Raw genomic sequence first — 63,855 nt, 5'->3', positions numbered from 1 at the left:
ATTTCCCTAAAGGTTGGGTTGGGAGAAGGATGAGGGGGTGTTTGGATTTTTATTTACACTAAAGCATTCCCCACTCAAAGCACCAGGCCACTGTATAATAATTTTCTAATAAATTATAGACAGTTAAAAAGCCCACGCTGCTTCTTAACTACAAGCAAACAAAAAGTAGACTCAAAGAGGACTGTGCACAGGAAAAAGGGAAGAGAGAAGGTTCTAAATATGGCAGTCAAATTAGTTATAATAAACAAATTTATGCCATTGACAGAGGATTTTAGCTACTTAAAAGTGGAGCTAGTGGTACTGTGATGGGTATCAAGGCAGAGAAGGAGAAAATGGGGTGAGATTATTGTAAAATCCCCTCTAGCTTTCATAAAATGAATTCATTTAAAGTTAGTTAAAACATTGCACCATGGCAATACAGCAAGAGCCGGATCCCTTGTCCACTGAACTCAATGCCAAAGCTCACATAGACTTCAGTGGTGCAAGATCAGGCCCCATGATAGGCAAATTCCAACCATTTCATTTAGAATCTACCTTGAACACAAGCTAAATGTAGTGTCAAATAGCTCTTGCAATGTGTGCAATGACTAAGGAATGATTAACAGCTATGTCTGTGAGGCAATTAAACTGAACATCTGCCTTCTGTCAATACTGAGATGTAACACTCACCTGTAACTTACATAAAATATATACTTTACAAGTATAAGTTTGTAGACGGTATTGCAACTTTGGACAAAATTAATTGAGATTTATTTTTGTTCTGAGACAAGATTCATCTGTCACTTCAGAAAAATGGGGGTGGGCAGGCAAAGTTGTCAGCATAAAGACCTTGCATGTGATTATGATATCCTGCAAAGTCAGGGGGCGGGACAGAAAGTGGAAGACATAATGGAGCATAAACACCTATGAAAAGGGGGGCACAAACTAAGGTCAGGGCGGGGGGAATGTAACTGCCTCTCTTTCCCTATAGCAAATGATACCTCTGACAAGCTGTGGGTAGACTATCCAGGACCTGTATATTTTTGCTGCTTAAATGCACTGAGTCATGGCAACACTGTGACAGGCTCCTGTTTCAAAGGGGTCAGAGCCATAGTCAAGAACAGGTACAAGAGTTGAAGCCAGCCATAGAGTCAGGACCGGGCTGAGGGCCACATTGAAACCAAGGTAGGGGACCAGCCATGGATCAGAGCCAAGGTCAGAGTCCACAGACAAGCCAAATCAGGATCATAGTTGGAGTGGCTCAGTAACAGGGCTGGAATATGGTCAGAGTAAGGCATGGGCAAGACTGAAGCTAGCTGCAACAAGGCTGGGGCAGGACCAGGAACTGGAACAAGGGCAGGCTGAAAGCCTAGGGAGTCTGTAACACTGTGAAGCAGCAGGAGGGTTCCTGGCCAAGTAGTGCTGTTGTACAGAGTAAGGACTTGTCTACGCTTAAAATGCTGCACTGAAGATGCTACCTGCACCAACGGGAGGGGTTCTCCTGTCGACATGGGTATTTACCTCCCCAAGAGGTGGTAGAGAATTCTCCCATCGACCTAGCTGTGTCTACACCAGGGGTTAGGTCAGTTTAACAACATCACTGGGGGGTGTGGATTTTCCCCGTACCTGAACAATATAGTTATAATAACCTAATTTCCTAGCATAGACCAGGTCTAATTTACAGGTCTGGCAGACTCAGTAAAATACCTGTGCCTAGGGGTCATCTGACCCAGGTTCTGTCCAGGGATAAGCTGCTGCAGCATATCTGAGTGCTGAGTCACTGCAGGCTTTGCTTATGGGATGAATTGGTGCAGCATGCCTTAGTGATTAATAGGGATCCAGAAATGCATTTGCATGGGTGTGTGTTTTTTAAATAGAGAATCTGGCAGGGCTTGGGTTCTGGGCTGTCACCCCTGGGTGGTGGGGCTCCAGGCTGTCAATTTCAATTTAATCACAGAAAAATGTGGATTTTTATGTTTGGGTTTTTTTTTTTTAATTGGAAAACTTGGGCGGGGGGCAGTTATCACAGAAAACTAGGATCCCTGGTGATAAGTCACTGCAGGCTCTGCTGAAGCGGTGAGTCATGGTAGCTGAATGGGCAGCCCTGGTCTGGCTTCAGGTTGTCTCACACATTGTGAAACTTCTGGCTGAAAAAGTAGGGGGGAGAGGGAAGGGAAACAGTTCCCTCCTACCTACTCTTTAATAAAAGGACAGACTCATTTATACTAGAGATGGGTAGGTGAGCTTGAACCTACACTGTCCTCTGTTTTCTGGAACATGTTGCTAAACTGAGCCAACTCCCAAACCCTTGAGGGCCCTAAGGCTGCTGTAGGAGAATAGCAAGCTTGCTAGTAAGACTCCTCCTCATAGGTTGCATTTTCTAAATAAAATTCAGAACATTTATTTTGATAATTACATTTGCCAGCGGGAAGTTAGCAATAACTTAGGGAAGGAATGTACAGTATGTTGGCTCTGGTATAGAGGATTAAAGGTGATTGCCTTAAAAAAACAAAGCAGACAAACTAGTCATAGAGTTTAAGGGCAGAAGGGAGCACCAGATCATCTACTTCCTCAAACTGTGGGGTGCCTGCTCGTAGGAGGCACGGAGGAATATTTAGGGGTGTATGCAGCAAGGGGTGGGGAAGGGAGCACCATGTTTCCAACCCAGCTCTGTCCCCAGTCTCAGTCCTCCCCCAGCCCTGTTCAGCCCCCAGTCCTGCTCTGCCTCTAGGCCCAGGCCAGCCTCCCAGCAGGGGCAGGAAGGGAGCACCATGCTCCCTATCCTCAGCTCTGCCAAGCTCCACTGCTGAGGAAGCCTTTGTTGTGCAGTAATGGAGGGGGGATATGGACAGATTCTTTTAACGGTGACTCAAAAAGTTTGCGCACCACTGATCTAGTCTGACCTGCTGTATATCACAGGCCATCAACACCATTCAGCACCTGCACACCAAACCAAACCCAGCAACCAAAATTAGACCAAAGTATTACAGCTCACCGTAGACTAAACTTTTACATGCCCCGGGCAGAGAATAGGAGGGACCAATGTATCCAACCCTGAGGGCCCTGCAAAGGCAGGGTAATAAGTGAGATATACCCAGATGATCCATGCAAATGAACCACACCCACATGCTGCCGAGGAAGGCAAAAACCCTTCAAGGTCACTGCCAATTTGACCTGAGGGAAAATTCCTTCCCAACCCCACATGAGATGAACAGTTAGACCCTGAGGATGTGAGCAAGAACCAGCCAGCTAAGTATCTCAGAAAGAGAAAGCTGGGTGCCATCCCAGAATATAAACCTTTCCTGTCCAAAGCCCATCTCCAGCTGTGGTCATATCTAATCCTTCAGAAGAAGGAGGAAAAAAAGAAACCCACTGTAACTCTGGCAGACCCAGTGCCAGCTCATGCCAAAGCCCTGGGCCTCACTGAACACTGACAGATGTATAGCTGGAAATCAGTCTGGCTTACCTGTTTGTTCATATCTATAGAGTTATAAGAATGTTTTTAGATTTTGAAGAATGCTTGTAGGATTCCGCATGTATTAATCCTACTTATAATATCTGTATCCCATGTTCTAAGGTAATGTTTGTTCTGTAACTATAAAAATGCCTTCTCAGGCCTTGTCTACATTATACAGTTTTGTCAATGAAAGTCAGGCTTTGTTGACAAAACTGTGGAGGTGTATACATAACAATGCTCCTCCCACTGATTTAACTCTCCTGCTATGCCAGCATAATACAATCACCTCAATGAGCAGCATAGAGCTTTTTACAACAAAGGCCTGGTCCACACTAACCCCCCACTTCGGACTAAGGTACGCAAATTCAGCTACGTTAATAACGTAGCTGAATTCGAAGTACCTTAGTCCGAACTTACCGCGGGTCCAGACGCAGCAGGCAGGCTCCCCCGTTGATGCCGTGTACTCCTCTCGCCGAGCTGGAGTACTAGCGTCGACGGCGAGCACTTCCGGGATCGATCCCAGAAGATCGATTGCCTGCCACCGAACCAGGAAGTAAGTGTAGACGTACCCGAAGTTTGAGCAATGCAGTGTCAGTGTAGATGGTGTGCTTGCTTATGTCACCCCAAGTGGCCGTCAGGAGGTGTCCCACAATGCCCATCATGATCACTCTGGTAAGCAGTTTCTACTCCGCTGCCCCACAGCTAGATATACGGGCATACGCCCCTCCACCCCTTTAAAGCCCCAGGAATTTTTTTGAAATTGCACTTCCTGTTTGCTTGGCCTGGACAGCTCACATCACATCTTCCCAGCTGACCATGCTGTCTTTCCGCAGCAAACTCCCACCTTGAGTATACCGGAGTTGCTGGATCTTTTGGGTCTGTGGGGAGAGGCAGCTGTGCAGTTGCCATAGGAACTTCGACACCTACGAGCAGATTACTTGTGGCATGGATGAGAAGGGGCACAAAAGGGACATGCAGCTGTGCCGTTCTAAGATCAAGGAGCTGAGGCATGTGTACCAGAAGGCAAGCAAGGCTAACCATCACTCTGGTGTGGCACCGAAAATATGCTGCTTCTACAAGGAGCTGAACGCCATTCTTTGCAGCAATCCCACCCCCACTGCTAAGAGCCCCGTGGATATTTGGGGGGGTATGAGGGTGGGACTGGAGGCAACGGCCAGGGGAGTCAACTCCGAGGATCAAGTAGTGGACAAGGAAATCAAGTTGGAGGAGGATGTGGGACAGGTGACAGGATTGTCTGGTTGCGTGGTGAGCCAGGGACTCTCTTTTGACTCCAGAGGGATCTAGCCAGTCCCAGCAGTCCAGCTCTGGTGAGGTAGAGGTGTCCTTCATTTTGTTGCATGGTGCATGTGGGAGAAGGAATCAAAATTAACAATACTAGGTACGGTTTGCATCTGCTTTTCATTCCTCTGTTTTGCTATGCAGTGGGGACCCTGTGGAAAAGTCTGTTAATGAACTCTTGGAAATCCTCCATAGAGATCTCTAGGAAACTTCCTGCAGATACTCTGCAATCCTCCATCAAAGGTTCCTGGTATTTATACCTCTTATGTATTTATAGAGAGCAATCATATCTCCCTTTATCTTTCATGTTGTTAGGATAAACAAGCCAAACTCCGTAAGTCTCTTCTTGTAAGGCAGGTTCTCCATTCCTCTGATCATCCTACTAGCCCTTCTCTGCACCTGTTCCAGTTTGAATTCATCTTTCTTAAACATGGGAAGACCAGAACTGCACACAGTATTCCAGATGAGGTCCCACTAGTTGCTTGTACAAAGGTAATAACACTTCCCTGTCTACTGGAAGTACCTCATCTAATGCATCCTAGGATTGCACTAGCCTTTTTCATGGCCATATCACATTGGTGGCTCGTAGTCATCCTGTTGACTAATACGCCTGGGTCTTTCTACTCCTTTATCAGTTCTAGCTGGTAAGTCCCCAAACTTGTAACACAATTTTTTGTTGTTAATCCCTAAGTACATGACTTTGCACTATTAAATTTAATCCAATTTTTATTATGCCAGTTGTCAACATTGTCAAAATCTGCTTGTGTGATACTCCAGTCCTCCTCTATATTGGCAGTACCTCCCAACTTTGTCTCATCTGCAAATTTTATTAGCGCACATCTGCTTTTTGTGCCTAGGTCATTAATGAAAATGTTTAATAAGATTGGTTCCAAGACTCGACTAGTAACCTCCCTTCAGCCTGACAGTTTACCTTTCAGAATGACCCCACTGTTGTCTCCCCTTTAACCAGTTTCCTATCCACCTTTACATTCTTAATCCCCATCTTCTCCAATTTAACTAATTGCCCTTGTGGAACTGTATCAGATGCTTTACTGAAATCTAGGTAGATAAGATCTACTGCATTTCCTTTGTCCAGAAAATTAGTTATCTTCTCAAAGAAAGAGATCAGTTTGGTCTGGCACAATCTATTGTTTTGTAAAACTGTTGTATTTTATCCCAATTTTCATACTTCTCTCTCTTTCAAAATTTGTTCTAAGATCTTGCATGCAATTGAGGTCAAACTAATGGATTTATAGTTTCACAAATCACTTATTTTCCTTTCTTAAATGTAGGTACTCCACACTTGCACTGTTATGTGGGAAGTTGGGAAAATCACACCTATTCTAGACCAATTCTCCAATCAAGATAATTTTGAATTCTAATCCTTTCTTCCAAAGTACTTGCAACCCCACCCAGCTTGGTGTCATCTGCAGATGTTGTAAGTGTATGTGCTTGAAGCACTAAAATGAAATAACTAAAAACATGTGTGATTTAAAAAGCAGAAATTACACTTCAAACTGCAATTTGATCAACTTTTGCTGTTAATAGTACTGTTAGTTGCTTCTGCCATTGCCTGCAAGGGGTATCAAATGCCAGTTGCCTGATACTGCTAGTATTTCTGAGATCCCTCATCAACCACAAGATAAGTCTTTCTTTCCCTGTATGAACTTTGGAAAAGTTCTGCTTATCCTGACTGGTGATTTTTTTCAATGGCTCGACTCTGAAGATAGTTAAAGCATACTTTGTATCTACTGTTGTACAGTGTTATATGTGGGGTTAAATTGTAAAGCCAACAAAACTTGGTTAGCAACAGCTGGAGCTGGCTGCAGTAGCTTATGCACTTTAAACAGATTAGTATGTGAAGGGTCATTTAGTTCTATGGGGAAAAATAAGATCCCACTAGGACAACCAGGAAAATCTAAATCTGGCTGACTATTGTTATCCCTTTGGAGTTTCTCTGAAGACAAATATCAATGGAACTAAAAATGAATGAGGAAGTAATGCAAGCTAGAGTGGATTTTGACTTCATCAGCTGAAATGAATACGTTGTTTTACAGTTCTGTTTCTCTCTCTCTCTCTCCTCCCCTTTTGCTGTTTGCATGTCCTATATGGTGTTATGTACGTCATAACTTGACTCTTCTAACTAGTTGAGGTAAAATAATCATTCCTAAAATAAACCAGCACCTGAATTGGCAAGCTTCCAGTCTGGGCCGGCTCTAGGCACCAGTGTCCCAAGCATGTGCTTGGGGCAGCACTTCTCAAGGGGAGGCATTCCAGCCCTTTGGGGCGGCACTCCAGCTTTTTTTTTTTTTTTTTTTTGCGCTTCAGTGGCAAAAAACCAAGAGCCGGCCCTGCTTCGAGTAAAGGTAGTGTTAATGTTGGAGTGGTTGTTACTTGAATTCTTATGCTTCCCTGTTTGGGAGGGCCTATTGAAAACCAACTTGGATTTCTTTTTTCTTTGAAGTTCCTTGGGAAAGTAGGTTACCAAACTTCACTTAATAGGCTCTTCAAAGATTGTTCTCAGTATTTACCTGAAATTACTTCAGAGCCATGAAAATGGGCATATGCCAGTGCACAGGAGCAAAATGCAGTGCTTCAAAATAATAAATCAAAGCCAGAATATAGAACACCCCTCACCCCGAAAAGGAAAAAATTCCAACCCCTTTCCCTCACACCCCACCAACGAGTAGGGCAGATTATTGAAAAGAAACTACCCCAAAGGAGGAGTTTACTACTGCCAGTGGGGGGAAGGAAGGATAAATTCTCTGGGACAAAAGATTTGAGCTGAATATTTATTAATTAAAATTAAACTTTGTAAATATTTCACAATCGGAGATTCAAACAGTCTCGGCAGCATTTTTTTACATGGATGTGATAAAACTGTGGTTTGGGAAGCGGCGCGGGCTGAGGGATGTGCTGGCCGCCCTTCCTGCAGCCCCCATTGGCCTGGAGCGTCGAACCGCGGCCAGTGGGAGCCGCGATCGGCCGAACCTGCGGACACGGCAGGTAAACAAACCAGCCCGGCCTGCCAGGGGCTTTCCCTGAACAAGCAGCGGACTGGCTTTGAGAACTACTGGTATAAACAACACAACACAGCACAGCATGATGATGTTACTTTCTTCAGTGAGTGAAAATGCTTGTTGTAGCATGTTATATGAAGTTGGTTCTACTGGTCAAATGTAGTAGGACATCACTATAGATGAAGTGTTTATTTCTTATTTTTAATCAGATAGAAGCAGTTGTTCTTAGTATAGAAAATCATAGTGAAAGAAACACCCTGCATACGTACAAATAATCAAGCTGCTTGTCAGCTTTCTGTCAAATGTTTGATATTATTGTCTGTTTTGATTTGAAAAAGGATCCCAGCCAGAATTTTTTCTCCGTGTGCTTGGATTCTTGTGTAGGTGAGTATGTAAACTCTACAGAAGGAATTAGAATTTAACATCATGAGTGTTCTGTTTGAAGTCATACTTAATAGTTAATAAGAATCCACAAGTGTAACTAGAATAGCATCAGTTGAGTTTATTGAGAATTAGATAATTTCCACTGAGTTTAGTTGAGACCATACATGCATGCTGGAGAGAACTCATTCAGGTTCTGTCCAGTGTCATACAAACTCCAACCCAAACTATGAAGCAAGAGATTAGATAATGCTTGTAACAATCAGAACAAACTCTTATTGGCTGGTCATGTCCTGAGAGCATTTCACTGTTGCTTGTAGTCTATAGAAGTAGTCACTTTATAGAAATGGTGATGTGACACTGATTTACAGCAGGTGAGGATTTGGCCCTATTTCTTTCATTTGTATCATGCCATTGAGTCATTGGTTTGAGATTATGCAAATGAAAACAGGGAACCTCAATTGGTTCTTCTGGGGTCTCTGCCCAAATCTAATCAGAATAATTTTCAGGATCAGGACAAAGAAAGTCTAGCGTCCCAGGAGATGGTGGAGGTGGCAGCCATGATAGTGATGCTCACTCCATCCCTTTCTTTCAGTCACCCAGCTTCATGCTTCCCTTTGCCTTCCCAACGCTTCTTGGGCCTAATTTCTGACATGACAAGTTTAGTCCATTAACTTCTGGTTCCATTCTTATTTACCAAGTATGGTCTCAACAAAGTCCTTGAGTTATATCAGTAAAGCCCCTTTGTTTAGACTCAATCTTTGTCTCCTTTCTACACATTTTCCCATCAATATTTGTTATTAAAGTTTATTGTGACATTTTGTGAACTTTCACTAACTCTTCACAGTTGAGTATCAGGGAGTAGCCGTGTTAGTCTGTATCTACAAAAACAACAAGGAGTCTGGTGGCACCTTAAAGACTAACAGCTTTATTTGGGCATAAGCTTTCGTGGGTAAAAACCTCACTTCTTCAGATGCATAGAGTGAAAGTTACAGATGCAGGCATTATATACTGACATATGGAGAGCAGGGAGTTACTTCGCAAGTGGAGAACATGTGTCAGTATATAATGCCTGCATCTGTAACTTTCACTCTATGCATCTGAAGAAGTGAGGTTTTTACCCACGAAAGCTTATGCCCAAATAAAGCTGTTAGTCTTTAAGGTGCCACCAGACTCCTTGTTGTCTTCACAGTTGAACTCACAATTAGAGTAAATTTATAGGCCTAATCGTTACAACAGTTTCTACCGGCAGCTTCATAAACAGTGCTCCCTCTCTCTGCCCCCGTCTCACATGTCCACTATGCAACTATTACCTATTCATGTCTTCCAGAACACAGGAGATGCTTGTCAGTGAAGAGTTATCATTTATCAACAGATACTGCAGAGTTTTTTCTGAGATACTGTGCTGTTTGCCTATACATAGAATAGAAAACAGTTGTAATATCTCAAATACCAGTAGTAACTGTCTGTACATTTCAGACAGCAACCACTTTCTCTTTGTATAGAACCAGGTATTATAATTATAATATATCAATTTCCATTTTAAAATTTTAGAAATTTAAACTCTGTGATTCTCCCACTCAGAGATACGTCATAACCCGCAGAGTTTGCAAAACACTGCTTTAAATAATTTGTTCTTTCCTTTTAACATTCTTCAGTATATTTCCATTATACCATGATCTTGTCCACAAATTGATTATAGAACCATAGGGTTAGAAGGAACCACAAGGGTTATCTAGTCTAACCCTGTGTCAAGATGCAGGATTTGTTGTGTCCAAACCATCCAAGACAGATGGCTATCCAGATGCCTTTTGAAAACCTCCAATGAAGGAGATTCCATTACTTCCCTAGGCAGTTTTATTCCATTGTCCTACTGTTCTTACAGTTAAGAGATTTTTCCTGAGATTTAATCTAAATCTGCTATGCTGTTGTTTGAACTCATTACCTCTTGTCCTGCCCTCTGTGGCAAGAGAGAACAATTTTTCTCCATCTTTTTTTATGACAACCTTTCAAGTATTTGAAGACTGCTATCATGTCACCCCATTAATCTCTTTTCCAACCAGTTCCTTCTGCCTTTGCTTAGATGGCTTGCATTCCATCCCTTTGATCATCCTTGTTGCTTGCCTCTGGATCCTTTTCAGTTTCTCTACATCCTTTCTATACAGCGGTAACCAAAATTGGACACACTACGCCAGCTGAGACTGAGTAGAGCGGTACTATCACCTCTTGTGACTTGCATGCTATGCCTCTGTTAATGCAACCCAAAATTCCATTTGCTTTTTTTGCAACAGCATTACACTGTTGACTCACATTGCGATTGTGATCTACCACAATCCCCAGATTCTTCTCAGCAGTGCAGCTGCCAAGTCAGTTATTCCCCATTCTGTATTTGTGCATTTGTTTTTTCTTCCCTAAGTGTAGCACCTTACATTTGTCTTTGTTGAACTTCATTTTGTTGCCTAACCCAGTTATCCAGTTTACAAGATCCCTTTGAATTTTAGTTCTATCCTCCAAAGTGTTTGCAAACACTTATCCCCCCAGCTTCGTGTCAGTTGCAGATTTGATAAGTATGCTCTCTATTCCTACATCTAGGTCATTAAAAGATGTTAAAGAACAGATCCCTGTTATGGAGCACTTGATTGTGAGACTAGTATTTACCTGTATGGAACAAACTTGTCCATAGTATTGTGGCCACAAAACTGATTTAATATGCACTTACTGCTGATGATATCTCATTTTCAAGACATTTCAGGTGTTTTTAATCTAGTTCTCTAAATATGAAGTTTTTGGCCTTGCCTTAGAAATGTATATTGTAAAGGCAGTTAGAATGAGATTTTTTTTACCCCAAATGAGAGGTTAAAAATGGCAGATTATATGGGGGATTATATAAAGATTAATACTACTTAAGTAAACTATTGTGGCAAAGTACCTTCTTCTCCTCAGCAGGCTCAGTCCTTTTTAGCCTTGGAGACCCAGGCTTGGGCAAAGTAAATCCTTTTAGGTAGCACAGGGTCTGGCTATTCCTTCCTTCAGTCAGTCCCTTGTGCTTGTTTATCTTCCCTTCAAGGGACAGAGTGTGGCCCTCCTTGCTGGAAGGGTTCAGAGCCTTGCTGCACCTAACTTACTGATAGCTTCCCTGGTTCTCTCTCCCATCCCCTTCCACGCCAGGGAGGGTTTAAAAAGGTCCCAAGCAGTTGGAGCCAGCTGAACCTAATTACTTCCCTAGTAACCCCTTGCCCAGCTGAACCTTATTTCCCCATGGTTCTCTCTCTTCAGTGGCTTGGGAGAGGCCTTTTTAACCCCGAGGGACTGATTACTAACCCCTCCCCCACCCTTTGTAGCTGTTTGTCCTGGGTTTGCCACACTATATATTTCAATAGTAAAAAAAAATTTGGTGCACATAGTTGCAACTCTTTTCTCTGTGCCATATTGTAATTAAAAACTCAGGGTTTTGAGTATAAATGCACACAAGGTTTTTCTTTGTAACCTATTTTTTCTATTACAACATAACTCAAAATTGGCTGGACCAGTTATTTTTAGCCTTCCCAAAATGCAAATTTGGAATGAATGTAAATATGAGAAATTTCAATCCACAGAGCAGGAGCAGGAAAGCAGAAGAGGATGGAAACAGGAGCCGAGAAAGATTGCTCTCACATCCAAACTATGTTGCCATTACTGCATCTTCATAGTAGCAAAAATACGAGAAAAGGCATTAGCAATAAGAATGTCAGAAAATTATAATAGTATTAGTGAAATATACCAGCCATACTTGCAAGAATCATATGGCTTGGATAATAATGAAAATTAATAACATATTAGGGCCTGATTTTCAGAAGTGTGGTGCACTCACAACTCCTGTTGAAGTTAGTTGGAGCCTTGGGGGCTCAGCGCCTCTGACAACCTATAAAGTTTCTTTATTGATTCCTCAGTCTTAAACCACTGGTAGTTGGTCTAATCTAAAAATAATCTACCAGCACTCTTTGAATGTTAACTAATGTAAAAGATAAGGACAGAGGAAAAAAGGGAATAAGTCAAATATCATAGTAATAAAATAACTGAATATTTGAGTTGACGATATATTCACAAAAGCCTTATCAAGATGATACCAGGTTTTTAAAATTATGAATCATCACAAAATAATAGTTTTACAACCAAGTGTTAATCATATCTTACTTCCTCCTCTGGGAAAGTGACCTTGTTGTTATAATGAAACTCCGAAACCTTTCATTTTGTGATTAATTAGTGCCCATTACAACTGGTAATCTAGTTAAAGATTCACTCTGAAGTTAAACTCACTACCAACAGATCAAAATTCTGAGCCCGATCCTAAGAGATACAACTCTTATTGACTTCAATGGTATTAGTGAGTGCTTGGAGCCTTTCAAGATCAGGCCCTATATTTCCAGGTTTTTGACACCTTTCTGAATACATGCACAGGATGATCTGTATATCTAGTTATACCAGGCTCTTCACTGTGGTATTTGAGTGTTGCTATTCCCAAGAGCTAGTAACACCTCACACTTGGGAGAACTAGCAACTTTTCATACTTAGGCTATCTTGCAAGCCTATCCATATAATTTGACCCTCAAGCCCCTACCGATCAGCTTGAAGTCAGCGTGACTCTATATGGGTACAGAAACTCACAACCACAGAGATCATCTTGCAATATTGGGGCCTTTATGATTTAAAACTATTCCCCTGTGTTTTTAGTGAAAGCTACTAATGTACAGTTGGCCTCACCACAGGTAACTTGTGAATAACCTTAATTTTCTAAGGTCTCCCCAGATCTCCCCCTTACATAGAAAAAAAGCTACAGGTGGTGGCTGAATGGAGAGTAAAACTGCGAGTTGGGGGGAGTGTGTGAAGCCAGGCTACTAAAAATGGGTGAAATGTAGGTGTGACGGTTTCAGTCACAGAGACCCCCTTGGGACTGTCACCTGATGTGCTGAGATTGCCTATTTTCCCTGCCAGCTTGGGACTTCCAGAACCCTGCCTTGTTGAGCCAGACATGCTAGTCTGCTGCAACACAGACCCAGGTCTGGTCCATGCCCCCAAAGCTGCAGACTTTAACCAAAAACTGCTGAGCAGGTCACCTATCTCCAACACCCAGACACTCAGTTCCCAATGGGATCCAAACCCCAAATAAATCTGTTTTATTCTGTATAAAGCTTATACAAGGTAAACTCATAAATTGTCCGCCCTCTATAACACTGATAGAGAGATGTGCAGAGCTGTTTGCTCCCCGAGGTATTAATCACTTACTCTGGGTTCATTAATAAACAAAAGTGATTTTATTAAGTATAAAAAAGTATGATTTAAGTGGTTTCAAGTAATAACAGACAGAACAAAATAAGTCACCATGCAAAATAAAGCAAAAACATGCAAGTCTAAGCCTAATACATTAAGAAACTGTTTACAGGTAAAATCTCACCTTCAGAGATGTTCCAATAAGCTTCTTTCACAGACTAGACTCCTTCCTAGTCTGGGCCCAATTCTTTCCCCTGGTACAGTCCTTCTTAGTTCCAGCAGACATCTTAGGTGGAAAGTAGGGGTGTTCTCATAACTGGCAGCCACTGTTGTTCTGTTCCACCTGCTTTTATAGCTTTGGCACAAGGTGGGAATCTTTTGTCTCTCTGGGTCCCCACCCCTCCTTCTAAATGGAAAAGTACCAGATTTAAGATGGATTCCAGTATCAGGTGACATGATCAGATGTCCTGTGAGACCCCGGCCTCCATTCTTTCTGGGCTGCCCACACGTACACAGGAAGGTTTGTAAGTAAACAGAGCCATTTACAACCAATTGTCCTAGTCAGTGGGAGCCATCAAGATTCTAAACCACCATTAGTGGTCCACACTTTGCATAATTACAATAGGACCTCAGAGTTATACTTCATATTTCTAGCTTCAGATACAAGAATGATACGTTCAAAAGCATATTTCCATAAAACATATGGAGTGCAAAATCACAGTAGGGACCCAGAGTGTAGAGACATACAAAAACAATAGGAGAAGGGGGTACCTCTGTTGTTGGGGTTCAAGAGATAAAGTATTTTTTAAGAGATTAGAAATGTTCAGGGGAGCTAAATTGAGGAGCGAAAGGAGAAAATGAATGTGCAGAGAAGCTGGGGAAGGTGTTGGAGTGGAGAAAATATTGTTAAATATTAGTGTAATCCTAGGACCTGATTCTGAAAAGAGAATAGCGTGGGCAAAGACTAGCACTTTCCCCGTTGATATCAACCCAGGCCCCACCCACGTTGTCCTCTTGGTAGGAGCAAGCCTTTAAGTTAAAAAAAGGGAAGGGGCGGGGAGAGCACTGGAGTAGGGCTTGAGAAACCTGGGTTCTATTCATGGCTTTACCACTGGCCTATTGAGTGACTTCGGTCAAGTTACTTCACCTCTCTGTGCCCCAGTTTCCTCATCTATAAAATGGAGCTAATGATACTAGCCTCCTTTTCATTAGTAGATCTCCAAGAGCAATCTAGGAGCTAGATATTATTATTAATTCCTTACACAAGGTCGCAGCAGGTATAATAGGTGAGGGTAAACTGGATGAGCCCATAAGTAAATTAATGGTTTTGGCTGTGACTGTAACACCACCTCCTTGGCCCAAGTGATTGGACTTGTCAAACTGATTGTTGTAACAAATCTATTGCCATCTATGATTTCATGGTTGTCACTTTGCTGCACACCATGACCAGTGAGAACTTTCCAGTGAAAGCAGAGATAGAACACAGATCCTCCTGCTCCAAAAGCAGAGGTCCTGGCCAGTAGAGCTAAGGAAGAATCCCCATTTGCTTTTAGCACAGTATTGGACCTCTGACATACAGTAGTATGTGGGCAAAGGCACATACACACACTTCACATGATATTGTAAAACAACCATAATTATTTCTCAATATTATATTGACGCTGTCAGTGATTTGAGTCTCAGGAGCTCACAAGCTGCCTCTCTAGCTTGCAGGAAGGAGAGACAGGAGAGGCCACCTGTAATCCATAATTGTTTTACCTGACACCTTGAGGTCATCCCATAAATTGTAAAACAATTTCTGAAAACTCTTTAGGAATCTTGCATTCGTAACCTTTCTGCCAGGTGGAGTCGGCAGCAACCGGGACTGGGTTCAATATCTAGGGGTTCCTTTTCAACACAGAACTGGCTTGAGCTATTAACTTGGGAAAATTACACACCACCCCTTTGGCTCCTGCAAGAGGCAATACTTCCCCACTCGCAAGCACAGAGTCTGAGTGTAGAAAAGAAACCTTTAATGAAAGGAGGAAAGTCCCCTGGCATTAATTTGGGAAAACACTGCAAACAGGATTCATAAACATAAAACACCCACCCTGTGTACGTTGGGCAATGTCTTTTGCCTCAGGTTCTTGTGTTCAACAACCTAAAATTCCTTTAATGGGTCCCTCTCCTCTCCCTCCACCACAGCCCTCTCTCAGGGGTTGGCCTTGTCAGTGACCCAGAGGGCAGAGATGCATCTATCTGAGTTCACCACTCACCTGGGTGATGGGGGGAGGGGAGAAGGCACCTGGATCACTCCACCATCTGAGTGCTTCTCTGATGTTGCCACCCTACTGGCTGCTTGCCATTCTGCTCCATCAGCTGCCCTGCCAGCTGTCACCGATGCACACCATCACCTTCTGCTGCCATCTGCGTCTCTATTGTGACCTCTGTAGGTCAGTCTCTTGAGGTTCCATGCATAGGCACTAACTTCTGCTCGCGCCGGTGGGTGCTCAACCCCACTCTGCCCCCGGCCCTGCCCCGACTCCACCCCTGCCCCGCCCCCCTTCTGCCCCTGCCCCATCCCCATTCCAACCCCTTCCCCAAACTCCCCGCCCCAACTCCGCTGCCTCCCTGCCCCTATTCTGACTCTTTCCCCAAATCCCCGCCCTAGCCCCACCTTCTCCCCTGAGCACGCCACGTTCCCGCTCCTCCCACCTCCCTCCCTGAGCTTGCTACACCACCAAACAGCTGTTTGGCGGCAGCAAGCACTGGGAGGTAGGCGGAGGAGCGGGGACGCGGCGCACTCAGGAGGAGGCGGAGCGAAGGTGAGGTGGGGCAGGGTGGGGAGCTTGGCTGCCAGTGGGTGCAGAGCACCCACTAATTTTTCCCCTTTGGTGCTCCAGCCCCAGAGCTCCCACGGTGTCGGCACCTATGGTTCCATGCAGCTCTCACTGATTTTCAGCAATTAGTGGGGGAACTTCATTGCTGAAGCAGGTTGTGCAGAAACACTGTCCCACAACAGGTGATTTCAACTGTAGTGATCATTTAACAAAACAAAAGACTCCTAAGGGAGTCTTAATTAGTTCCATCTTGGAACAGTTGGGATGGGCAGGTTAAATCATCCCTAGGACTCTTGGGCAGAGCCTACACCTCTTGAGAGAGATTCCTGACCCCACCCCCTCTTTCTTTCACAGGAGTCTGGCATCCCTGCTTAGTGTGTTCAGTTCAATTGAGGATGAACCCCTGAATTAGGACACGTTAAGTACAGTTCTGCTGCCCTTTACTCATACAATAAGGATAACATTTCATTACTCCTGCAGTCAAATTTAATTTTTTTGTATTAAACCAAATGTTAAAATGATCTAATACACAAGTTAAGGAAAGAGTGTCTATGCATCTAGGTAAAATGCTTAAAATATCCCAAAGTACAAAGTTTGGTTTAAAAAGTCATAAAATACATATAGGACATAATCTGCAATATCCCAAATTAAGGTTAACAGATTCAACAATATAATTTAAATATTAGCATCCAAATATTCAGGTACATCACTCATAAAAAATTATACTAAAAGTATCAGAGGGATAGCCATGTTAGTCTATATTCACAAAAACAGTGAGGAGTCCGGTGGCACCTTAAAGACTAACAGATTTATTTGGGCATAAGCTTTTGTGGGTAAAAAACCCACTTCTTCAGATTCATGGAGGGAAAATTACAGAAACAGGCATAAATATATATTGGCACAAGAAGAGAAGGGAGTTACTTTACAAGTGGAGAACCAATGTTGAAGGCCAATTCAGTCAGGGTGGATGTGGTCCACTCCCAATAACTGATGAGGAGGTGTCAATACCAAGAGAAGGAAAATTGCTTTTGTAGTGAGCCAGGCACTCCCAGTCCCTATTAAAGCCCAAATTGATGGTGTTAAAATTATTTAGGAACAGTATCCCTGATGAGGCCAAAGCACACCTGGTGGCTGAGCTTTGTGACTTTGTCCTCACCCACAACCATTTCAGATTTGGGGACAATTTATACCTTCAAGTCAGCGGCACTGCTATGGGTACCTTCATGGCCCCACAGTATGCCAACATTTTTATGGCTGATTTAGAGCAACGCTTCCTCAGCTCTCGTCCCCTAGCGCCCCCCCTCTACTTACACTACATTGATGACATCTTCATCATATGGACCCATGGGAAGGAGGCCATTGAAGAATTCCACCTGGACTTCAACAATTTCCACGCCACTATCAACCTCAGCCTGGACCAGTCCACACAAGAGATCCACTTATTGGACACTTCAGTGCAAATAAGTGATGGTCACATAAACACCACCCTATACTGGAAACCTACTGACTGCTATACTTATCTACATGCCTCCAAGCGTCCATCCAGGACACATCACATGATCCATAGTCTACAGCTAAGTGCTAAAATACAACTGCATTTGCTCTAATCCATCAGACAGAGACAAACACCTACAAGATCTCTATCAAGCATTCTTAAAGCTACAATACCCACCTGAGGAAGTGAGGAAACAGATTGACAGAGCGAGACTGGTACCCAGAAATCACCTACTACAGGATAGGCCCAACAAGGAAAATAACAGAACACCAGTGGCCATCATGTACAGTCCCCAGCTAAAACCTCTCCAGTGCATCATCAACGATCTACAGCCTATCCTGGAAAATGATCTCCCACTCTCACAGGCCTTGGGAGGCAGGCCAATCCTCGCTTACAGACAGCCCCCCAACCTGAAGCAAATACTCACCAGCAACTACACACCATACCACAGAAACAGTAACCCAGGAACCAATCCCTGTAACAAACCCTGTTGCCTTCTCTGTCCCCATATCTACTCTAGCAGCACCATCATAGGACCCAGCCACATCATCAGGGGCTCATTCACCTGCACGTCTACTAATGTAATATATGCCATCATGTGCCAGCAATGCCTCTCAGCCATGTACATTGGCCATACCAGACAGTCTCTACATAAAAGGATAAATGGACGCAAATCAGACATCAGGAATGGTAACATACAAAATCTAGTAGGAGAACATTTCAATCTCCCTGGACATTCAATAACAGATTTAAAAGTAGACATTCTTCAACAAAAAAACTTCAAAAACAGACTTCAAAGAGAGCTACAATTCATTTGCAAAGTTAACACCATCAATTTGGGCTTGAATAGGGACTGGAAGTGGCTGGCTCACTACAAAAGCAATTTTCCCTCTCTTAGTATTGACACCTCCTCATCAGTTATTGGGAGTGGAGCACATCCACCCTTTGGCAACACAGTTGGCAACACAGTTCTGTCTGTCGGATACCTAGGCAGAGTGAGTGTGTTCATGTAAATACAGTCTGGACATGAAGCCTTTTCACCTCCCCAGCTAGCTGTCAGGGAAGCGCTCATTCAGACTTTGCTTACACATTAACTTTATTGCCTTCTGCTTAAAGATAAGAAGTTGCTGAGGGTGTGTGCTCTTTGTTTTACTTAACCCAAAGCAATAGTGACAGGAATGGAAAAACTCCATAACCTGCAAAACCAGCTGGAGAAAAAACATGGTGCAACAACTTGAAGGAGGTGGACAGGAGGAGGAGACTGCAAGAAGAGTGAAAAATGGGTTGTCTCAGAATCAAATGAGCATTAGCAATAGTAGTTGTAGTAATGCAAGGGGGGCTGGTGTACCTTGGGGAAAGGCAGCAGGAAACATTGGATTATTTCTGCGGAATTCCAGGCTCCTACCTGTGGTCAATGTGACAACTTAATGGCTTGCACAAGCTGGGATGCTGCCACCGAAATAGCAGCAGTAGCGTTTATTCCCTATTACACCAGATGGTGCTGTTGCGCTCAGCCCTCCTCCTGTTGCCTCTCCCAGGGGAGCAGGGGAGCAGCAGGTGGTGCTGGCACTCACAGTGCAGCAGTCAGCTTGGAGGAGGATTAGTTGTTGAGCTTCCTTTTTTTCAGTCACTAGGGATATAACCTGTTTCCTAAAAGAAAGAAAAGCATCTTTTTCTGGAGCGATGTTTCTCCTTTGGAAAGAAATTTTGATGGAAACCTTATTGGGTAGGTGTCTCTGACTCTGGGCAGGAGTGCAGATGTTTAATTCATTGCTAACAGTTTCTTATGCTCTTGTTTAATTCATTTTACTTTTGAAGCTTGTGATTAGCTCTCAGACATGGGTATCTTGTCAAAAGGACATTGCTGCAGCAAACTGCTCTGGAGATTGAGGGATTAATGCTTCCAGCTCACACCTGCCAGGTCTCACTCATTGAGGCTAGAGAGAAAGTTCCTCATTTTGAGACTAATGTTAAGGGCAGTGTTTAAAGTCTTTCCTCTTGAAAATGGAATAGTTTCTATGGGTGTTTTGATAAGATATTTAAAATCATCTACCTTATTCAAATTGTCCTGACTTCAGAGTGATTTCAGACAAAGAACTAGAAACAATACCCCCTACAATGAGGAAATAACTGGTGGCTTTTTAAATACTGCTCACGAAATGTACTAGGAGAGGAAAAAAATCTTTTTACCGGATGGTGGTTTGAATGAGTTGCTTCTTCTGACGTTCCCTAATTTCATAGGGTCAGAACCAAGATGAATGTGAGTCACTTGACTAGGTTTCTTTATTGGCTGTCCTGGATTTTTTCTATTGCCTGAAAGCCAATTGAGGTTAAGTTTTATGTTTTGAAAAAACAACAACCCTATAGTGTACGGAATTAACAGAAATAAAATTGTGTAAGGCTTCTGTTTGTGTCTCATGTTACTCTCTACTGTGGTGTTCACCTCAGAGGTGGCTATATTTCAGTGATCGTCTCTAAGGTTGACAGAGTACATTAACGGCTTTAGATGAAAGATACAATGCATCATTTGAAAGCTTTCAGAATAGGTCTAAGTAGGCCATCAGTCTATGACTATGTGTGCAGAATATTCATGGCAGCACTGTGTGGGGGAAAGTGCCCAAACTGGTGTGCAAATACGTGCCTTTCCTCTACCACCTCATCGCAGGGAGCAGCTAGTTTTCTGTTTTAGTAGTTAGCAACTTGCAGAGAACATATGAGAGAGAGCGTGCAAAAGAAAAATGTTGATCTAGTTGATGGGGGGAGAGGGAATATTGTGTTCATGGTGTTATTATACAAATGATTATGGTCTATTTCTTCCTGGGCTGCTCAAAAATAAAAACGGAATGAATGGGATTCTGTCAAGTTCAAATATGGCTTCAAATTTAGAAAAAGCAAACAAAACCCTCAGCTTTTAAGAAACTTAAAATCCACAGATAATGTTTATTGAAGGTACTTTAAAATAAAATAATCCAATGGAAATAATAATAATAACAATAAAAAGACTGCTGCAGAGTTTGTGACCAGAATCATACTGGTGTGTGAGAACTTGGAAGTGACATTGACTATAAAAATAGTAAAACAAAGAACCTCCCCCACAAAACAGCACTTCCAAATTGTGAAAAATGTAAAAAGAAAACAGCATGCCTAAGGGAAAAGTAGATTTAATTTTAGTTTTAATGGGTAGGTAAACATGCTTTTACTAATAACTTTGATTACGATATCGCTTTTTAAAAAAAAGGGTTATGCTGCTTCATCTTAAGCCTGGTGAAAATGAAGGGAATTGAACTTGCCCCATAGAATAGAATTATTACACTGATAATTTTGGAATTTATACACCTAATATCATAATTCTTGGAAAATATTTTTAGATCATCCTATGGCGTTCAACTGTTTCCTATCAATCTGAATCTTCTTCATCTTTTAGGCACAGTCAGGGACTTTTCACATGCTTCCAGTAAAGGATGTGCATAAGTGTTTGTAAGACTGGGGCCTTACATTTTGTGGGCAGCTGCAATGTCAGTGCCACACTCCCACAGAATTTCTTTACCTGTTTAGTATGGTTGGTGTAAACCAAACCATTAGACTCATGCACTGGACCCTGATCCTGCTGTCTGATCTGCTGGTACAGATCCCTGCATCTGTGCAGAGCTTCTGAACAGATTCTGTTTGCAAGATCGAGGCCTTGGTCTATGGTATGACTCTTCTTCATCTGTCTGCATTGATTGTCTGGTAGAAAAATTGTCAGTTTGAAGGTAAAATAGGGTGGCCAACTGCCCATCAATGTGTCTTCTGATTTGATGAACTGTTAATTGTTTCTTCTCTAGCCTTCTAGCTTTTATGGCAAATACAGTTATTTAACAAGAAATAAGAAAATATTTCTCTCCAGAAAAGCCATTGTTATCTAGTTAAAGTTCAACTTTCTGAACTCTAAGCAGTACTTTTCAGGTAATCTCAAATTAACCATGATATGGGAAATATATAATGTAATTTTTTCTTTATTTTAGGCTACATTTCTTGGTCACTCTACCATGCTCTTCCACCCATGATATATTACTTTCCTCTACAAATATTGGCACTTACTGGTTTGGAAGCTTTTGCTGTAGCTTTCTTTTCTCCAGTATTATTAATAATCAGTCCTTTATGGAAACTGGCGAACAACAAGTACATCCTAGCTCTGCTAAGGCTGACTATGGTTGGTAAGTATAATTTGTGGTTTGCTTAACCTTTCATCAATATAAAGTATTTCTAATACACCCATCACCATAGTGTCTAGGTGCAAGATTAAACATTCCAAACTGTCTTAAATTTTAAGTGATCCTGAAAACACATTAACATGGACTTTGTAGGGAAAATGCTTTTTAAACTCTATTACAAAAAAGAATTGGCATGCCAGATAGGGTCAGTGGTCTATCTACACCAGTACCGTGTCTCTGACAGCAGACAGGGACCAGATGTTTTAAAGGAAGGTGAAAGAAATCCAATGATGGACAATTATGAAATAATCTGCTCAAGGGGAAAGCTTCTTCCTAACCATCAGTTAGCAGCTGCCTTATGCCCTGAAGCATGAGGGTTTATTTCCCCTCTTTATTATTTTTATTTATTTAACTGTGGATGTTCTCATTCTTTATATAAATGTTTAATCCTTTTCTGACTGCTAAAGTCTTGGTTTCAGTGATATTTTGTGGCAAACAATTTCTGCAGGTTTATTAGCTAAAACTGGGTAAAAAGTATTTCACTGATCATGTTTAAATGTTGTTTTTCAGTGTAATTGATTGTCCCCTCCTTCTTGTATTAGGAGAGAGGGTAAACAGGACATTGTGTTCACTTTCTCCATACCATTAATTGTTTTGCATATCTCTATCATATCGCCTCTGTGAAGGGGTATATAGACCCCACACTGATGAGAAAGGTGCCAGAGCAGCCCTGTGTGCGAGACTAGCCTTGCCCCTGTTGATCGTGTATGGCAGATGTAGGGAAGAGGCTTTTAAAAAGGAAGAAACTGCAGTCAGCTGAGGGAAGAGATCACCCTGAGCAGGAAACTGCTGGAGCAACTCCTGAAGCCACAGGGGGAACTCACATCCAGGAGATCTCCACCCCAGCCCTGTGGGGAGTGCAGTGAACTCCCAGGGTAAACCTGACAGGGTGCGCCCAATTCAACAGCCCATGCAGAAGGACTGCTCAATAAACCATTGTGCGGACAGCCCCTGAAGTAAGATACTGTTGGCCTTGTTTTCCCCCTAGAGGAGCTCTGGGAAGAAGTTATTCTCGAGTGTGCTGGGACATTTAGTGTTCCTTTTGATCCCACACCAGAGAAGACTTGAGAAGGCCTGCAAAGGGCAGGGTCCCCTTTGCAAGAAGTAAGGAACTGGGGCCAGTGTATAAGCCTTAGGGTTGCCAGGCGTCTGGCTTTTGACCAGAACGCCCAGTCGAAAAGGGACCCTGGTGGCTCCGGTCAGCACTGCAGACTGGGCCGTTAAAAGGCTGGTCAGTGGTGCAGCGGGGCTAAGGCAGGCTCCCTGGCTCTGCACGGCTCCCGGAAGTGGCCAGCATGTCCCTGTGGCCCCTAGGTGTAGGGGCAGACAGGGAGGCTCTGTGCACTGCCCCCGCCCTGAGCACTGGTTTCGCCTCACTTCAGTCCCCAGCAAAATCATGGAGCAGGTCCTCAAGGAATCCATTTTGAAGCACTTGAAGGAGAGGAAGGTGATCAGGAACAGTCAGCATGGATTCACCAAGGACAAGTCATGCCTGACCAACCTGATTGCTTTCTGTGATGAGATAACTGTCTCTGTGGATATGGGGAAAGCAGTGGATGTGATATATCTTGACCTTTGCAAAGCTTTTGATACGGTCTCCCACAGTATTCTTGCCAGCAAGTTAAAGAAGTATGGATTGGATGAATGGACTATATGGTGGATAGAAATCTGGGCTCAACGGGTAGTGATCAACGGCTCAATGTCTAGTTGGCAGCCGGTATCAAGCGGAGTAACCCAGGGGTTGGTCCTGGGGCCGGTTTTCTTCAACATCTTTATTAATGATCTGGATGATGGGATGTATTGCACCCTCAGCAAGTTTGCAGATGGCACTAAGCTGTGGGGAGAGGTAGATATGCTGGAGGGTAGGGATAGGGTCCAGAGTGACCTAGACAAATTGGAGGATTGGGCCAAAAGAAATCTGATGAGGTTCAACAAGGACAAGTGCAGAGTCCTGCACTTAGGAAGGAAGAATCCCATGCACTGCTACAGGCTGGGGACCGACTGGCTAAGCAGCAGTTCTGCAGAAAAGGACCTGCAGATTACAGTGGACGAGAAGCTAGATATGAGTCAGCAGTGTGCCCTTGTTGCCAGGAAGGCCAACGGCATATTGGGCTGTATTAGTAGGAGCATTTCCAGCAGATCGAGGGAAGTGATTATTCCCCTCTATTCGGCACTGGTGAGGCCACACTTGGAGTATTGCGTCCAGTTTTGGTCCCCCCACTACAGAAGGAATATGGACAAATTGGCGAGAGTCCAGTGGAGGGCAACGAAAATTATTAGGGGGCTGAGGCACATGACTTACGAGGAGAGGGTGAGGGAACTGGGGTTATTTAGTCCACAGAAGACAAGAGTGAGGGGGGATTTGATAGCAGCCTTCAACTACCTGAAGGAGGGTTCCAAAGAAGATGGAGCTCGGCTGTTCTCAGTGGTGGCAGATGACAGAATAAGAAGCAATGGTCTCAAGTTGCAGTGGGGGAGGTCTAGGTTAGATATTAGGAAAAACTTTTTCACTAGGAAGGTGGTGAAGCACTGGAATGAGTTACCTAGGGAAGTGGTGGAATCTCCATCCTTAGAGGTTTTTAAAGCCCGGCTTGACAAAGCCCTGGCTGGGATGATTCAGTTGGTGTTGGTCCTGTGTTGAGCAGGGGATTTGACTAGATGACCTCCTGAGGTCTTTTCCAACCCTAATAGTCTATGATTCTATAAAACAAATATACCTATTTTCTATCAACGTGCATTTCTGCTGGTGATTTAAAAGTGTATTGTTCACATGTGTATGTGCAGTTGAACAAATGCATAGGATATCATTATTATTTGATCTCTTTTGAAAATACAGCCCTTTAAAATCAGTGCGTGTGTTTGTTTGCAGGAAGTGTAGCTTCATACCAAGCTCCAAATGCTACACTCCGAATACTGATCTTGACTCCAGGTGTTTGTTCCTCTCTCGTGGTTCAAACAGTAACATGGTGGTCAGGAAACAGTTTACAAAGGTATTGTCCATATTTATAAAAATTACATGACTGTAAATGGCTTCTCTTTATTCACAAATTCATGAACTAAATATCAGTTGTGCAATAACTAAGGCCTGATAGTCACTATAACACTTGTTACAAAATGCACCAGGTACTCGAGAATTGATTCTGTATTTACAGGTACAACAGGATCTGGGGATTCATACTAGGGAAGATTCTTCTACTGGTGCTCCGAATCTGGTATACTTCACTAAACCCAATCTGGAGCTGTCAGACTGCCAACACCATTATACTGATGTTGGGTTTCATAGCAGCTGTTGAGCGAATTTATGCAGGTAAACATATTACAGTAAAAAAAAACAAAAAAACTTCTGACAATATCCAAGGCTTAATGCCACATATAGGCAAACATTAATGTCTTTTGTAAAATCAGCTACTGTGCCTTGATGCATCAATACATTTGTATACTTTATAGGGTTCTTTTACCTGTTCATCGGCTGGCAGAATTAATCCCTCAATAAAGAGCGTTGTTTTTTTTTTCATTTAAATGGGCTGTAGTACATGGATGCTGCTAGTGATGCCCATTGCTAATATTAATAATGCAGCAATACACATATTGTGTGCCCCCCAGGGCCGGCTCTAGGCACCAGCAAAACAAGCTGGTGCTTGGAGCGGCACATTTTTAGGGGTGGCATGGCCGGCGCCAGAATGCCGCCCCTAAAAATGTGCCCCAGCCGCCCTAGCTCACCTCCGCTGCTGCTGCCACGGCGCGCGAAACAGCTGATTCGCGCGCCGCTGCTCCCCCTCCCTCCCAGGCTCTCAAACCTGGGAGGGAGGGGGAGATCCCGAGCGGCTGTTTCGCGCGCTGCTGCTCCCCCTCCCTCCTTCCCTCCTAGACTGAGAGCCTGGCGGGAGGAGGCAGGGCTGGGGATTTGGGGAAGGGGCGGAGTTGAAGCGGGGCCGGGGGGGGGGTAATTAAATGGGGGGGGGGGGCAAAATTGTTTTTGCTTTGGGCGGCAAAAATCCTAGAGCCGGCCCTGGTGCCCCCTGAAGTGTGCCTGTTTGATTGGTTAGAGCTGTGCCTAAATGGAGCGGCAGTGGATTGTCTCAGACAGTGCTAAGCTTCCAATCAAAGATTGAACTACTGTTTGATAGGGTACTAGTCTGGGAGTGAGGAGAGCTAGGTTCTCTTCCCAGCTTTACCATTGATTTGCTGTGTGACTCAGGCATGTCACCTACCTAGCCTGTGTTTTCCCATCTGTAAATTAGAGATAATGCTTATATTTGAAAGGTGCTTTGATATCTGTGGAGGAAAAGTACTATATAAGCACTAAGTAGTATTGTACTCTATTAGATGTGGTCTTTCCAAATCAGTGCTGGGGCATGTTGGCAAGGCAGCGTGGGGAGGCTAGTGCTGTCATTGCTTATGCTGTGTCTGTTTAGTGGCTTATTCCCAGGGATGGCTGACAGCTATGGGAAGTGAGTCTGGCACGTTTCATAACAACTAAATCTACTTAAAAAAACGTTAAAAAGAAAAAAGCTGTTAATATGTGCCATTTTATCCACATAAACTACCTCCCTATAGTAGATAGCTTCACTTCCCAAAGCTTCCTATGCATGTCAGATTTGCCACACATTGTTGGACTCTTCTCTGTGCTTCCTATTTGGTGTCCTGCCACTTGCCTTTTGACCAGCCACATATTATGTTGTGAACAGATTTTTGTGCCTAAGTTGGTAAACTTCCAGGACTGTTTTGTGATCCCAGCTGTTTCTTCTTAATAAACCCTGCTAAAAAGATTTAACTTGTTTGCACACATGTAAAGTGTGTGTTCATGTCATTATTCTAGGCACAGATAGTGTGAAGCAAGAAGCAAACAAGACTGGTGATGCAGCGAAAGAAACCATTCCTAGATCTAACTGGCTTTTGTCAGGAGCAGCTTTTGGCAGTCTGATGTTCCTCACATTATGGATTTTTGGAGAGGTCTCACTCGTTTCTAGGTGGGCTGTGAGTGGACATCCACACCGTGGACCAGATCCTAATCCATATGGGTGAGAAGCGTTTTTTTTTTTTTTCATTCTTTGTAAAGTAGTAACTATCGTGCCAATCCTGCAATGACATTCATGTGGGTGCAGGGTTATTCCCACACAGAGCTCATTTCAGGATTGCAGCCTATACGTATTAACTGGAGGCGGTAATCAGAGAAGGAACAAAGTCCTTCTCCATTATTCTTGTTCTCAGATATGAAGTGCTTAGATGTGACCCTTACTGGTCTGGTTTGAACGCCAAAGCGTGTCACTAACACAATTAGGCTCTGATCCTTGCCTGGGTCATCTGGGTTCTACTGAAATATAATTTGGGAGGAGATTTGGTATTTCAGCTATACATCTGATTTATGACACTAAAATATTTTCAAATTAAGACACATCATTCAATGACTTATTAATGCAAAAGATTTTGCTAAAAGGTACAGTAAATTAACCCAGTTCTGCTCTTTTTGATTTAAATGGGATCAGAATCAGGCACAATATAAGTAAACTCAAGAAGCAAATTCATAAGCTAACATGAAATTGGATCACTTTAGAAATACAGATGCAATAAAGTTTGCTCTTCAAAGTTCCAAAATCTAGAAGAAAACTGGATTAGTTATCTTGTTAGTTAATTAGTCAACTCAGTGTAGTAGTGGTTTTAGTGTCTCTGATAGTTTGTGGCTTAGTGTGCAAAAAGGCCACACTATATGGTCCATTTGTAGAAACTATGAAAATATTTCTGTTCAGTCTGAATTTCTCCCCTTCCCCCTCTCTTCTTTTCCTTTTTGTACCTGATCTTGCAGCGATGTGTTAATGATGCTCCTGAACCTCCTTCACATGTATTTCTGTGATTAAAAACCCTTGTGATACTCTAAACTGAACACTTTTGGTTTCACTGCAGGATGAAATGGAAAGTGAGCTGCGTACAGGTAAAGATATGTGTGCTCAAATAAAGGTTCTCTAATAGCAAAAGAGTCATAAAATATTATCGGTAACTTTTTTTTGCACAAATGTGGTCTGTTTAATCTGAAAGTCCCTCTTTCAGTGTCATGTATTACAAGATTATAGTGATGTGTACTTTTTTTTTTTTTTTTTTAACAGAGGTGCAGTTCTGTTGGGAATGGCCCATGGAGTGATGCTTTCCTTTTTGTCTTTGTCTTCGTTCACCAGTTTTGGCTTGTGTCTTACAGGTATGAGCAAATCTGGTGTGGACATGCTGCATTACTTTATTTCCAATACTTCACCTAAATCCCTCCCTTTTTTTTGGTGCCCTCATGCCTAAAAAAGCATTTTATTTTTCTTCATTTCATGAGTAGATGCTAAAGAAAATAGTTTTATTAACAAGTGGCGTCGGTTATCTATGTGCTGCCTATCTGGTCCCGCCTTTCCTCTGTACCAAATGTATCACTTCTATTGTACCTGTCCTTTGTAGGCCAGTGGATAAGAATCATGAGCCAGAGCTCCACCCTAGCGTAAATTACTCCTTCTGTGATTTACACCCGCTGGGGATCTGGACCCCTGAAGTGCAGTCTGTTTGTTCACCTTTCACAATATGTGTGCTCTATGGGGCTGAGCCAGCAAACACTTATACAGAGTGTAGTCTTACTGCAAAGTCAGTGGGGCTGTAGCTGGGAGTGAATGTTGAAGGTGTCGCCTCACAGGTTACCAACCACTGGGCAGTACAATAAATGCAAACACTTACTGTTTCATCAGAAATTCATTTTGGGGCAAATCCAGCTCCTGCCTCTGTGGCTGCAGAGATTGTGTCTCTGATTGTGCCAGCATACAATGAATCACACTAGATGCTGGGAAGGCACCAATGGCAAATGGATGCTTGGGAGGGGCTGTTGGATCTAGACCAGGGGTGAGCAAACTGTGGCCTGGGGACTGCATCCAGCCCTCCAGACATTTTAATCTGTCCCTTGAGCTCCCGCCAGGGAGCGGGGTCCGGGGCTTGCCCCACTCCGGCCAGCTCCCGGAAGCAGCAGCGTGTCCCCCCTCTGGCTCCTATACGTAGGGGCAGCCAGGAGGCTCCGCACGTTTCCCCCGCCCCAAGCGCTGCCCCCGCAGCTCCCATTGGCTGGGAACCATGGCCATTGGGAACTGCAGGGGCGGTGTCTGTGGACAGGGCAGCGTGCAGAGCCACCTGGCCATGCAGGAGCTGGAGCGGGGACATGCTGCTGCTTCTGGGAGCTGCTTGAGGTAAGTGCCGCATAGAGCCTGCACCCCTGACCCCCTCCTATGCCCCAACCCCTTGCCCCAGCCCTGATCCCCCTCCCGCCCTCCGAACCCCTCGGTCCCAGCCCGGAGCACCCTCACGCACCCTGAACTCCTCATTTCTGGCCCCACCTCAGAGCCTGCACCCCAACCCCCAATTTCATGAGCATTCATGGCTCACCATACAATTTTCCCACCCAGATGTGGCCCTTGGGCCAAAAAGTTTGCCCATCCCTGATCTAGACTCATGCAATCCAGTGGCTAGCATCTCCTGCAGAGGGGCGACAAATGGCATTCCAGAACCTGTGGGAGACTCTGGAAAGGCTGCACTACTCTTTGGCTGCCTGCTCACTCAGGACAGGCTAATGAAGCCCATTCAGCCTTTTTGGAGGCCTTGAGAATTTCACCCATAATGAATGTAAAATGGTGTCGAAAAATGACCCCTACTTCACTGATATCTGTATAACTCTCCCTAGATGTATTTGGAGAGAAGACAAGACCGTGTTGCCAACCCCGAATGTTCAAAACTAATGTCTCCCCCACCCTATAAGGAGATTTTAAGAAATAATAAAAAGAATCCAAGGTTTAATTTGCCTTCTGTTTTTTAAGCTGCATGGTGCTGTAGAATCACATTTTCAAGCTGTTTTGCACAAACACGGGGGCTAGAAACTTACTTTTATTTTTAATGGAAGCTGAGATTTTTCCTTAATCACTTATCTCCAGGAGCTGGGACTTTTAAGTAAAATACCAAATGTCATGAGTGTCACAATAAAATCTTGAGATGGCAATGCTGCAAACAGAAGTTGTCCTAATAAATTCTATTGTGTTGATGACATTGGTATGGTAAAACAAACGCATTCTGGCTCTATTGCTAATATCATTTTATTTGTGTTGTACCTCCATAACTTGTTCTAATCAAACATTGATTGGCTCTTGAATTATATCATGCATTTGCATTACTAACTAAAAATGTTAGTAATCCAGATTATCATAGAAAAAAGTTACAAACTTTTACTAATATTCATTATCACAAAACAATAGTTGTTTGGGTAGAAAAATATTCACTACCACAAAAATATTTTTAAAATAATATTTTACTTTTATAAGCATATTCCGTGTTATCAATATTGTGTTTCAGGCCAAATCCCACTGCAATCAGTGGGAGTGTGGTAAGGTAAGTACACTGCAGTCTGTGAAAAGTAAACAGGTTCCTGGCTGTCACATGACAACTCAAGTGGTGTATAAAAGCAAGGGGAAGCCCAGTGGAGGGAGAGAGAAGAGGAAGGGTGCATCCTCTCCCCACCTAATACATCCTGCACTGCCCTTATGTTATCACAAGGAGTTTTTCTGCAAGAGAAATTATATGGCTTTAGCTCTTGATATTTTCTAGATCCTCTTACCCAGCTAAGTGAACAGTCTTTAAGAAAATGAACTCAAGAGTGTCTTTCATTGACTGACTGAAAGGAAAAGCCATTCCTACTAATACTATATGGAGTGCCCATTCTCACTCCAACCACACTTATATTTTCCATTAAGTACTGTACAGTATATTTCTGGCTGCTATACAGTTTTCTCTAAGCCTTTTAGAAAACTGAATTTTTCAAAGCAAGTGTGAACATGAGGAGGAAAATAAAGTGTAACTGATCATGACTCACTGACAGTCTTCTGTGTCCCTTCACAGGCATGGCATCTGCTGCTGGTCTCCTTTACTTAAAGACCTGGGGTGCAGCTATAGCAGGCAACATTCTTGCTGTCTTTACCATGTGTATGTGGCCACGACTGACTGGACGTTTTGTTAGCTGTCTGCATCCTGGAAAAGCCATGAGTACAGCCATGTTTGTCTATGTCCTAGAGTTATTCTTCTGTGTGTGGTGCACAGCTTATAAATTTGTACCAGGAGGAATTTATGCTAGAGAGAGCTCCCACCTTCTTTTAGGTATGTCTGTGATCCTGAATTAAGACAACTAAGAAAATATACTTTTTTTTAGCCTCAAGCAGTCATTTAAAGCAATAAATGGTCCTCCTCCATGCTCATCTCCCATTGACTTGAATGTGGTGGGAGTTATCCATGTGGGAAGACAGCCAGTTAAGAAATATAATTAAAAATTATAAATCAACTAGCTTCAGTTTTGTTTAAAATTAGTTTAAAATATGGGCAGAAAATAAAATATTCAACTTGGGGAAAATGTAAAATGGAATGGAAATATTCATTGGGAAAGAGAGATCTAGAAATATTGTAGAAGAGACCTAGAGGTGATAGCTGCCAGTAAATATGACTTGAGTTTGCATGGCAGCAAAAAAGGCCAGTACAATGTAGGCCTGGGTTCATAGGAATGTGATCTCAGAAAGCAGAGAGGTAAGTCTGTCTTAATGGCTCTTGTGAAGATTACATCAGACCAACCTCATCTTTGCTGTAACTCCTCACCAACTCAGATCTCAGAGTAGCAGCCGTGTTAGTCTGTATCCGCAAAAAGAACAGGAGTATTTGTGGCCCCTTAGAGACTAACACATTTATTTGAGCATAAGCTTTTGTGGGCTATAGCCCACTTCATCAGATGCATGTAGTGGAAAATACAGTAGGAAGATATATATATATACGCAGAGAACATGAAACAATGGGTGTTACCATACACACTATAAAGAGAGTGACCAGTTAAGGTGAACTATTATCAGCAGAAGAGAAAAAGAGCTGTTTGTAGGGGTAATGAAAATGGCCCATTTCCAGCAATTGACAAGGAGATATGAGGAACTGGGTGTGTGTGGGGGGGAAATAAGCATGGGGAAATAGTTTTACTTTGCCATTTTCATTACTCTTACAAACAGTTCTTTTTCTCTCCTGCTGATAATAGCTCACCTTAACTGATCACTTTCCTTATAGTGTGTATGGTAACACCCATTGTTTCATGTTCTCTATGTATATCTTCCTACTGTATTTTCCACTACATGCATCCGATGAAGTGGGCTGTAGCCCACGAAAGCTCATGCTCAAATAAATTTGTTAGTCTCTAAGGTGCCACAAGTACTCCTGTTTTTTCAACTCAGATCTGTGTCAGAAAGATACAGACCAATAGGCAATACATTGGAGAAGAAGAACAAATGGTATGAGCGTATGGAGGGACTAGCTTAAGAGTGAAATTCTAAATGCTAAATTTGTATCTTTTTACAAAGTGACTTATGTTAAGGTGAGGAGGGGGAAACAATCTGGTAAAGTGAATGGTATGAACAGGTAAAAATTTCTAAAGCATTATTTAGCACCTATGGTAGACAAACAAAGCCATGTTTAAAAATGATACCTGGTTACCTACGGCTAACCATGCCCAGGTAAATGGTATTCAACTGTAATTGATTATTTTATATTTTGACTGGGAAGTGGGGAATGTATTCTTTATATATTTTACTTGATTCATGATTGTCCAGACAGTTTTAGGGTGCAGATATGCCTTTGCTATCACTCTCCATCTTTTTAAATTCTCAGGCAGAATGTATGCTGTTTCAAATACTATAGGAATAATTTTCAGCTTTTTATTTATATGGTTTTTTTTTTTTAACTTTCTTTGCTCTTGGAATATGCTGGAGATCAGGAGATCCAACCTTCACAATTCATTTAAACTTTATTTTAAAAAGGTGTGTGTGAAAAAAGTGCTTATCAGAGAAGTGTCAAATACTTTCAGAAATAATGCTTTTACAGAGCACAAATTGTTATATAATCAACCTTTATGACACTCCCTTGGAAATACACATTTGTGATTCAGAGGGCGTGGCCATTGGGTGATAATATAGCGGGGTACCCAGTTTACACTGCCTTCAGTTGGCAACATCAAAACTATGAGCTGGATCTGTGGCAATCAGTGGAGCTGACTACATCAATTTACATTAGCTGAGGATCTGGGGAAGTTATGGTTTCTGGGTATTTAGCACTACTCTGTTGCTTATAAAACTTTTTTTGTCTTATATCAAGAGACTGTTTACTACTGTATTTCCTCCCTAACAGCATGGCTTTCGGCAAACATCTTGTTTCTTTTGGTTTCTTTCAGGTGTCAATGCTATTTCCTGCTCTCTCTCCCTGTCCAATATCCTGCCTTTTTCTCACTGCAACTTGGGTAGGGAACTGCCATGTGGGAATTAATGAAAGTAAGATTATTATGTTCATTGCTGTGGTTCTTCAAACTGATGAAACTGATCAAAGACCCGATCCCAGGCCTACCAAAGTCACTTGCTCTTTCCATTGACTTTAATGGATTTTGGATCAGTCCCCAATTGAGATCATGGTAGTGTGCCCTCTCATTCATTGAGCAGAGAACTAGCACTGTGGTTTGCAACATTTATAACATTAGTAATGTTCAAGAACAGCGAGGAAGCTGATGGACTGTTTTACTTAAAGCAACAACTCTGCTATTTAACAGAAATGAAACGTCACTTCTTGAGCTAGTTAACTACAGCACAAACATCTGAAGGATGCATGTTCACTTTAGTGCACATTCTTGTATTCCAACAGAGCCCTATGCTGTATGCTTTATGCATCCAAATTTCCATTGCAGCCAGTGGGATTCTTTGATGTATAAGGAATGCAGGATAATGCCTATAATGTTAATCTAAATTACATATAGGGAGAAGAAAATATGCTCCTCAACGGTAAGCAGTTTGACGCTTCATCCTGGCTTTTTAAATATGTCAATATGTAGTGGTCTGTTCTTAAAAAGAACAGCTCTCACTGTTGGCTGTCAAGAAGAGCACAATACATTGTTTGCCACATTCAACTGACCTCTAAAGTTGGCTGTTACAGATCACTTACACAAGGTTAAGGACATAGCTGAAAAGCTGGCCCCTGTCAGTTCCTACATAAACAGTGTCTTGATGAGAGAGCAGTGGATTTGTAACTCGTTCTGGATTCTAAATATCCATTATGATTTTCCAGCAGGTTATTTTAAGGCACTGTAAATCCAATGTTAAGGTATAAGCTGTTGTCCAGATGAATTCTAGTAAAATTTAAAAGGATTGGGCTGATGTGGGGGTTGTATTGCTCAGCAGAACCGTTCAGTGTCATTTATCCAGTGTGAACATAAAAGATAAAATCTAAGGCCCTGATCTTGCATTTGGACATGGTACCCTGCAGTGCTCCATTGAAATGGTTGGGACTCTGCAGAAGGTGTTAGTAGAACTTGATGCAGACTCAGGGTATAATTTTGTTTTATAAAAAAATCTCCTTAAAAAGAGCATTGTGGTAATATTGCTGATCTCCCAATCAGCATATGTATGGAGTAAGATAAAATCAAACTTATACCAGTGTTTTGATAGCAAAATGAACCTGATAAAATATGTTAAAGTGGGAACAAATAGCACCCAAGAAGGCTCAAGTTGTCTCAGCATTTCCATTTTAAATAATGAGCCAGATCCTCAGGATTGGTCTTTTAGCACCAGGATGCAGTTTAGACTTGGGGGCTGCAAAGCTAGCTGTAAATTAACTCCCTGGTCCCTGTGCTGCTGGGCACTTGTCTGGTCTTAAGGAACAAACTAGAGCCGCTCTCAGTTGTACAGGCTCCAAAGCTCCCAAGGGATGCAGAGGAACTGTCAGAACCCAAGGGATGTCTGCAGAAAGTAGTGTAGAGTTGTCTCTGGGATTTCTCTATGTAAAGTGATCTTTTGCGGGCTACTGCCAGAGCAGCACAAAGCAGGCTTAAAAGGGATGAGGCTCTGCCCCATTGTCTTTTTCCCAGGAGTTCTATAAATTGGTCTTTCCATTTGTTCTAGGCATGTTAAATCTTATCTTAACAGGAATGTATTAAAATTAAACTTAGAAAATATGATTCTGGCTCTCCATATTTTTTTGTTTAGAATAGGGTACAGTGAGGTTTTAAATAAGTTGTTGGGATACTCTTATTTTGAAATATTTACAATTTGTGGCGAATTTAATTTTGATAAGCAATGAAGGTGGATGCTCAGTCACTGATGGTTATTGTATACAATACATGTCTACAAGTATTTAAATCAAATGCAAAATTATGACCAAAGTGTTACATACATCAGTGAGTATTATGACATTGATAAGCGGGCCCATCCCAGCCAATATAACTTGTGTGCATCTATTGTATTACTATAGTTTGCAAATATAGATAAATCTAATTCCATATGGGTAAGTTACTGTTGCAGTGGAAGTGAAAGCTTTGACTGTCCATAAACTTTGCATATGTAAATCCTCAGCTATAAGGTTATATTATCACAGTCTCATTGCATTTAATAAGTAAAAGGTACATGAAAAACTAATAATGTTATGTTTGTTACAGGAGTTGTCATGTTGTTTGTTGGGTTAGATGAACTTATTGGCTCCAGGAAGAACCTTAATTGTATATTTCAAGTTAAAAGTAGCTATAAGCCACTATTCAAACAAAGTGAAAAATATATCAAATTATGTAAGTATAATTTTGCTTCTTTTCTTAAATTAAGTACCTCTAATTTAATCATACTGTTGAATTGGGAATATGATTTCAGTAAGAGAAAAGTAAAGCAGTGCAGGATTTTCCTCAGTCAGTTTTTAGAGATGTTTGTTCTGATACTTTAGATACAGGGCCAGATCTTCAACTGGTGTAGTTCCAGTGCAATGCTGATTCACATTAGCAGAGGATCTGGTCCACTATTTGCAGTATTTTTCTTATCCATTTGCAGGAGACGTCACAGGTGCTGGAATTAGGGGTGTGTGTGTGTGTGTGTGTGAAGTGGTTTCCATCTATAGGGTTTACAGTTTGGTTCAATGGCTCCCAGCACCCCCACTATACAAATTGTTCCAGAGCCCCTGGGAGAAGTAGTCTTAGCTCTCAGAGTGGTATCAACAAAGCATGTGTTTCCCATGATAGCGACAGTTTTAAAACTGGTCTGAAAACTAAAACAAAATAAGAATGTAAAGCTGTTCCTGTTGATCTAACAATGTTTATTTTTTAATTAACTGAATATTGAAATCATAACTGCTGTTGGCACTTTAAATCTTGCTCAGGTTTCATGCAGCTATAAAATCTACTGTCTGAATTTAATACTGGTAAAAGGTGCTAATCTGAATTTAAAAGCAAACAAAACAAAACAAAAAAACAGACCAACTCAAAGATGATCACCTCTACTGCCAGTGTATCTTTCGACTGAAGATTCCAAACTTGAAAAATGACTGACCAAAATAGAAGAACAGGAGTACTTGTGGCACCTTAGAGACTAACAAATTTATTAGAGCATAAGCTTTCGTGGACTACAGCCCACTTCTTATGCATCCGAAGAAGTGGGTTGTAGCCCACGAAAGCTTATGCTCTAATAAATTTGTTAGTCTCTAAAGTGCCACAAGTACTCCTGTTCTTCTTTTTGCGGATACAGACTAACACGGCTGCTACTCTGAAACCTGACCAAAATAGCTTTTTTTGTGTAAATAAAGTGAATTACTGGTTGGCACCTACATGTCCTAAGAGGCATACAAAAACATGGAACACTACTATATTGCAAATAGCATTAATGACATACTATAAGGCTTTAACAATTTTATTAGTGAGTATGCTAATGAAAATGATGGAGTGTGATCTTCCACTGATACAGAGTGGAAGTTTTAGGCACAGAGCACAGATCAAGGAGAGAATATGGTCCTAAATTATTAAAGTTGCTTTCTTTGCTGCTTTTGTAAAGAAGCCAATAACTAAACATTTGATACCAAGTAGGAAAATATATAACTGCACAAGCCTAAAATGTATGGAAGACAAAAATAAAAATGCCAACGACATTAACTCTGGGCCGGAAGAAACACTTTCAGAGTCACAGGGTCCGAGTCTCTGGTCTGTCAAGTTGCTTATGTCAGCTGCACCCCTCAGCCCCAGCACAAGGAGGAGAAGGGGGCATGTCAAGCTTGGGGGAAGTGGGGGGGCAAGTGGTAGCCCAGAGTTTCACTATGCCTGATTTGCTGGAGCTTACACAGTATTGCTAACCCCAAATGTTAAAAAAAAAAAAAAGTAAAGAGTCGGACCTCAGAAAAATAATCAACCTTTCATAAAAAAATAGTTGAATTGTTTTTATTTATTTTGGCCTTCTGGTTTCTAAACCTTTAGGATGCACTCGGGTCATATTTTGAACCTTTTTTTCTGCAAGCATGAGAGATTAAAAACTTGCTTTCATATTTTTTTTAAATGAAGGCTGAGATTCTCACAAAATAACATGGTTCTGTGAGCTGGGGTTTTAAGTAAAAATAATACCAAATATCATGAAACTTGCACTAAAATTGTGAGTTGACTACCCTGTTCACCTCAGTGGCACAACTGGACGTAGGAGCCTCACTGCTGTAACTTCTGTTGGTTGAGAATCAATGAGCTGCAGCCAGCTCCCTGTGGCTGCCATTCTCCGCTATAACTGAGCACATCTGAGATGTAGTGGAGAGTTGGGGTCACATACTCCAGTAATAGCTTTTCAGTTACATAGCGAATTAGAGAGAGAAGTTGTCTAGAGGTTAGGGCATTAGGTCAGGATGTAGGAGGCCTATGTTCAAGTCCCTGCTTTGCCATCACTACCTGCATGACCTTGGGCAAATCCCTTAGCCTCTCTGTGCCTCACTTCCCCATCTGTAAAACACCCTCATGGGTGTTGTGAATATTATTAAAGATTGTGAAATGCTCAGAAACTGTGGTAGTGGGGCCATATAAGTACCTAGGGTGTAGTAAAATATGTTTATAGTCAATATGAGAAGTTTTAACACCCCCAAAACAAAGCCATTAGCCTTGTTATAACTTCAGAAGAGTGGAACAGTAAAATACCCTGTCTACTGGCTTCACTGCACAGCCTTGTCCTATCAAACTGATATTATAACTTATTGCAACACTGACCTCTGGCTTTACTTCCCCAGCATTCCCAGACTTTACTGCTCTTGGTCAGTTTCTCCCTCAAACACCTTTGTGCTTTATAAGGCATGTAAATATGTGACTTTTTTTTCCTGCCATTATTCATTGTAAAGTTTGCCTAAATGTGCAGTAAAGTTGTTTTACAGGAGTTTGATATTAATGTAAAATTAATTATACGTCAGTTTATCACTGTTTGTTTAAGGATTTGATGAATGAATTGACTAGAGTTAACTGAGTTTTTTGATAGGCATAATATGCCTTTGTATATGTGAAATGATCACAAAGTGATTTAATCACTGAGTTATGAAGTGCCAAACCCTTAGCTGTCCACTACTGTGATTTGGCAGACTTCAGAAGCAACAGAGAAGCTATGTATTAGAGGGGTAGCCGTGTTAGTCTGGATCTGTAAAAAGCAACAAAGAGTCCTGTGGCACCTTATAGTCTAACAGATGTATTGGAGCATAAGCTTTCGTGGGTGAATACCCACTTCGTCAGACGCATGCTATGATTTGCGTTCTGTAAGGTTTTAGTGCTTCTTCAAGAATCTGCCAATTTGTACATTTAGAAAAGTGCTTCTATGGAGGTTTGATAGGGACTGCATCTTTCTGAGGTCTGGGAGTTTTTAAAGTAAACTATAGCTATTTGCTTGGCAAGATAATATTAACAAATTAATATTTCCATACTCTAAAAGGATTTCTGGTTCAGAGCCAGGCAAAACAGAGCATTTTCTTTTTGCCTTTATGAATTTCTGTAACAGGTTCTTCAGTAGAGATAATTTCAGCTATACAAAGGAAAGTGCTATATGAAGCCTGCTGTTTCTGCTTTGTTTCTTGAGGACATGAATGCAAGGCAGATAGATTTTTCTTCTAAAATATCTGCATGTATGCTGATGGGCAGATACTTTCTAAGTACTTACACTTCCTTGGGACTGTGTTATTGTTGGAATATGTGGAGATTTAACTATAACCGGGCAGTATCTCCCATTCCTTAATATTAATCCCAGGGAAGAGAATATATCCTTCCATGTTTAACTGAGACCATGAAATTAACTCTGCACTCTTTCCCTTTTTCTCTCTCACAACTAATTTCCTGTGTTTTTTCTGTTTCAAGTCTTATGGCTGTTTGTTGGTGTGGGTTTGCTAGGATTAGGACTGCGATATAAAGCTTATGAGAAGAAATTAGGTCAAGGGGTGAGTAATATGTTTATTTTTTTAACAAAGAAATATATTTTCAAACACAATGTAACATTTGCAAATGATCCCTTAGAAATCTTTCCAGCAATACACAGCAACTATAAGTCACTCAGTATATGAATATGTATTGAACAAAGGAAAATGGTCTTGTGGTTGTGTCACTGGACTGGGTCTTGGGAGATCTGGTCTCAGTTCCTGACTTTGCAGCAGACTTCTTTTATGACATTGGGTAAGTCAGTTAGGGCTTGTCTACACTACCATGCTGGGTCGATCTAAGATACGCAACTTCAGCTACATGAATAGTGTAGTTGAAGTCGACGTACTTAGATCTACTTACCGCTGTGTATTCACTGCAATAAGTTGACAGCTGACGCTCTCCCGTTGACTCTGCTTGTGCTTCTCGTTCTGATGGAGTACTGGAGTTGACGGAAGAGCGCTCAGTGGTCAATTTATTGCATCTATACTAGATGCGATAAATCGACCCCCACTGGATCGATCATTGCCCGCCGATCCGGCGGGTAGTGTGGACAAGCCTTCAATCTCTGTGCCTTACTTCCCCTCTGTTTTTTAAAAAATGGGGGAATGATACTTCCTTTCTCACACCCTTTGTCTGCCTTGTCTGTTTGAATTGCAGTTGTTTTTGTGCAGCAACTGTCTCTCTTGCTATGAATACATATGGCAGCTATCACAATGGGGCCCTGATCTTACTTGGGACTGTTAAGTGCTTCTGTAATACAAATAAAAAATAACGGGTGGGAAAAATGAAGACTAAAATTAAGTTAGAATTGCCTCCAAAGCGCTTGTCAGAGAGTAATGAATAGTGATACTATTAGTATGGTATAAAACTGAGAAGGGAGGAAAGACAAGTAGGAAAAAGGGAATAGTCCAAAGAAAATGTAGGGCAAAAGAAAGGAAAATTGGACACAGCAAGAGGAGGATGTGGGAAGAGAGATCAAGTGAGAACCCATTGGACTGCGAAGTGTGGATTTACATATAATATAAACCCAAGGGATTTTATGGTGTAAAGATGTTTTGGGGCATCTCCAGGATTTGGAAAAGATGTTCAAATTGCCTCTTCTTGAGAGAGTGTCTTTCCACCCTCTTCCATGATGATGAATGTGAATGGTTGTTCTGACTTCCACTCTCTGACTGGAGGAATGATAGCAATCTTTCCAGTGCCTCAGTAAAACTTTTATTATATAAGGTAGTCTGTGAGTACACTTTTTTTTTCCCTTCAAGTTAGCTGATGCAGGGTTACTTTCATCAGGGCAGAATTTAACTCAAGGGGTAATGAGGGAGTTCACGTGCTTCACTGATGTTGTTGCAAATAGTTGCCCATGTATTCATGACCTAAGAACGTGTGATAGTGAAGCAAGCAAGTGGTTTTGTACCCAGCAGGTTGGAGATTCTAAACTCAGTGCCTGTAACTTGGCTGAGTCATAGTAGAATCTGTTCAAATTTTGTTGAGTTGGGCAGTGTTGAAGTGTGTATGATATTGCATCAGATTCATTTCCAAGCTTCATACATCCCCCTTCACGAACAGTACCAAGTTTTTATCTGCATTATCCTTTGTCCTGAATAATGGCTACTGTCTTCAGTTCAGAAATGGAATGCTTTGATTAGACTATAGGATTTACCCAGCTAACAAGCATTTTGTTTAAAACTGGATCAGGTAAGTTGGAATAACATTCTTTATTAGCTGGAATTAAATTCTTGATTTGAAAAGCAGTCACGTGCTTCTTGTTTGAAATGTTGTCTTAACCATGACATGTCACTAGGCTAATGTTGCAGTGCTCCATTGCTAGTATGCGTAGCAGTATAGGGTAACCACAGTGAAAATCTAAGCTGAAGCTGGTACAGTGACAGGCCTGTTGTGCTGCCATGGAGAACCGGCTTTTGAAAAGACCATGGGACTCTTACCTCACAAATTCATTTATACATGACAACAGGTTGGTCACTGTAGGGCTGCTGTGCTGTCTCCCAAGCCCAGGAAGGACTAATGCTGCACTTGAACTCTATTCAGACTGGGGCGGCTCCAAGCACCAGCGCAGCAAGCGCATGCCTGGGGCAGCAGGCCACGGGGGGCGGCCTGCCGGTCCCTGTGAGGGCGGCAGTCAGGCTGCCTTCAGTGGCATACTGCAGGAGGTCCTCCGGTCCCACGGCTTCAGAGGCAATTCGGCGGTGGGTACGCCGAAAGCGCGGGACCGGCAGACCTCCCACAGGCATGCTGCCGAATCTGCGTGACCAGAATCCTGCAGGCCTGCTGCCGAAAGCAGCCTGACTGCTGTGCTTGGTGCGGCAAAAACCATAGAGCCGCCCCAGTATTCAGAACACAGGAGCCACTCTACTTCCTGCAGCTCCCCTTAAGCTCTTATAGGAATCACCTGATCCCTTCAGCTGGGTCTGATAACTGAACAGGGCTTGCTGGCCCCAGACCCCCTGACCCTTAATGAGGCAAGCCACCTTGTTACTATGTCACTCTGAATGGAAGAACAGGAGTACTTGTGGCACCTTAGAGACTAACAAATTTATTAGAGCATAAGCTTTCGTGGACTACAGCCCACTTCTTCGGATGCATATAGAATGGAACATATAATGAGGAGATATATATACACACATACAGAGAGCATAAACAGGTGGGAGTTGTCTTACCAACTCTGAGAGGCCAATTAATTAAGAGAAAAAAATCTTTTGAAGTGATAATCAAGCTAGCCGAGTACAGACAGTGTGATAAGAAGTGTGAGAGTACTTACAAGGGGAGATAGAGTCAACGTTTGTAATGGCTCAGCCATTCCCAGTCCTTATTCAAACCGGAGTTGATTGTGTCTAGTTTTTTTTCTCTTAATTAATTGGCCTCTCAGAGTTGGTAAGACAACTCCCACCTGTTTATGCTCTCTGTATGTGTGTATATATATCTCCTCATTATATGTTCCATTCTATATGCATCCGAAGAAGTGGGCTGTAGTCCACGAAAGCTTATGCTCTAATAAATTTGTTAGTCTCTAAGGTGCCACAAGTACTCCTGTTCTTCTTTTTGCGGATACAGACTAACACGGCTGTTACTCTGAAACTCTGAATGGAGCCTTTCTGACAAACTATTGCAAGTTAGAAGCATCCCTTCTTGATTCATTAAGGAAATTTGATTTTTTTTTAAGGGGGTGGGTGGGATCCAAGCTTCCTATCTGGCCAAAGAGCTGGGTGTTGCTGTGACAGCTTCAGGTGAGAGAGATTATTTTATGCTAACATATTTCAGCATGCAGTTTACTTACAAATGTTAGTTTTGCTTTGAGTATTCGATAGCTTCAGTTTGAAATTAGAGCTGTTTTGATTAGACACGTTACATGACATATTTTTGTTCCATGAGTGGATGAATGTTATAAAATCAAGTTTCTGGTGTGAATAATTGCAATTATGAATTAGAAATTTTCTTTCTGTGACTATCCTGAAATATTCAATCAAAACTTGCTTTTATGACAACTATTCCTACTAGTTTTCATTAGAATAGTCACAGATGGCAAACACAAAAAAGGTCTTAATAAAGGTGATGCAAATACACTAAAATGTGAGTGAACGTCTGTGGGTAATTTTTTTGTGGTATTTATCCAGGTTTATGACACATCATGAATGGGGAGAGAGTAACCCTTCCCCCCCGTCTTATTCATTTGCCTACCTTATTTGTGTGGGTACATTTTAAATGTCATGACTTCCTGATTTTCTCTATTTGTGGAAATTATGTGCTATTAATAATACCTACAGACCTCTGTGATCTACTTACCTGTGTTAGGAGCATGTACTCATTAAAATGTGTAATCTTAGATCAGTTTTATGGCACCTTAGATTAAAAGACATCATAGAATTTACCAGGTTTTTAATTCTTCATTCTCTTTTCTTACAGCCTTCAACAAGAGACTTCTCTGCTGCAATCTGGCCTTTCAGGTTTGGATATGACAATGAGGGGTGGCCAAACCTGGAAGGTTCAGCAATTCTGCTTAATCAAACAGGTACCTTTTTGTGTCAGCCTTATTTTAGCAGTGTATCCTACAAGGTGTAATCATAGGAGCTAGAAAGAAGAGAACCTACTGGGTCATTGAATCCATCCTCTTGTTAGCACAGGACTGTTCCTCACAGCAGTAGGATGAAATAGTTTCATTTAAACTTTTGTGTTTATAGCTATTCCATTATGATCATGTCAGTGATATACTTAAAAATCCACTTGCTTCAAACAAGTAAGAGGAAGTGATATCCCCTCTGGTTTTAAGTGGAATTCCCCGCTGGAGAGAACTTTTTAATAATCAACCTCAGATTTTTTCTTTCTTGTAATAGAGAGGCGTGATTGTCTAAATACATTTCTGTAAGCAAAATATTGAAGGTGAAGTGGGCAGTTAACACCTCTGCTGTTGTAGGACAAAGGAGGGTTAGTGGGTGACAGGTTTGTTGTAATGAGCCATAAATCCAGTGTCTTTATTGAATCAATGATTTTTTTTAATGTCTAGCAAAGTTATGAATTTAAGCGCCCAGGCTCTGTGCAGGTTTCCTTTGAGGATGAGGACTAAGAGGCCACTTTTCACAAATCAGTCACTCCATATCTGATCTCTTAGTCCTCATCCTCAAAGGAAAACTGCACAATTCTTCCAAAAGATGAGACTGAGAGCTTAAATTCATCACTTTGTTAATCACTAAAAAAATTGTTGTAATGAGTTATAAATTGATTGTCTTTATTGAATCAAACTGTAACCCACTAACCCTTCGTTGTCCTATTACTGCAGAGGTGTTAACTTCCCACTTCACCTTGAATGGCCTCTTGCAACACGTGGTAACTCCTTATGCTTAACAATCTGTTCCACCTTGTATGTAGCTGTGACATTCTAAGTATTTTTCCCAGACCTGAAGTAGAGCTCTTTTTGTAAGCTCAAAAGCTTGTTTCTTTCCCTGACAGAGGTTGATCCAATTAAAGATATTGCCTCACCCACTTTGTCTCTCTGATATCCTGTAACCAACATGGCTACAACAAAACTGCAAATAGCAAAATATTTGGTACATTTACTTAAAGAAAGTTTAAGTTTAAAGACTCTTTCAGATAAACTTGGCTCCAAATTTAGTTTTTTTAACTTCTCCATTATTTTTAATGCCAATGGAAACCGTTTTAAAATATCAGGGGGTAGCCATGTTAGTCTGTATCCACAAAAACAACGAGGAGTCCGGTGGCACCTTAAAGACTAACAGATTTATTTGAGCATAAGCTTTCATGGGTAAAAAACCCACTTCATTATTTTACCCACAAAAGCTTATGCCCAAATAAATCTGTTAGTCTTTAAGGTGCCACTGAACTCCTAGTTTTAAAATAAACATTCCCTTACAATGTTTGCAAGCAAAATAGTGCAGCCTTGTGCATTTCTTGAGTGCCTGAAAATGAAAATGGCAGCTAGCCATGAATTATAAACTTGTCTATTTGCATTGTCAAAGCTGAGAAATGTATAACGTAAACATTGTAAATAGTAGTATGAGAGAGAGGAATTCTTATTAAAATGTACTTGATTTTATACTCTAAGATGTTGGTTTTAACATATATGAGCAAGAAAATTTGCTTTTCTAGCACTACGTATGTATCTGGATTGTCTACTGCTCTCATGAATGGAAGGGGCCAAGATCAGGTGGAAATAGAGTGTGTGGGGGAGGCTTTATAACATTATTCTCACACAAGCTCCTCTTCAGGTGCACAAAGGGCATTAGGAAGGAGTGATGCTGATGATGGGGTTAGCATTATGGTTTGTGTTTTCCCCTTTTACTAAGGGAACCAATTGTTCCCCTGAGCAGGTGTTGTCTCCATGTCAATGAGCAGTTTGCAGGCACTGATGCAGCTGATGTATGACATGGGGGCTAGGAAGCAACAAGAAGCACTGGGCTATTGCACAGACGGCTCTGACCTCCTCAAGTGCCCTAATGGTTTTGTGTTTAGGGAGCAGACACCTCGGCCCATTCAGTAGGCAACCCCCACCCTCTAAAAAAAACAATTCAGAACTCCGGGAGCTGAAAGTTGGGCCACTCTCTGTCCTTTTAGTGACAAAGAGTCCTGTGGCACCTTATAGACTAACAGACGTATTGGAGCGTAAGCTTTTGTGGGTGAATATTCCCATGAAAGCTTATGCTCCAATACGTCTGTTAGTCTATAAGGTGCCACAGGACTCTTTGTCGCTTTTTACAGATCCAGACTAACAGGGCTACCCCTCTGATACATGTCCTCTTAGTGGTTTTTTCCCCTTCAGATAGAACTGTGTAGCTCATGTTTTTAACCTGAAAGTATCTATATAAGAAATATATTGAAAGTATTTATTTCTCATGCACATTAAAACCCACCAACTGAAGCCTTCATGAACCAAAAGCATAAATGACTGGATCAGTAATTTACTTATTTTCCTTTGAAAGTTTCTTTGTGCTAGTGAAATGTTTATTTCCAAAAGAAGCAATTCAGATGTCAAAAACAGTAGTAAGAAATTTCAAGGCAAACCTTAGATTAAGAAATCTACATCTCTGTCTACTGGTGACATAGGTTTAATATAAAATTACAGAATTCTATGTTTTATATAAATATTACATAACTTTCTAGGAAATTCATAAATTCACTAATAATTGAGGTGTAGCAAATTTGAGATTCCACTCTTTCAGAAATGAGCAAGCATTGCTTTGTTTCTGATTAAAATCACCTGATTTTTATGAGAATCTTAGAATAAAAATATCATGTCTAAGGGCAGAGCAAACTTCTCCCACATTGTCAGCTACCAACATGCCTCAACCTTGACCTTGAGGGGACATTTCTAATGGTGAGTGAGCAGCTGAGTTGCTGTGCTTATTCATTTCTTATCTCTGATGAGACAGCCAATAAAAGTGCCAAATGTGATGGTGAGTTTTTGTGAAGTGGACACCTGTCTGTTCTGAACTGGACCCAGACTAGCTTACTTTACATAGATCAACAGTCATCAAATAATATCCACTTTCAATCATTACCTGTGTGAGCTGCGTTTGAGCTGATCCCTAGAAAGGAAGAGTTCTGTGTCCCATTCAAATCCTCTGAGCCACCAAGTCCTTCACTCATATTTTTATTGTACTAAATAAAATGCTCTAAAAGTGTTCTTGAAGTAAGGCTGCAATTCCATCTTGTGGGGGTGCAGGAGAGACTCCAGGAATGGTATTAACAAACACTTTTGTGGAATGGGCTGAATTATTGGTGTAAGGGGTCCATACTGAGGGGTCTTAGGTAGCAAGGGCTGGGAGCACTTCAGAAACAGCGTATACAACAATGGATGAGAGAGAAAACCTTGCATCACTCTTTAGTAACCTCTGGTCAATGTAGAATTGGCACTGACTGGTGCTAGAGGGAGCTGCATCCATCCTGTGTGAGCAGAAGAATAACTTTGAGGGTTTTTTATACAGTTATAGTTTTTCAAAATTTTGTCTCCCAGGTGCAGATTTTATTACCATTCTGGAGAGTGATGCCTCTAAGCCATTCATTGGGAACATTGATCCAACCATGTGGTTAGGAGAAAAACTGGGTTTTTACACAGATTTTGGTCCAAGCGCAAGGGATCACACGTGGGGGTGAGTTATCTCTGGAAACACACACAATAGATGTGGAAAGACATGGATTTTTAAAAATATGAATTAAATGTCACAAGCTTTAATGATAAAAGTTCTTAGCAACTTAATGTACAATACAGCCCTTATTTTTCCAAAGGTGGACGAGAGACACTCAGAACCTTGGTAAAATCAGGGAAGCTGGACAGCAGACTTTGAGAGCAGTGTGTGCCAAGTTCCTAGGTACAGAATGCAGAAAAGAAGATGCCAGTTTAGAAAAGGCCAGTCTTCAAAGTCTGCCCTCCAGATTCTTGTATCCTGCAGCAGAATGAAGGGATTTACTACTGGTTTATAGTCTGGCTAGACTGAGAAGAACCATGCTCCTAACACTATAGTTAGCTAGTATTTCTCTTCAGTACATTTTGGCCTCGGGGAATTTGGATTCAGGCTTAAGTACGGTATAAATTGTGGGGATGTAACTGTGCTGGGAATAACTTGGAATTTTGATTAACATGAGTTTGAATCTAGCTTGGACTTTATGCAGGAAAATATATAGAAAGATACATCTGTACATGTTTTTTTAACCAAGTCTCTGGTATCCAGTTCTACATTACTATCTGACCAGCTTCCACTCAAGGTGTACTTGAAGGTCTTCGCTGCCTTGAAATAGTGGTTTTTATGATACTGGATTGTGTTAAGGGGAATTTTGAGATTTCAATAGCATATGGAGCTTCCTAGTAACATTTATTACACTTTACTTTTAATTTCTACCCTGTGATTCAACACTTGGAGGAACCTGGTTACAGGAATCTTCCACCTCTTTATTTTAAAGAATGAGAAATAAAGTAGAGAAAGGAGTAGTTGGTCACATGGTCCTACAAAATTTCCCTTTAAAATACTATGTCATAAAATATTTTGTGAAAGTAAAAACTACACTTAAAAAATCCAAACTGAAGGTGAATGAATGAAAAGTTTTCAATTTAAGGTTGGATTACTGCTCACTTGTAATCAAAAGTTATGGAAAGATGGTGGTTATGAAGTCCTATTTTGCATGGAGGATATCAACTATTTATTTCAGTCTTCCTTCCTTGAATTACTTCGCAGTGGTGCTCTAAGTCAAAATGTCAGGCTTATTTTCACTTTTCAAAAGGCCTTGCCATCCTGTGCTGTGGCTGGCAGGATATTCAGTGAAATTGTGCTGCTTTTCAGGAGCCTCTTGTTGTAATGTATGTGCATTGTCTAGGACATCAAAGCAGCTGCTTCCTTCCTGCAATGGATAATTCTTCTGGAAGAGCTTTTCTGCTAAGAGTTGTGGATGGCACACTGATTTTACTTTCTCATTTTTCTGTGTGCTGCAGTGCCTGCTGGTAGACTCTCAGCTGTTCCTTTCAGTAGTGGAAGAATATCTTTGACAAAATATTTAAAAATGTGTATTTCTGTTTAAAAACAACTTTTAAAAAGTGTTTTTATGTATGTGTAAAAAGATATTGAATGCTTCAATATATGCAGATAGTTTATTGTATTCTGCTTTGTTGTGTACAAAAAGTATGGCACTGAGCCTCTGGCCTTGTGCCTAGCATAGCTAAATTTGCTCAAGGATTGCTGAGGCAATGTGTTGAAGACTGAGTCTGATCCAAAGTCCATTGAAGATAATAGGAGTCCTTTCACTGACTTCAGTGGCCATTCGATTGGGCTCTAAATGCTAAAATCAATCTACGTGCTGAATACTATCCAGTTTCACTTACCTTTCCTAATGCACTGTAAGCAGTATTTGTGTTTTGAAGTCTGATGTCTGTATTTGGTCTGCTTGTTTATGGACCATCCTTATCGTGTTTTAGAACTGAAAAAATTAAGTTTCCTTCTATTTCACTGTAGGATTATGGCTCTATCAAGATACCCAATTGTGAAATCCAGCCATCACCTTCTCCCATCCCCTGAGGGAGAGATTGCACCAGCCATCTCCATGACTGTCAACTTCACTGGGAAACTGGTGGATTTTGTTGTTGCTCACTTTGGAAATGAAGAGTGTGTGATTTTTTTTTTTTTTAATTTAGTTACATTTTGCTTTCCATTTTCTACGTAATTGACATTAAGCAGTGGTTTTTATAAAGTAAATGTCCGCTAAACATTTTCCACTGTAATAATTGCTTTTTAAGCAAGCACATCGGAGGAGATACTATGATAAAGTTAATGGTTTGGGAAAGGATCTTGATTTTATTTTAAGGTAGAAATGTATCCGGCAAAACTCAGCAAAACTGAGATATGCAGGTTTACACTGCTATAGACCTTGCAAAGCTACTATGCTGATTTTATAGACTATTTAGTGTCTACAGAGTAAAGATTGGCTTTGAAACTGTATTAGATTCCTCCCCCTCACCTCGGCCTCCTTCCTCTCAGTAGGTAGAGTTCCATGATGTTCCATCAGGGAGGATAGACTCAGGTACAGGTGGCATAAACTGTGGCTTGGTAAGAAGTTATAGGGCCTAAGTGTAGGGTGTTCTTTTTTCCCCCTCTGTACCAAAAGATAGCAATTCTGAGACTTCTAATAAGATACATTGTATAAACAGCAATTTACTCCGTGGTTAGTTGTTATTTATAGTGCTGTAAGGTGTACTTGGCACTTTAAACTAATGAATGGGTCATGCTAAAAACAGGATTCTGCCTTGAGGAGATCACAGGCTAAAAGCATAGAAAATGTGAGTTGTACTGGAGCAGCAAGCAGTTACTGGTGGCAATTCCATAAACTCCCTAATTATTATAATTATGTTAGAAAGCAAGTTGAAAGTGTCTGGCCATAACCACTAGGTTCCAGGGAAATGTGGGAGGTAGTTTTAAATGATCAGTTTGCTTCCTTCTGCCCACCCATTAAGTTCCCCCTCACCACTTTCCGACCTCAGAAGCTTCACTCCCACTTAGCTGGATTTCTTGGAAACTGTCTTACTAATTAAACTGAATTGGTCTGAAATGGCTCCCAATTTGGCCTCTAAAAGAGAGCTTAAAGCAGGCAGACCAGTCACTTCCATTTTTCTGTCCAACTTTGTGTCCCCACCCCAAAGAATCTGGCTGTCAGGGTAGCAGAGAAGGGAGGAGAAGCACATCCCAACAAGAAGGGAGTGGGAGAAACTGGCCACGGAGAGGGGGAAGCACCCGTGTTTCTCTCAGGCCATGTCTACACTACAAAGTTAAGTCGACATCAAGCCTCTGATTTAAGCAAGTCAATCTTGTGTGTCCACACTACGCTCATTGTGTCGGCAGAATGCATCCTCACTAGCAGGGCTTGCATCAACTCACAGAGCACTGCACAGTGGGTAGCTATCCCACAGTGCATGTAGCTGAGTGGAATTTTGGGTTGGGCTTGCAATGCCTTATGGAACCAAAATATTGACGCGGGTGGTTATGGGAACATGGCATTAGCCTCCCATGATGTGCTTACCTCCCACCCTTCCTCCCTCCCTGAAATCAATTGCAAACAAACCAAGCCTTTTTCGCAAGCTTGGGTTACTGTGGCGGACATCATAGCACAATAAGCATGGACCCCACTCAGCTGTGCCCTGTTGTGAGCATTACAAGCATCTCACACTTTATCCTGCAGTATTTACACAGCCAATACAGGAACCACTGTGCAGAACAATGTGATGCCATGCAAGCAGCCCTGCTGGGAGACATAGAGCGGAGCAATTTGCAATTGCTGGCAACAGTTATGCATCACCTCGACATGGTTGAGCGCTGTTTCTGGGCCTGGGAAACACCTCCTGGAGGCCCATTCATTCAAATTGAAAAAGAATAGAAACAAGCAGCCCACCTGGTAGCTGTGCATGGGGAATGGAAGGAGCTCAGTGCTTAGTGCCAGCATTCCTACCTACTGACCAGCCTACAGTTCCCTCCTGCGGTATCCTTCCCTGGCCATTCCACCCTCCCCTTCAGCAGTGTTCCTCTAGTGACCTAAAGCCTCCAGTCCAGCTTTCCATTTATTTAGGGGAGAATACCAGTGTTACCAATTCTTACAAATTTCTCAAGTCTTGTGATATTTGATGGATTTTTTCTTAAAAGCTCTAGCTCCAGGAGTCAACTGATTATTGGGATCTCAGCTTTCACTTAAGGAAAAAAAATTCTAGCCCTCATAGATAAAAAGAAAAGTTTGAAAACATGACCTGAGTGCAACTAAAAGTCTTGGAAGCCAAAAGCCTCCTTTGAGGGAAGAACTTGCTTTTCCAGCCCACCGGAGCACCAGTTCCTTTGGAGAAGGGGCACAAGATCATCCCATATTAAGCATTGCTCTGTTTATCAGTTTATAAGGCTACTATCAGCTTGCTAAGGAAGCAGGTGCAAAGTAAATTCTGTTTTGAGACTAATTCTGAGAATTCATATTCATAATGGAGGCTTTATAATTGGTTAATTAAAAATATAATTTTATTGCTGCTTTTGAAAATGGGGGACAGTAATCAGAAACCGTAGCTTTTATATTAATAAAGGATTCTTTTTAAAAAAATGGGATTATATAAGTGCAGGTCTTCTCTCACAGAGACACATGGGAGGACCTGTGAGGAAGATAGCTAGTTCAGCACAGAGCTTTGTATCGATCTGGATCAGTGCCTTGTTTAAACCATTCCTTTGTTTGGCTTGTGTTAAGTGTGTGTTATCTGTAGGAGGAAGCAGACCAACTCCACTACTTGGATCACTGATATTTTTATTGGAGTCATTTGGAAACCCAATAAATACAATAAGAGAACTGGGAAGGTATATTTAGAAATTCAGTAAATACAATAAGAGCACTGGGAAGGTATATTCCGGCATAAAGCCTTTTGATCTGCATCTGTCCAGCAATACCAGCACAAGGTTCTACAATACAAACATACAGGAAAATAATGATTTTCTGGTGTTGTCTATGCACACAACCTGCACTGGTTAAATTAAACTCAGTCTTTAAATCGATTTAGTTAAATCAGGCTAGGTCTATACTACCTGCCTGAATCGGCGGGTAGAAATCGACCTCTCGGGGATCGATTTATCGTGTCCCGTCGGGACGCGACAATCGATCCCCGAATCGGCGCTCTTACTCCACCAGCGGAGGTGGTAGTAAGCGCCGCCGACAGAAAGCCGCAGAAGTCGATTTTGCCGCCGTCCTCACAACGGGGTAAGTCGGCTGCGATACGTCGAATTCAGCTACGCTATTCACGTAGCTGAATTTGCGTATCTTAAATCGACTCCCCCCTGTAGTGTAGATGTACCCTCAGTACATTTCCAGCACCATTTTTGTTGGTAGTATTTGTGGGACGCTGTTTTTGAATGATGTTAGAGAAATTGTTACATTATCTAGGCTTTAGCATGATTCTGTAATGCAATGCTAGGATTTGGTTGTCCTGTCAGAATGTGGACATCCCAAAATGTGCCACACAGTTATGTGCCGGCACAGTTAAACTTATAATTTAGACAGATCCAAAGTCTTAACTGCACAAGATACTCAGATGAGATATTCATGGTGATTAGAGCTCTGTATAAAAACTTAGAACAAGTTATTCATGGAGTGTGTTGAGGAGAAAGAAGCTCTTATTTGCAGCTAATTTGTGCCATAGGTCAAACATTTCAAAAGTTTAAAAAGCATCCTATTTTTGTAAACTTTCACACACTGTTTTCCACTGCATAACCCATGGTTTTCTGTGTTTGTATCAGTGAGACTCTTTTTTGATCCTTTAAAAAAAATTTTTTTAGTAACCGTTTCCCACTTCTTTCAGAGATGACTTGGACAGGAAGCTCCAGGCTATTGCTATTTCAAACCTGTTGAAGAATAGCTCTCGACAGCTTGTATTTCTAGGATATATCACTTCAGCTCCTGGATCCAGAGATTACATAGAACTAATTGAAAATGGCAATGTTAAGGTAATGTAGAACTACTACTAACTATAACAATTGACTAATTTACAAAAGATGAATTTAAGATTCCAAATCAGTAACCTATGCAGATTATGGGGTTAAAAATACACATACTTTTTAAAAAAACAACTTGTTTTAAAATCTGTTCCATTTTTCAATTACCTGTTAGGAACTATTATTTTAGAAATAAAATACCTTAAAAAAAATCAGTCTTCCTTTATTTACCTGCCTGGATCTAACATCAGGATTCTGTTTCCTTTGCAACTTTTGACTACATCTCAAGCAAATCATTTTCTTGTTCTGTATCCCCATACAGATTCTATTACTGAGGCCTGGTCTACATTTAAAATTTAGATCAACCTAGCTACGTTGCTCAGGAGTATGAAAAATTCATACCCTTGAGCATTGTAATTAAGTCTACCTAACCCCCAGTGTAGACGCAGATTAGGTTGATGGCAGACTTCTTCTGTTGACCTAACTAGTGCTGATCAGGGTCGTGGATTACCTACGTTGATGGAAAAAATGCCTTCTGTCAATATAGGAAGCATCTGCACTGTGGTACTGCAGCAGCTATAGTGGAGACATGCCCTGACCTGAGGTCCATCTTTGAAGAAACGTTGTCATATTTGCTTTATTTTTTCCCCATAGGATATTGACAGTACGGATAATGACAGGTGGTGTGATTATATCATGTATCGTGGACTAATAAGGTATGTCAAAATGGATAATTTACTTGTTTTAGATATGTTACCATTATCATTTTTAGATCTCATGACAGAAACCTGTATAACTCATCTGAATGGAAGAGCTTACTTCTCATCTTTAATTTACATCAAACTTTCTGACTGGCTGAAGGCAAACTACTAAACTACATGTAGGCAGTCAGGTATAACATGAAGTAATATGGAACCTGATAAGTGGAAGTCAGACTTACTGTGATTCTACTTTGTAAAGTTACTCTGTAAAAATGTCATCATGGGAGTTCCATCTTTGTGTTTTTAAGACTTCCAGGTCAAATCTGCTCGGTTAATACATAAAAACTTTATTTTCCTAAATCCCAGGTCTGCAATCTCATCCTGGAATTCTTGCTCACTCATCACCACCAGTGATACAAATTTTGCAATGTTATCTTGAGGCTTGATCTTGTGAGGTGTTGGGCACTCTGGCCCTGTCCAGCAAAGCTTTGCATTGATGTCAGTGAGAATACTCATGTGCTTACAGTTAACCACATGCTAAGTGCTTTGCCGGACCGGGGCTGGATGCTTAGCAACTTGCAGGATTGAGCCCCTAGTAAATAATTCTGTTGGTGATTCGTGAGCCAGAATAGAATTGAGCTCACTCTGACATAGCTGTTTAGAGTCTGCAGTGTTAACGGGAATAAAAAATAGTAAACTATATTGTCCATAAGGAGACTGAATACACAGAGAAAAGCTGTATTGAGTGAGATGCCATTTATAACACAACTTTTATTATTACGCATGTATTTTAAGTTCACTTCTCTTCCCTGAATATTTATTGGAAACTTTCAAAATGGTTTAATTGAAAAAAGTTGTTGAGACATACCAATATATTCTAATGATTGTAAACTACAACATAATGCTTTCTAGCTAATATTCGTAGTCCTACATCTGACTTGCTGTGTAATCTCAGGCACTTACACTGTTTCTCAGTTTTTCCATATGTAAAATTGTGTTGTGAAGCTTCTGTGTGTAGAGTGCTTTGAGATCTTTGGATGAAAGGTGCTATAGAAATGAAAAGAATTATATTGGAGGGTTAAAATAACTGTTAAAGTCCCTGATTTAAAAAGGCTTTAATGTGGTGATTTGACTTTGAGCTATTTCTTCAAAGTAATTCTGTGTTTGGATGTGATAGGTTGGGTTATGCCCGCGTTTCTCATGCTGGCCTGAGTGATTCAGAAGTTCAGATGGCCAAATTTAGGATCCCAGATGACTTGGATAATTATGTTGACAATGACAAAATCATCATTGACCCCAGCCAAGTTCCTGAGGACATCCATTTCAACCCAAGGTCAGCGTATTAGAAAAACATTTGAAGATGATCAATATTTATTTATTTTTATTACCAAAAAGGGAAAACTTGAGGAACTGTCACATTCGGGTGTTATCCAGACCAGTGAGGGGTTTTCACCACCTGTTCTGCAACCTTGGGTGCCTCACAATGCTTTACTGTTGTAGCTCCCAACCAGGGCTACTCACAAACAGCCTAACAGCATGTTACACCCTGAGTGTCTGATTGTAGGTGCAACCCTGGTTCAGCAGCTCAGACCCCAGTAGCCTGTTGGCAATGTTCCAGTCACTCTCTGGCTTCCACCAGCCTTTCAGGATGACCCTAACACACTCCCCATTCCAATTTTTCCTAAAATGTGCATTCTGCATTGTCCCATTCTCTCCTGGACAATTAAGTTATTAAAGGTCTGTTCCCCCTGTAAAGGGTAGATATTCAACAGTTTCCTACTTTAACTGGAGTTACCAAACAGGTCAGTTGAAACTTAACATTGGATTAGATTAAAAATACAAGTTTATTTAACTACAAACAGAGGTGTTAAGTGAATACAGTACAAGTATAAGGTATTAAAGTCAGAAATGGTTTAAAGATAAAACGCTTTCTAGCAACTAAAACTTAAACACGCTAGACTTGGTTCAAGGTAAAATCCTTACCATATGTTTCCAGGCATTCTTCGGTCAGGGTCACCCCTCAAAGTCAAAGGGCTGGTTCCTTTGTCTTCTTAGGGGAGAGAGAGAGAGACAGATCCCTTGGGTTTTCTTTCCCCTTTCTTTTATAGTCCAGTTAACCCTTGAAGTGGATTCTTCTGAGAGTTACCCCTCAAAGAATGGTTTATTCAAAGAGTAAAGAAGGTGACCTGGAATCCGGTGAAGGAGGCTTCATGTTCTTTCTTCTCACCAGTATTTGGTGACATACAAATTTACTCTGTCTCCTGCCATCTCCTCTCCCTACTGTCTCAAGCACCCGGTTTACTATTTATATATAAATTGAGGTAAAAAACGGTTACCCACCTTTGTAACTGTTGTTCTTCGAGATGTGTTGCTCATATCCATTCCAATTAGGTGTGCGCGCACCGCGTGCACGATCGTCGGAGAATTTTCTACTCTAGCAATACCCGGTGGGTCGGCTGGGGAGCCCCCTGGAGTGGCGCCTTCATGGCGCTGGATATATACCCCAGCCGGCCCAGCGCCCCTTCAGTTCCTTCTTGCCAGCTACTCCGACAGTGGGGAAGGGGGGCAGGTTTGGAATGGATATGAGCAACACATCTCGAAGAACAACAATTACAAAGGTGAGTAACCACTTTTTTTCTTGGAGTGCTTGCTCATATCGATTCCAATTAGGTGACTACCAAGCTTTACCTAGGCACTGGGGTCGGAGTGAGACATCGCTGAGTGCAGAACCGCTGATCCAAATGCAGCATCGTCTCTAGACTGCTGTACAAGCGAATAGTGAGCAGCAAAGGTATGAACCGATGACCAAACTGCCGCTCTACAAATATCATGTATCGGGACATGAGCCAGGAAGGCAGTCGAGGAGGCTTGGGCTCTCATGGAATGGGTGGTGAGGCGCGGTGTCGGAGCACCTGCCAAGTCATAGCAAGCACGGATACAGGACGTGATCCAAGAGGAGATACGTTGCGAGGAGACCGGTAGGCTTTTCATCCGGTCAGCCAGTGCAACGAAGAGTTGAGTCGTCTTCCTAAACGGCTTTGTACGCTCGATATAGAAAGCAAGGGACCTGCGTACGTCCAAGGAGTGCCGTCCTCGAGCGCACCATCAAAAATTTTGTCTAGGCACTGAAGGTAGTCTAGGAGGGCCTTGGTTCTGACCGGGTTGGGGGCCGGTCGACCTCCTTCTACCCCCTCGTCCATGCCTTCTCGGGAGGTCCTGTCTTGGATGAGGAGGAGGAGGGTAGAACCTCTGGGGCTGGGGCCTAAATGGCCTGCGTTGGGGTCCTGGGACATGCATCCCCAGGGAGCGCATGATGGTTCTGGAGTCTTTTAGGCTCTGCAACCGAGAGTCCGTCTTGTCCGAGAACAGCCCCGACCATCAAATGGCAGATCATGTAGGGTCTGTTGCAGTTCTGGCGGCAAACCAGACACCTGCAACCAGGAAATGCGTCTATGTCTAGCGAGGCCTGTAAGGAGGTCCTAGCCACCTTTTTACCTTCCTCTACTAGGACCCCAAACTCCTCTCTCGAGTCCTGGGGAACCAACTCCTAAATTTACCCAGGGAGTTCCATGAGTTGTATTCGTAACGGCTCAAGAGCGCCTGTTGGTTTGTAGCTCTGAGCTGCAGACCCCCCACTGAGTAAATCTTACGTCCGAACAAATCGAACCGCTTGGCGTCCTTCGATTTAGGCGCTGCCGCCTGTTGACCATGGCGCTCTCTTGCGTTCACTGAGGAGACCACTAGTGAACACGGCTGAGGGTGGGTATAAAGATACTCATGGTCTTTAGAGGGGACAAAGTATTTTCTCTCTGCCCCTCTGGCAGTGGGTGGGATGGAGGCAGGGGTTTGCCATATGGTGTTGGTGTTAGCTTGGATCGTACGGAAGATGGGCAACGCCACCCAGGATGGGGCATCAGCTGAGAGGATGCTCACCACCGGGTCCTCCACTTCCACTATCTCCTCTGCCTGTAGATCCATGTTCCGTGCCACCCTACGTAACAGGTCTTGGTGGGCATGGAGGTCTATCAGGGGTGGGCCCGAAGTTGTCGTGCCCGCCACCACCTCATCTGGGGAAGACGAGGAGGATGCCTCAGGGGGTAAAGGATCCAGAGGTGGGTCTGGGTCCGAGGGTCCCTGATGCACAGGATCCCGTGTACCGGGGTCTGGGGCCTGCGTGGGCATTGGCACAGGAGCCTCCATACCCCCTGGAGGAGGACGGGTAATGGTGGCCTCCGGTACCCTGGGCTCCGAGTGTGCCGAGCGAGAGGCCGCTAGTGGAGCCCCTTGTGCCTGGTGATATATCCATGGGGTCCAGAAAGACCAATGTGCAGGGTCCTGTCTAGGGTCCTCTGCCCCATCCTGCCAATGGCCCAGATCATCCGCTGCCTGACCCTGAGCAGGATAGGCTGAGCGGGAGGCACCTTCAGAAGAGCGAGATGCAGATCTTGAGGGCCAGGGCGGTGCTGAGTGTGATTGCGCTGGCTCCTTGTGGAACGGTGCCGAGCGGTGCCGGTCCATGGGAGAGTGGTCTCTGCGTGGTGCCAGGAAGCGGAACCAGGAGCGAGAATGGTGCCGATGGCTATGCCAGTACCAGGACCCAGATCTGGATGGCGAAGACGACCGTCTATAGAATCGGTGCCGGGAGCGGCCTCTCGAACGGGATCAGTGCTTATACCGTCGGGACTCTGAGTGGTACCGATGCTCGGGTCGGTGCCGAGAGGTGGACCGGTGCCAGGAGGAAGAGCTGGGCCCCGAGTACGACCGGTGCCGTGATGAAGACCGGTTCCGGGACTGCGAGTGGCATCGGGATCTGCTCCGAGACCGGAAGCGGTGCCGAGAGTCCACGCTCGGAGATGGAGGGCGTAGCAGGGCAGGCTTGCCCCTGGATTGCACCATGTGGAGCAGATGCAGTGCCGCGGACTGAGGCGGTGCCGGTTCTATAAGGGCAATGAGGTCTCTCGCCGTCGCAAACATCTCCAGCGTGGACGGGAGACACGGCTCAACCACGGAACGGGGTGTGGAGCCAGTCCGCACCGGACTCAATGGCCCTGTTACCGGTGCCAGAGTCAATGGTGTCGATGACGGTGCCTGTAACCTCGGACGTTCCGATGCCGGACGCGACTCCGCAGTCAGTGCGGGGGGCGCTGGTGCCTGCTGTTGCGTGGCAGTCTCCTGTGTTTTACGGGGTCTCTTGTGACCCGGAGACAGGGAACGGTGCCGAGGGGCTTGCGGCGGACGCGGTGCCGATGGAGGACGGTGCCATGGGGTCTTATCCGCGTCTCCTCACGGTGCAGTACCCGAGGCCGCCGCTGGGGCACTGCGCACCGAGGCGTTCGGTGCCGGAGCTTGGCGTGCCGAAGGAGTGTCTGGGCTAAGTGCCGCCTCCATAAGGAGCTGTTTGAGATGAAAGTCCCGCTCCTTTTTGGTCCTGGGCCAAAAAGCCTTGCAGATCCTGCACTTATCGATCTGGTGAGACTCCCCTAGATACTTTAGACAAGAGTCGTGGGGGTCTCCCGTTGGCATAGGCTTAGCGCAGGTCACACACAGGTTTAAAGCCAGGAGCCTTGGGCATGAGCCTGGCTGCACGCTGGGGGGAAAGAGGGGATGAAAACCCCTTACCCTCGCTAACTACTTATAACTACTCTATAACAGCTATTAAACTACTAAACTATACTAAATCTATAACTATACAACTAAGAACTATCTACAACAATAACTAACAAGGAAAGCTAGGGAGAGTGGAGGACAGCTATGCCATGCTCCACAGTTCCAACGACCGTCATGGGCGGTAAGATGGAACTGAGGGGGTGCTGGGCCGGCTGGGGTATATATCCAGCGCCATGAAGGCGCCACTCCAGGGGGCTCCCCAGCCGACCCACCGGGTGTTGCTAGGATAGAAAATTCTCTGACGATCATGCACTCAGCGCGCACATACCTAATTGGAATCGATATGAGCAAGCACTTGAAGAAGAAACACACATTTCATCCAGGATACTTCTGTCTGGCTAGGGTTGTGTGATTTTGAACATGTGCTAAGAACTTCATGCAGGGGGATTTCAAAACTTTTCATTTAATGTTGCTACACACATTTTACCGTGATATTATTGACCAATGAATTATTAGTTTTCAAATGATACCTAACAAGGCATATTTTGTACAAAGATTATTACAGTAGTGTATAGGGGTGAATACAGGGTTTTTTTCGGTCACAGGAACAAAACTGGGTTTTATAAATATAACATGGTCTGCTGGACTGGAGCACAAGATCAGGAGGCCAGAGCCCCTTATTTCTAATTAATTTCTTCCGCTGATTTGCCATATGCCTTGAGTTATTTAGCCTTTCTGTACCCCAGTGTACAGCTCTGTGAAGTGAAGATACCTACCTCACATTGGTGATGTGTGGATTAATTCATGACTCCTTTTAAAGTCAATGTGGGTTGCATGTTCCTCTGCACCTCTTTATAAAATACAATATAAATGCTAAACACGTGAAGATTTTTAATTGTTGCATCTCTCTAGAATAGTATGTAGTCATAACAGAACAAGTGTTACAGAAAAAGAGTTTTTGGAGGCAGATGGTGCCGTTTTCCTGCTAATACTCAGGAAGTAAGAGAAATAAGGATAGAAAGGAAATTTGTTCTGCACTGAAATCAGTGGGAGAAGTACTTAAGTTTCATGAGGTAAATTTCAGTATTTGTTTTTTAGGTACTGATGTCAGTTGGGTTATGCATGTGATTGAAGATTTCCACAATCTGTTCCATGTGTTGAAACTTACCTAAAATCCATAATCAAGTCCTGATCTTTCTCCATTTATTTCAATGCAGAGCGAGTTTCTTCCTGTTCTAATTTCTTTTACTCCTGCTTGAAAGCAGGAAAATGACGGCTTCCAAGAACAAGCTTTACCTTTTTAACTATAATTTTTAAAAAGAAATTTTCTATTCTTTGTATATGTCTAGCTAATGCTGGAATTGTTAATAAACAATGCTGATCTTTTTGTAAAAGAAAACTGCTAGACTATTACTGAGGTTATTAAAATCTACATGTTTAAATGTGATATGCAATATACTTCTCTCCATTCATCTAGGGCTTACAACTTTTTGGCATAATTTGAAGAATAGGGGAGTCTGGACAAACAGTGGGTCTGAGCCTTCAGGCACTCCACGGATGAAATCCTGTCTTCATTAAAGTCAACAGGAAAACTCCCATTGATTTTAGTGGGGCCAGGATTTCACTGCATCTATGCAACTCTCATTCAGCTGAAGTTCCATTTATGGAATATCCATAGGATTGGGCCATCATGGAATCATTTATACTCAGGGCGGCTCTATGGTTTTTGCCGCCCCAAGCACGGCAGTCAGGCAGCTTTCGGCGGCACGCCTGTGGGCGGTCCGCTGGTCACGTGGATTCGGTGGCATGCTTGCAGGAGGTCCGCTGGTCCCGCGCCTTCGGTGTACCCACCGCCAAAGCCGCGAGACCGGCGGACCTCCCGCAGGCATGCCACCGAAGGCAGCCTGACTGCCGCCCTCACAACGACCGGCAGGCTGCCCCCCGTGGCTTGCTGCCCCAGGCACGCGCTTGCTACTCTGGTGCCTGGAGCTGCCCTGTTGACACTGCATATTTAAATGTGTTTATTATACTCACTCCTTCATAACTAGAGCATATAGGTAATTATGATTTACTTGTACCAGGATGTAGCTGCTGATTCTGATACAAATAGACTTTTGTGGCATATTGCTGTAATAGACTAAACGTTTTGTTTTCCTAAAAGGAACTTTCTATTTTTGCTTCAGACCTGTCATTCTGTGTGATTTGCCTTTCAGAAATTCTTGCTTTTTTTTTCTCCCATCTTTGCTTTTGAAAAAAATGTATTTTCAATAAGTCTACTTTAAAATGAAGCCCAGTTTAAAAACAATTGTTCAGATTAAATGTTAATTACATTATAAAATTGTGTGATTTAATTGCATGGATTAATTCATTGTAGCTACGTTGTAATGATTTTGCTTTGTTAATTATTTTTTCTTAGGTTTGGATCCTACAAAGTTGGACATAACTACGAACATATTCATCATTTTCATATGAGTACTCCCAAGTATTTTAAACAGACTAGAATGAGGAAATAACACATCAATGTGACCAGAAAGAGAGGTCTGTAGATTTAAATCAAACTGCCAACCAACCAAAACTACACCTTTTAGAGATTGAGCATCTTCCAGGCTACATAATATTGTCAATGTCTTGCAATATGTGATGACTAATAACTTATGAAATTGTTAAACCTTTTCTTTAAGGTTCACTATCTCTGTTTTTTAAAGAAAGAAATCACCAATCAAAATAGTCATTAATGTGGGAGGGAGGGAAGGTTTTGTTAGATTTTATAATGACAAGTTTGTCCATTAAGTGGACAACATGTAGGCCAGATTCTCTGCTTTACGCTCATTAAAGCAGAGCGTGGGGACTGTCAGGGAACTGGTTATAGGTTGTTCATTTCCCCTGATGCGGCTTTTTCTTGTACTAGCTGGTAATGGTTCTCAAGAGACTAATTGCCAGTTGAACATATCCCTCTGACCTGACATGTCCCCTGCATTGGGGGATTCAGGGAGGGTGGGTGTGCAATCTCTGTATCTCCTAATGACTTCCCTGTGCTGAGAGAATCATGAACAAGAGGGATGCAGTTAGTTTCTGCTTCTTTTGCACCAACTGAGCAATAAGAAGGAACAGAGCAGCATAGAGAATTTGAAAAGGAGGTTACTTGCCTGTAACTGGTGGCTATTTGAGATGTGTGGTCCCTATTTGTATTCCAAACATGGGTGTGCATGTGTGCCATGCGCCAGAGCTGGAAGATTTTCTTAGCAGTGTCCGTTGACCTGCATGTGCATTATGTGTCCCCTCATGCTTGCAACCGAGGGTATAATAGGCCATGCGGGTTGATGCCATCCCAGTATTCCTCATACCATTGAGTAGTCCAGTCTGCAGCAGCGGGGATGGAGGGTGGGTATTGAATACAAATAGGGACCACACATCTCAGAGAACCTCCAGTTACAGGTGAGTAATGTCCTCTTCTTCTTAGAGGGATGGTTCCTATATGTATTCCAAACATGGGTGAGTAGTGAGCAGTGATCAGCATGGAGGTGGGTCCAAGGATGTGAGAGGAATGAAATCTGTAGCATGACATGGTCTGCTGCTGTCGCTTGGGCAATGGCATAGTGCAATGTGAACATGTGTATAGAGTGCCACATTGCTCCATGACAGATGTCTTGCCATGAGACGTCAGCTAGGCAGGTCGATGTGGCTGCTTAGGCTCGTGTAGAGTGTGCTGTGATCTTATCAGGCAGCAGTATGCTGGATAAGGTGTAGCATTTGTGGATGCACCTGGAGACCTATTTGAAAATTCATTGAGAGGAGAGGGCGTGGCCAAGATGCTGGAACCTTGTAAAAGTGTGTGTGGGGGGGGGCAAGGCCAAAGTGGCAGAGGAATCCGCCCCCCTGCCCATTGCCCTGGGGTCCCGCTGCCTCCCTCTGCATTGCCCTGAGCTCCCTTCTATGGCCTCACACCCCAAGTCTACCCCACTCCTTGCCTCTTGACCACAGTGCCCACCCGTAAGGCTGACCCTGTGTTCACCTTATTTCCAAATTCCACTGTCTTCATAGATTGCCATCAGGATACACATACCAAAATTAAAACTCCCAGGCTCAGAGTGGAGTAAGAGCTAAACAGCAAGCTACTAGCATCAAGATTTACATACCGCCTCTAGTGACCAAGATTCATACTCTCAGTATATTAGGATGTACCCAACAGGGCCATAATCACAGGATTCACATTAGAGAGATAAGGTAGGTGAGGTAATATCTTTTATTGGACCAGCTTCTGGTTGGTGAGAGAGACAAGGCTTCAAGCTTACAGACCTGAAGAAGAACTCTGCGTAAGCTCAGAAGCTTGTCTCTCTCACCAACAGAAGTAAGAAGAGCTCTGTGTGGCTTGAAAGTTTGTGTCTCTCACCAACAGAAGTTGGTCCAATAAAAGATATTACCTCACCCACCTTGTCTCTCTAATATCCTGGGAACAACAGGGCTACAACAACACTGCAAACAAAAATGGAGGATTCACATTAACAGCCCAGAGTGACCATCACAGCCGGGCACTATTTTCAAGCTTAATATTCCTAGCATAATGTCACCATTACACCAGGGAACTAGCACTACCAGCACACTGAGATCAATATAGCTGTGTATGTGCACACACCAAAAATTCACAGTACAAGCACCCAGGGAGCCACACATCAGGATAGCAGTGTCAGAATTTCTACTCCAGGGGGAATTCTGCATCAAAAAATAAAAAATTCTGTGCCAAATTTTTAAAAATTATGTGCACAATATTTTTAAATTCTGCAAATATTCTGCATATTTTATTTGTCAAAATAACACAATATAATCACACTAGTTTCAATTATTTTGGTAATTTATTTCAAAATGCCTGTCAGCAAGTGTATCTGTAACAAAACAGACAAAAG

At 42.4% G+C, this 63,855-nt stretch overlaps 1 protein-coding gene across 1 annotated transcript; it reads left to right on the top strand.

Moving 5' to 3' along the window:
* The first annotated feature begins 19,306 nt into the window (after positions 1-19,306).
* Positions 19,307-63,205, top strand: CWH43 (cell wall biogenesis 43 C-terminal homolog). The gene is made up of 16 exons (XM_034772074.1): positions 19,307-19,423; positions 21,702-21,893; positions 24,820-24,940; positions 25,103-25,257; positions 26,770-26,971; positions 28,052-28,140; positions 30,849-31,103; positions 35,449-35,574; positions 39,130-39,209; positions 43,108-43,213; positions 46,670-46,805; positions 48,657-48,806; positions 52,514-52,658; positions 53,301-53,362; positions 54,525-54,680; positions 61,371-63,205. The coding sequence occupies exons 1-16, from the start codon at positions 19,381-19,383 to the stop codon at positions 61,465-61,467; spliced, it is 2,115 nt and encodes a 704-aa protein (XP_034627965.1). The 5' UTR covers positions 19,307-19,380; the 3' UTR covers positions 61,468-63,205.
* Positions 63,206-63,855: the final 650 nt, after the last annotated feature.

Source organism: Trachemys scripta, chromosome 5 (assembly GCF_013100865.1).
Source record: "Trachemys scripta elegans isolate TJP31775 chromosome 5, CAS_Tse_1.0, whole genome shotgun sequence".
NCBI lineage: Eukaryota > Metazoa > Chordata > Testudines > Emydidae > Trachemys > Trachemys scripta.
This window is presented reverse-complemented; position numbering and strand designations above follow the sequence as displayed.

What these genes read in the sequence shown, in the direction of transcription:
- CWH43 (XM_034772074.1), top strand. Translation starts at nt 19,381, where the DNA reads ATGTTTCTCCTTTGGAAAGAAATTTTGATGGAAACCTTATTGG. An exon ending in TGTTGAGCGAATTTATGCAG is followed by an intron (nt 25,258 to 26,769) that starts GTAAACATATTA and finishes TCATTATTCTAG; the next exon opens with GCACAGATAGTGTGAAGCAA. An exon ending in TTGAAAATGGCAATGTTAAG is followed by an intron (nt 52,659 to 53,300) that starts GTAATGTAGAAC and finishes TTTTCCCCATAG; the next exon opens with GATATTGACAGTACGGATAA.